The sequence below is a fragment of the Barbus barbus genome (genome assembly GCF_936440315.1).
Source record: "Barbus barbus genome assembly, chromosome: 9".
Classification (NCBI taxonomy): domain Eukaryota; kingdom Metazoa; phylum Chordata; class Actinopteri; order Cypriniformes; family Cyprinidae; genus Barbus; species Barbus barbus.
Genome location: NC_136737.1, coordinates 6,299,766 through 6,371,648, shown reverse-complemented (window position 1 = coordinate 6,371,648; position 71,883 = coordinate 6,299,766). Strand labels below are relative to the sequence as shown.

At 36.2% G+C, this 71,883-nt stretch overlaps 5 protein-coding genes across 6 annotated transcripts; 2 read left to right on the top strand and 3 right to left on the bottom strand.

The window, feature by feature from the left end:
* The first annotated feature begins 16,278 nt into the window (after positions 1–16,278).
* Positions 16,279–41,094, top strand: LOC306874559 (uncharacterized protein). Its single transcript, XM_079424700.1, has 15 exons — positions 16,279–16,452; positions 18,141–18,533; positions 19,355–19,396; positions 19,989–20,024; positions 21,576–21,662; positions 21,749–21,789; positions 23,030–23,071; positions 26,154–26,256; positions 26,340–26,348; positions 38,851–39,252; positions 39,701–39,760; positions 40,390–40,464; positions 40,577–40,693; positions 40,782–40,835; positions 41,000–41,094. Exons 1-14 carry the CDS (start codon positions 16,404–16,406, stop codon positions 40,817–40,819), a joined length of 1,494 nt encoding a protein of 497 aa, XP_079280826.1. The 5' UTR covers positions 16,279–16,403; the 3' UTR covers positions 40,820–40,835; positions 41,000–41,094.
* Positions 25,196–27,787, bottom strand: LOC306874959 (uncharacterized protein). Its single transcript, XM_079425299.1, has 4 exons — positions 27,687–27,787; positions 26,920–27,246; positions 26,137–26,238; positions 25,196–25,931 (listed from the first exon to the last, which is right to left on the bottom strand). The coding sequence occupies exons 1-4, from the start codon at positions 27,727–27,729 to the stop codon at positions 25,804–25,806; spliced, it is 600 nt and encodes a 199-aa protein (XP_079281425.1). The 5' UTR covers positions 27,730–27,787; the 3' UTR covers positions 25,196–25,803.
* A 3,707-nt stretch (positions 41,095–44,801) lies between the features above and the next one.
* On the bottom strand, positions 44,802–46,504 carry LOC306874946 (CD48 antigen-like). Of its 2 annotated transcripts, none has more exons than XM_079425284.1 (4): positions 46,342–46,504; positions 45,916–46,239; positions 45,333–45,620; positions 44,802–45,056 (listed from the first exon to the last, which is right to left on the bottom strand). In XM_079425284.1, the coding sequence occupies exons 1-4, from the start codon at positions 46,391–46,393 to the stop codon at positions 44,938–44,940; spliced, it is 783 nt and encodes a 260-aa protein (XP_079281410.1). In that variant the 5' UTR covers positions 46,394–46,504; the 3' UTR covers positions 44,802–44,937. The 2 variants fall into 2 exon arrangements, with proteins under 2 accessions (XP_079281410.1, XP_079281409.1); XM_079425283.1 differs by having other exon boundaries at positions 44,806–45,059; positions 46,342–46,471.
* A 3,381-nt stretch (positions 46,505–49,885) lies between these two features.
* LOC306874921 (SLAM family member 5-like) lies at positions 49,886–54,518 on the bottom strand. The gene is made up of 6 exons (XM_079425253.1): positions 54,455–54,518; positions 53,820–54,140; positions 53,168–53,476; positions 51,430–51,576; positions 50,804–50,856; positions 49,886–50,599 (listed from the first exon to the last, which is right to left on the bottom strand). Exons 1-6 carry the CDS (start codon positions 54,504–54,506, stop codon positions 50,531–50,533), a joined length of 951 nt encoding a protein of 316 aa, XP_079281379.1. The 5' UTR covers positions 54,507–54,518; the 3' UTR covers positions 49,886–50,530.
* Positions 54,519–58,230: 3,712 nt separating this feature from the next.
* LOC306874638 (uncharacterized protein) lies at positions 58,231–62,547 on the top strand. The gene is made up of 5 exons (XM_079424784.1): positions 58,231–58,371; positions 58,855–59,163; positions 60,066–60,416; positions 60,622–60,709; positions 60,801–62,547. Exons 1-5 carry the CDS (start codon positions 58,320–58,322, stop codon positions 60,823–60,825), a joined length of 825 nt encoding a protein of 274 aa, XP_079280910.1. The 5' UTR covers positions 58,231–58,319; the 3' UTR covers positions 60,826–62,547.
* Positions 62,548–71,883: the final 9,336 nt, after the last annotated feature.

Below are 71,883 nucleotides of genomic sequence, written 5' to 3'. Positions count from 1 at the left end.
TCTTCCTGATACTCCCACAAAAAGCCCAAATCCTAAGAAAGTTTGTAACGTTACCAAAGAAGAGGAAGCAGTTTCAAATGCTGACATCCTAAAAGCCATTAATGGCTTAAACGACCGTTTTTTGAAGTTTGAAGAAATGGTCATGAAAAACACAGCTGAAATTGCTAAAGTGCAAGAAAATGTGAAAGGGCTAGAAATCCAATGGAAAGGTACTGAGGATGCAGTAAAAACGATGAGGGATCAGATGACTATCGTGAGGGAGAGACAAGAAGATTCGGAGCGGTACAGTAGGAGGTGGAATCTTCGTCTTCTGAATCTTCCGGAGAGTAGCAACGAGGATGTGAGGAAGGAGGTGATGGAGATTATTGCGGAAATCATTCCAGAGGAAAAGAGCAAGCTTGGTTTCATGGTGGACACTGTGCACAGGGTCAGACGCCCGAGAGAGGATAAAAGCACACGTCCAATCCAGTGCTCGAATTGAATCAAGTCTTATGGGGGGTCCCCACCATCAGACTTTTTTTTTTGGTGGGGTTAGTCTCGCAATATACAATTTATACAAAATAAACAATATATTTGATCTTAATATGCATAACTATATACTATTTAATGTTGTATAACAAAGAGAGATAAGCTACTATTCTTCTTTTAAATGGCTTACTCCAAGTAATACTGGATTTCGAGGGTGACAAAGCAGCAGACCCAAAAGGGCAACTATGGCAAATATACCAGGGGACTACATATATGGCACTTGAAGATCCATAAAAGCATGTGACATAAAAATACATTGAAATTTCTCAAAAACTGTAGAAAATATTCAGATGGCTTTCAGAGAATGGTATTCAAATTCAGCAGTGGCACAGGAATAATTATTTCATAATGTTTCAGAAAGCAGTGATAAAGGAGCAGTCAGTAACTTCAAATTGACCTTTTTAAGGACCTTTTTATTACTTAAACAGTAGCAAAAGGATACTATAGAGATGAGATTAAGTATTAATCAAAGAGTGCAAGACAACTGGGCAAACAGGATATAATAGTTTATAAGTTTAACGTAGGCATGTCCAGGAGATTCTCAAAAGTCAACTCATTTATCCATAACAGCTCTCAATGTAATTTCAGGAACCAGTGGGTGAAGACATAAACCAATATACTGTACAGGTGCATCTCAATAAATTAGAATGTTGTGGAAAAGTTCATTTATTTCAGTAACTCAACTCAAATTGTGAAACTCGTGTATTAAATAAATTCAGTGCACACAGACTGAAGTAGTTTTAGTCTGTGGTTCTTTTAATTGTGATGATTTAGGCTCACATTTAACAAAAACCACCAATTCACCATCTCAACAAATTAGAATACTTCATAAGACCAATATAAAAAATAAAAATTTTAGTGAATTGTTGGCCTTCTGGAAAGTATGTTCATTTACTGCATATGTACTCAATACTTGGTAGGGATTCCTTTTGCTTTAATTACTGACTCAATTCAGCGTGGCATGGAGGTGATCAGTTTGTGGCACTGCTGAAGTGGTATGGAAGCCCAGGTTTCTTTGACAGTGGCCTTCAGCTCATCTGCATTTTTTGGTCTCATTTCTCATCTTCCTCTTGACAATACCCCATAGATTCTCTATGGGGTTCAGGTCTAGTGAGTTTGCTGGCCAGTTAAGCACACCAACACCATGGTCATTTAACCAACTTTTGGTGCTTTTGGCAGTGTGGGCAGGTGACAAATCCTGCTGGAAAATTAAACCAGAATCTTTAAAAAGCTGGTCAGCAGAAAGAAGCATGAAGTGCTCCAAAATTTCTTGGTAAACGGGTGCAGTGACTTTGGTTTTCAAAAAAACACAATGGACCAACACCAGCAGATGACATGGCACCCCAAATCATCACAGACTGTGCAAACTTAACACTGGACTTCATGCAACTTGGGCTATGAGCTTCTCCACCCTTCCTCCCGACTCTAGGACCTTGGTTTCCAAATACAAAACTTGCTCTCATCTGAAAACAAGACTTTGGACCACTGGGCAACAGTCCAGTTCTTCTTCTCCTTAGCCCAGGTAAGACGCCTCTGACGTGGTCTGTGGTTCAGGAGTGGCTTAACAAGAGGAATATGACAACTGTAGCCAAATTCCTTGACACGTCTGTGTGTGGTGGCTCTTGATGCCTTGACCCCAGCCTCAGTCCATTCCTTGTGAAGTTCACCCAAATTCTTGAATCAATTTTGCTTGACAATCCTCATAAGGCTGCGGTTCTCTCGGTTGGTTGTGCATCTTTTTCTTCCACACTTTTTCCTTCCACTCAACTTTCTGTTAGCATGCTTGGATACAGCCAGCTTCTTTGGCAATGAATGTTTGTGGGTTACCCTCCTTGTGAAGGGTGTCAATGATTGTCTTCTGGACAACTGTCAGATCAGCAGTCTTCCCCATGATTGTGTAGCCTAGTGAACCAAACTGAGAGACCATTTTGAAGGCTCAGGAAACCTTTTGCAGGTGTTTTGAGTTGATTAGCTGATTGGCATGTCACCATATTCTAATTTGTTGAGATGTGTATTGTGAATTGGTGGGTTTTTGTTAAATGTGAGACTAAATCACAAATAAAAGAACCAAAGACTTAAACTACTTCAGTCTGTGTGCACTGAATTTATTTAATACACGAGTTTCACAATTTGAGTTGAGTTACTGAAATAAATGAACTTTTCCACAACATTCTAATTTATTGAGATGCACCTGTATATATTCAAGAGTTTTTATTTGTCACATACACAATTATACAGAGTATAACCAGCAGTGAAATGTAGCATATATATTTATTTTTATTTTTTTATTTTTTTAAAGTAAAAACATTAATATTGTGAGAATGTGAAACAGCTGTTTTCTATATTTTTCTATTTTCACATCATGATCATGATCCTTCAGAAATCATTTTAATATGCTGATTTGCTGCTCAAACATTTCTTATTATTATCAATGTTGAAGCCAGTTGTGTACAAATGGTTTTCAGGATTCTTTGAGTAGAAAGTTCAAAAGAACAGCATTTATCTTAAATAGAATCTTTTGTAACATTTTCAATCTTTACTGTCACTTTTGATCAATTTATGCATCCTTTCTGAATAAAAGTATTAATTTCTTTAATTTATTTCCACCCAAAACCCCCAAACTTTTGATATGTATGTATAATGTTACAAATTATATCTAGTTCAGATGAATGTTGTTCTTTTGAACTTTCTATTCATCACAGAATCCAGAAAAAAAAATTGTACATAACTGTTTTCAACACTGATAATAATAATCAGAAATGTTTCTTGAGCAGCAAATCAGCATATTAGAATGATTTCTGAAGATCATGTGTGTTACGTTCCCTTTTATTCTAGGGGTGACGGGGAAGTAGCATATACCATTAAAGGTGTATGAAAGCGTAAGAGAGAAAGAGTGTTGGCTTTATCTGGAATCACAGCACTCACACACAAGGAAACTCTTCAAGAATTCATTTACAAAGTAGTGTCTCTAGTACAGCAGTAAAAAAAAAACAGAAGTAAACAGTACAGGCACTGAAGACTGGAGTAATGATGCTGAAAATTGTTTACTATTGTATTATTATTATTTTAAATTGTAATATTTCATGATAGTGTTTTTACTGTATTTTGGATCAAATCAATGGAGGCTTGGTGAACGGAAATTACTTTTGAACAGTAGTGTAGGTTCAACGATTTCAGTGCAGTTTACATAGTTACGTCCAGTAGGTGGCGGCGTGGACTGTTATGAGTGAGTCTGTCAGTCAGCAGACTATTCAACCATTTCCGTCCAAAAGTCTGCTTTATTCAGGAACTTACTATGGCTATCAATATGTCAATCATAGCTATTTCAAGAGTGAATCCCGCATTTATATGCCGATGTAATTCCCGAAATTTGCAGCGTGTATTTGGCCGTTGGTCTTAGCAGCATGAAAAACAAGTTTTATACAATTCTGAATGGATTATATATAGCACTGAAACCGCACAACAACGAGCACTCCCTTTATAATTACTAAAAAGCTGTCACTCATCTTCATCGAGATCTCTAGCACCCCAGAACCAGGCCTAATAATAATTTATGCAAGGAATACAAAAGACATGGAGTTGATAAATATAGTGGAAAGATATAGAGAGAAAGTTACCCCTCAAAAAAAGTCAGTAAGAAGCTTCCTCTTCCCGACTGCGAGTGGAGGTTTGTTATTCTGCATTTTTTTAGCTGAAGTTAGCTCGACGGAGCGGCGCCAATCAAGCAGTCATGTCAACGATGTCCTGCGCTTAGCGGTCTTTAGATGTGGGGCGGGGAGTTTAAAAATTTAAAGAGACATGACAACTAGCCCATAAACAAACTTAATATAAATTATTGTTAATAATTCACAAAATTTAATTTAGCATATCCATTGCTTGAATTTAATCACATTTGTCATTATCATTTTTACTCAAATAAAAATGTCTGAGGGACCCCCCTAAGTCTATTTTTTACTTCTTATGGGGGGTCCCTAATGCCTTATGGGGGGTCCCGGATCCCCCCAGCCCCCCTTCAATTCGAGCAGTGGTCCAATCATCATTCAGTTCACCATGCGCAATTTCAGATTCAAACTTTGGAGAGCTTCTTTCAACTCTGATGTCATGAAGAAAAAGAACCTTCGGATGACGGAAGATTTAACCCAACTGGAGAGACAATGCAGAAATAAACTGTGGCCTCTTGTGAAGCAAGCGCGTGCTGACGGAAAGAAAACGAAATGGCAGGGTCCTGATGTCGTCATTAACGGTGTGAGACACACCGCATAACTTGTTAAACTTCCCTTAATGTGAGGTTCAATTTAAGCAAATGGTGTCACACGATCATAGGTTAATTTGCTCTTCTTGTAGGCAGTTAAAAGAGCAATATGTTTACTCCAATCGTTAAAATATTTAGGAGTTTATTAAGGTACTTGTGTTCAGAGTTTTCTACTTGAGGTAAGCTAATCTTTATACTTTTATCTCAGGTTGTTGTTTTTTTTTTTCCTGTTTTTTTTCCTTAACTAGTTCTCATAACTTTTCAAACATCCAGTTCTTTAATTTTCTTTGTTTGTATTATGACAGACTTTTGTTTTGGTTCCTTAAAAATAATATCTTTGAATGTTAGAGGTATTCGCGATAACACCAAGAGGAAGTCAATGTTTTTATTTAGTAGACGGAAGAATGCTGATTTAATTTTTTTACAAGAGACTCATTCGGTGGAAGATGATGTGAAGTTTTGGAGAGCACAGTGGGGTGATATATGTTATTTTTGTCATGCCTCTCAACAATCAGCAGGTGTCGCCATTCTGCTTAATAAATTTAAAGGAGATGTAATTGAATCAGCGACCTCAAATGAGGGTAGATGGATAATCTTGGTTTTCAAATTAGATAATTCCTTCTTTATAGTTTGTAATTTATATAACTATAACAATACAGCTCAAGCAAAAATAATGTTTTTACAACTTTGTTTGAAACTTGAAGCCTTTAAAAACAAATATAAGGAGGCACATTTGATTATTGGAGGTGACTATAATGATGCTCCAGATGATCTTGTAGATAGAGTACCTGTAAGATTAACTCCACATTCGAGATTCAAAAGTACTGCATACATATGTGAACAACTGGCAGTTATAGATGTTTGGCGTTTTCTAAACCCTGATATTAACGAATTTACCTGGAGCAATGTTAGTAGATCCTCTCAGTCTAGAATTGATCTATGGCTTGTATCTCCCTCTTGTCTGCAATTTGTAGCAGAATCATCACATAGCTATGCTCCATTTTCTGATCATAAAGTAATTTCAATTCATTTAGCAGGAACAAAACAACAAAATGGTAATATACGTGGTTATTGGAAATTCAATAATAATTTATTAAAAGATAAGGAGTTTTGTGATTTAGTAAAAAAAATAGCAAAAAGCATATTTGATAATAATGGAGAGAATCACATACAAAAATGGGAATTTTTCAAGTTTAAAATTAGAGAAACAGCAATTAAACGAAGTAAAGTAATTAAAAAAAATTATATAGCAAAAGAAATAAGTATTATGAATAATCTAAATATTTTAATGACTAAGAATAATCTTTCAGAGGAAGAAGAAACTATAATGAAAAAATTAAAAGAGGAAATTGATAATATGTATAGTGAAATGGCTAAAGGGGCATTTGTAAGGTCGTGAGCAAAATGGCTGGAGCATGGGGAAAAAAATTCGAGTTATTTCTTTGCTTTAGAGAAACGAAATCGCAAGAGAAATAATTTAACTACTCTTAAAATTGATAATAACATCACTTCTAATTCTGTAGACATTTCTAAATATGTTGGTACATTTTATAGCAATATATATAAGTCTAATATTCAATTCGATGATTGTGATACATTTATTGAATTAGTTAAAGCATTTACACCAACTATATCTGAACAGTTTAAGTTGGATTGCGAACGTCCCATTACTAAAGTGGAAATCTCAGAGGCTGTTAGTTCAATGAAAAAAGGTAAATCGCCGGGTAATGATGGGCTTTCAGTTGAATTTTATTTGCATTTTTGGGAAATTATTGAAAATCCTATATTTGATTTATTTAAAGAATGTATCTTGAAAAAGGAAATGTCTTCGAGTATGAAGCAAGGTTTAATATGTCTTCTCCCTAAGCCTGATAAAGATCATTTAATTATAGAAAATTGGAGACCTATTACACTCTTAAATATTGACTACAAAATTTTATCGTTAATTTTTGCTAAACGGTTAAAAAGGGGTCTTCATGAGATAATAAGTGAAACACAAACAGGATTTATGTCTAACCGTCACATTAGCTCTAACATAAGACTTGTTCTCGACTTGCTGGATTATTCTGATAACATTAATACTGAGGCACTGATAATATTTCTAGACTTTTATAAGGCATTTGATACGGTAGAACATTATTTTTTACTTAAAGCACTTCAGATTTTTGATTTCGGACAAAATTTTATATCTATAGTGGAAATGCTTTATAAAAATATTGATAGCTCTGTGATATTATATCCAAATACCACAAAAAGATTTCCTGTACTGAGATCAGTTCGCCAGGGTTGCCCTATTTCACCGTTTTTGTTCCTGCTGGTGGTTGAATTACTGTCATTACATATTAAACATTGTCCTATTATTAAGGGATTGTCTATTTTTGGTAAAGAAATCAGAGTAACTCAATTAGCGGATGATACAGCTCTCTTTTTGAGTGACAAACATCAGATTGATAATGCTATAGCCATAATTGACCAATTCTCCGCTGCTTCGGGTTTAACGCTTAATAAATCTAAATGTGAAATCTTATGCCTGTATCAGACTGATGAGGAATTTTTTTTTAATTTACCTGTTAAGAAATGTGTAAAATATTTAGGTATTCATGTTTGCAAGGATCACAAGGAACGTCAACAACTAAATTTTTTACCTAAATTGAAGAAAACTAAAACAATTCTAAATTTATGGCTTCAAAGAGATATTTCTATTTTAGGAAGGATTCTTTTAATTAAAGCAGAAGGGATTTCAAGATTTGTTTATCCTGCTCTCTCTCTCGATGTTAATGATTCAATATGTAAAGATATAAATACCATATTTACAAATTTTGTATGGAAAAACAGACACCATCATGTTAAAAAAGCAGTGCTTTCTGGTTCTAAGGATGAAGGTGGATTTGAACTTTTGGACTTTTGTGACTTAAATTATACCTTTAAGGTGAAATGGTTGAAGGAATGTTTGAAAGCACCTGAGTCCATATGGTACTTTATCCCCAACAACATTTATAATAGTGTAGGAGGCCTAAAATTTTTATTGAAATGTAACTACAGTATTACAAGATTGCCGCTGAAGTTGTCCCAATTTTACCAACAAGCTCTTCTGGCCTGGAAACTTTGTCATTCGCACAACTTCTCTCCACACAAGTCCATCATTTGGAATAATGAATGCATCACTAAAGGGAACAAGTCACTCTATTTGCAGAAATGGATCGATAGAAATATTATCTTTTTAAAAGACCTTTTTGATGATAATAATCAATTACTTAATTATGAATCTTTTCTCAAAGAGAAGGCATTCCCAATAACGTTCAAAGAATATAACTCTGTTTTCAAGTCTATACCTAATGGCATATTAGAACTAATGAAAGGTTATAAAAAACAAAACGAAATTCTCGGTTTTAATTTTACTCTTTATATAAACGGTATGGATATTATGAGTAGAAATTGTACTAATAGGCATATCAGAAAATGTTTTTTAAATTTAAAGAAAATAACACCTCGTGGGAAATTTTTCTGGAATTCTCATTTTTCTGAAATTAATTGGCATGAGGCGTGGCTTGTTCCTTTTAGATTTTGTATCACAAATAAAGTTAAGGAATTACATTTGAAAATATTACACAATATATATCCCACAAATATGTTTATTTCAAAATTTAGACCGGTTGATAATCTTTGTAGTTTCTGCAAGACAGAACAAGAATCGTTAACTCATCTTTTTTATAGTTGTTCATTTTGCATGACATTTTGGAAAAGTGTTGAAAGTTATCTGGCTTTTAAAACAAAACACTCAATAACAATTGAAGGGAAACAGATTATTACATATTTTGATTGTAGAGATAGAAGTTTATGCAATATTGTAAATATTTTTATTTTATTAGGTAAGTTTCATATTCATAAAGCTAAATTTTCTAAATCAAGACCATGCTTTAAATTCTTCCGAACTGAAACTGAAATATATTTTGAGTCTCTTAAATTGGTAAAAAATAAGAAAGCTATGTCAGCAACTGATATATATTCCAAACTTTTCAATTGAAAATATGAAAATATTATTATTATTTAATATTAATTTGTATTTGATGGCTCTGCTTTGTGTTTGTATTGTGTTTGTTCTTTTTGTTTACGAACTGTGATGTTTGTATATCTGTTAATTGAATTCTAATAAAAAAAAAAAAATAAAAAAAAAATCAATCAAACGCTGCAGAGCGGGAGTTACCATGGAAACGGCCACAACTCTCCAACTGACAGCTGCAACACTCCGTCTCTCGCTGCTGTTTTCACCGTTTTCGGGTGAGTTTAGTACCTAAAGTCACACAAATATTACATACAACTGTTCCTGACACTTTTCTTACTATTAATTGACACGTTTCTGTTGAATATTTAGGTCATAAAGACAGTTTAGTGTCTTCGAAAAAGTCCGTTAGCATCTCAACTGTTTTCAGACAAGGTATGCTAACTCTGTATATTGAGCTCTGATTTATCAAAGTTTTGACTTTTCATCACATGTTTGTAACGTTAGATGGGAAGTTGTAATAGCTTTGTAAAGGTTTTTTCAATCGCTTACTGGAATTAATTTATTTAACGTTAGCCTAAAATATGGGCTGTATCTTTCCTGTTAATCAGTGAGCGTGAATTAACTGAATCTAATTAAAATGTGATTTGATATTTTATGGCAAGCTATTATTGATAAAAATTGTTCTGTGGTTTCAGGAATAACACTTCTGCAACAGATTAGAAGCTCCAAGATAACTATATTTCTGAAGGAAGTTGCTGACAGAGATGTGGGAAACAGGTAACTTAACATTAAGCTGAGAAAGATCATTAAATCACTTCATATGCATTTTTTTCATTACATATTTGCATGTATCACGATCCATCTGTTACACTTCTTTATTAAAGTTATTTTAAGAAGGTTTTGACATCCAAACATGAGTGAGTGATGTTAAAATGTAATTTATTTCTGTGATCAGAGCTGGATTTTCGGCCTCATTACTCTACAGTTTTACATGATCATTCAGAAATCATTCTAATATGCTGATTTGCTGCTCAGGAAAATATTTCTGATTTGTATTTTGTTTGTGTTATTTTTTTATTTTTTAGGATTCATTGATGAACAAAGTTTAAAAGTAACAGTGTCTATTTGAAACAAAAATATTTACTCTCACTTCTCATCAATTTAATGCATCCATGCTGTATAAAAATATGAATTTCTTAAACCTCACTGACTGCAAACTTTTGAACAGTATTGTACACTACCATTTAAAGGTCTGGAATCTATTTAACATGGAATCATGGAACAAAAATCAGTTTACACTAAAATGTTTATCAGCACATCTGTTTTGATAATAATCAGAAATGTTTCTTGAGCAGCAAATCAACATATCAAATTTATTTTTGAAGGATCACGTGACACTGAAAACTGGAGTAATGATGCTGAAAATTCAGATTTGATCACAGCAATAAATTACAATTTTAACATATCCAATTAAAAACAGTTCTCTTGAATTGTAATATTTCACAATGTTATAGTTTTAATGCGTTTTTTAATTTCTCTTTTACAATAAATATAGCTGTGGTGAGTAAAAGAGACTTCTTTCAAAGCTGCAAAATATCCTACTGACTTTTGAACAGTTGTGTAAATTACAGTTATGATGTTCCTCTCACTTCAATAATACTGTGGCTAGGGGTGTAACGATATATCGCAGTACGATATTTCGCGATGCAAAAATGTTACGATATGTATCGTAGAGTGTTGGCGATACATTTACGATATGACGGCAGTCTAATCCTATTGGTTGAGCTGCCAACGTGACCTACTCTGCAACAGCGTCGCGTGTGCTTTCATCGCAGTAGCAGAAATCGCTTGAACATTAGTAGGGCAACATGAGTTCGGCTGAAAGTGAAATTGAAGATGCCCCGTCTTCTTATAAATCCATCGTCTGGCAGCATTTTGGTTTTCCAGTCACGCGACAGGACGACGGTAAAAAAATTACAGACAAAACACAAAGTGTTTGTAAACACTGTAAAACAAGGCTGCCATACACAGCGTCAAACACTTCGAATATGATGTGCCATTTAAAACGCCATCACAACAACAAACTCCTGCGACAAAAAGGGTGAACAAAGGCCAAACATCTATACAAAAGAGTTTTGCTGCAACATGGTCTCAGTCAAGTGCGAAAGCTCAAGAAATAACCAGGTGCATTGGCGTTTTTATTGCAAAAGACATGAGACCATTTTCTGTGGTCGACAATGTTGGATTTCGTGAATTGGTTAGGGTACTGGAGCCCAGGTACCATATTCCGTCACGCCCGCACTTCAGTCAAGAGGTAGTTCCAGCTCTTAAGCTAAGGCAAAGGTGGTCGACGGTCTGAAAAAAGCAGAGAATGTGGCAATTACAACTGACGGGTGGACTTCGCGGGCTTGTCAGAGCTATATTACAATCACGGCGCATGTTATTACCACGGAGTGGGAAATGAAAAGCTTCGTGCTTCAGCAAACTGGACAATGAATTACTACTTGCCGCTATTTTCTTTGAAAACTCATCTCTATGGCTTAGCTGGCCTGACGATGCAACTCATGAGCTCTCAACCAATGATGCGCTGAAGCTACACAAGGACCACCTTCCTCATTTACATGTTACACACGGAAAAGTAAAAATAAATGAATAAATAAATACATGTGAGAATAAATCATTCTAAAAAAATGAATGCATAAATATATAAATAAATCTCAAAATAAATGTATAAATAATAAAAATACATTAAAAAGAATTAGTGAAAAAATAAAAGTTAAAAAAATGTTTATAAATGTATAAAAGCAGAAAATAAATTAAGGGGGGGGGGGTTACTTTATTACAAATTAATCATATTTATTTTATCAAGTCGTTTATAAATTTTCCTATTGTCACATTTATTTATCTATTTATTCATTAATATATTTATTTATTCATATTTAATTTATGCAGGTTTGGTCCTCCATATTGTTAATGTTAAATGAATAGTTCCCCCAAAAATAAATATTCTGTCATCTGTCTGTCAATTCTGTCATAATGTTTTATTTTTATACCATCATTTACTCAAAAGTTGTTTTAAACCTGAGTGAGTTTCTTTCTTCTGCTGAACATAAATGCTATTTTGAAGAAGGTGGAAAACCAAACAGTTGCTGGTCCTCAGTGACTTCCATAGGGTTTTTCTTTCCTGCTATCAAAGTCAATGTAGACAGCAACTGTTTGGTTACCCTCATTCTTCAAAATATCTTATTTTGGGTTCAGCACAAGAAATTAATAGAGGTTTGGGACAACATGTGAGTGAGTAAATAATGACAGAAATTAAATTTTAGGGTGAACTATCCCTTTAATGACAGTCGACAGCATGTTTAGTGTCCTGTCCCTTTAAGACCTACACGCATCTAATATACAGGCACGCATCTTTTTCTCTCTTAACTATATTTACTTTCATTTTAGAGATAACCAACTGAGTCTGTATGTAAACCTTGTGTGTTTTGACAGTATTAGCGCAAAATATAACTTAGTTGCGCAATCAGGCGCTGTTAGACCGGCTTTTTAGTGCGCGTGCTTCAGGTGTATGCGCTCAGAAAAAGCGCACGTCAGACCAGCGCGCGAATTAAACATTTAACCAGCAAGGCTTGTGTGCAAATAATGTACTTTTTCGATCGCGAATAAGTGCAGTGTCCTGTCAGAGTAACTCTACTGCTGTATGTCGTGTTGTACAGAATATAGAGACGGAGGCGCCAGAACTGTATTTGACAATGTGTGCTGTAGCACGATACTACGATATTTCTTCAAAAGCAGATCGTGGAGACATTTTTATCGTCCACGATCAAAAATCGGCATATCGCACACCCCTAAAAGGAAGCAGAGCTTTTTCGTGTTTTAAGGTCTCTGCACACTGAGTCCGAAATTTCGGATGCATTTTTTCGTATTCGTAATCCTAAAAATTTAACAGGAACCTTGCACACTGAGTCCGATGCGTGTTAATTAATCCGTTGCGAAAAAATTTGCAAAACAGTAGCCTACTGTAACACACTTGAAGAAGGCAACAAGCGTGATTGATTTTTGGGTTCTTTCGTTTTTTCAGCCAGCAGTTCTTTTACAGATCTCACCACAGCTCCGTGCAACACAACTTTGCGTGAACTACTACTAACTCTTCTCTTTTTCTCTTTCAGGTCTGCTCTGGGATTTTCATCTGGCTACCGTCACCCACTGGACAACCATGGCTTAGCTGTGAGTATGCAAAAAATTGATGCATGTACTGAATATTTTAACAAATAAAACAATAATAGTTGAACAGACATTATAAAGAAAAAATAATATATTTGGGGGTCCTAGTTTTTTATACAAAAATGAATCTATCAATATACATATTCTAGATTTCTCCACACTACTAAATGGAGTCTTCAAGCATTGAGGATGATTTTGTTGTCCTCTCGCTTCTTAAAAAACAGAAAGGAAATATTGGGTCCATCCAATCCTGAGATATAGAGAGGATGGAGAGTTCCCCCTCCTTATTAAGGAGCAGCGGGATTATCATGGGCGATTCAAAGTTTACTCCAGGATGTCAGTGTCTCAGTTTGATGCTTTGCTAGTGATACTAGAGCCACATATTAAAAAGAAAACCACCAATTTCTGTGAACTCAGTGTGCAAGGATCTATATACTAGGCATGGGACGATAATCGGTTTCAAGGTATACCGCGGTTTGGAAAAGTCACGGTTTCAAAACCACTAAAATATTTCATTATAGCATTTCTGCGGTATGCAGTTTTTTTTTTACATGTTGTCAAAGACAGAAAGTTCAGGACTCCCTCAGTTGTGTGCAGCGAAAAGCATAATGAGTCACACGGCCCCGTACCTCACCGATCCAAATTGAATCCGGGAAAGGTGAACATACCTGCATCATAACTTGGACTGAAAAATGAATGTGTAGAAAGTGAGCATGTCTCCAAAAACCTTGTTAAGCTACAGGTTTAATGACTGCTTTTTAAATTATTTTGATAATTATTATTATTATTTTTTAAATTTACAGAAATTGTTTTGATTATGGTTTTGATTATTGAGCTGCAGGTTTAGGCTCACTTTAAGTGACTGCATTTTTATTTTCTTTTTTCATTTATAAGGATTTCTTTTTCTTTTCTAATTTATTTTTTGATTATTGATTTATTATTTATTGATTATATGAGCTGCAGGTTTAGGCTCACTTAAATGACTGTACTTAATTTAATTAAGAAGAATTCAATTATTTATTTTAATTATTTAGCTTGACATGTTTACCTTTCCAAAATGTTCTATATGTTTCTTAAAAAAAATATTGTGTTCAGTGGGGAAAAAAGTTTTTGTTTTCTACCCAGACATTTTAAAATAACATATTTTAGACCCATTTTAGCCCATGCCTACTATATACAGTGCTTTGTGCTGCAAGATGAAGTGGATGAACTTGACAATCGCCATTCTGGATTTTGGCGTTCGCTTGTACGGTGGCTCTGAACTGTCAAAACACCTCTCAAAATGCTTCCTACGGATGCGAGAAACGGAAAAAAAATCAAACCCGATCCAATTTTTTTTTTTTTATGACGGACGAAAATTTCGGATGCGTTTTTCTTTTTTTTCATATTCCCCATCCTTTCCTATTAAAATGCATGCTACGGATGCGAATATCGAACCTGATCCGAATTTTTTTTGACGGACGAAAATTTCGGAGGCAGTGCGCAAACGTGATTGACACAACGTGAGGTCGTATTTATTTTTTAACGTGTGAAAATTTCAGATGAAAATTTCGGACTCAGTGTGCAGTGATCTTTACTCTTAAACTCTCGAATAGCCTTCTGATTATGTTTGGAGCTCAGCCACACTCTCTGTTTAAATGTAGATTAAAAATACATCTTTTTTAGTCAAGCATTCACATAACACATCTCATAACCTTGTACTCTAGTAATAAATGCACATGATCGTCTTTTGCCTGAAATAATATGAACAGCATCTATGCTAATCCTTTTCCTTTTGTTTTCCTGTCTATCTCTCAGGTTGCCCATCCCAATGTTACTACATCTTGGATCCAGCCTCACTTGTGGTGACTTCAGATGATGCCAACACTCATGAAGACTCCAGATGATGGCAACTAAAGATGAACATACCAACCTGACACATACTATGTATTGTAATCATTGCCTTAAAGCATACGTTGAGTGATTTTCAACCCACTTTGTATTGTTACTATGATGGTAATATATGTGAACGAACAATATTTAATCTTTCTCTAAGCCCAATAATGTTTTGCATTATCTGAATATTGTTTATTTACATATTACAGACTTTGTGACAGTATGAAGTGGATTTAAATTCACCAAACTTACCCTTTAATGTTTGTCTGTTTAACTGAACAAGACTTTGAACAAATAACTTGTATTATATTAGAGTTATTGACATATGGACGTTAATTTGTTTCCAGAAGATGCTCCCCTTTGAGTCACAGTCACCTCTGGTTGTTTAAAGGAATTTATTATTATTATTGTAACCTTGAAATATGCATTTTCTAAAGCAGCTTTGATTGTGAAAAGCATTGTACCCTTACAACAGTTAACCATGTTTTACTAGGGTAAATCTAGTAACCATAACTGTAGTAACTAGTTTATTTATTTATTTTTCCTCAAAGGTTTTGATATCATGGTTCTACTACAGTAATATTTTAGTAAGGCTGGAGTAAAACTGGTAACCATAGTGTTTGAAACCATGGTAAAGTTTAGATTTAGTACTATGCTGCAATAAGACCATGAATTTACTACAACAATCATAGTTAAACCATGGTTAAATTTGTGGTTGACTTTTGTATATGGACATATGTGAATCGAATGCTTCTATTTGAAAGTCACATTGGATAAAACCATCTGATAAATATACTGTAAATGCATTTGCATGTTTAATCTGTTCACTGAAAATAAATTTGGAATTGCGATTTTACATTGTTTTTGATCCATTATTGTGTGCAAGGATATTTTGGTTAGCGTAATTGAACTGATTATGAACCGCGGACCGACCGTGGACCGCCAGCATACAGTAATTATAAACCAGCGGCTCGTCAGAGGACCGCTGTCGGAAAAGCGGTGGCTGCCGCTGGTGGTCCGCTGGAATAACGATGAGCAAAACGCCGGTGAACCGCGGGCGGCGTCCGCCGGTGGGCCGCCGACTTTGACTCCGGTGGGCCACCAGTGGCCCGCTGGTCTTATGTTAGCTGGGTATGTTACTATAAAACTCTTACAAACATGTCTTCTAATATCATCAATTGTTGCGCATACCGAGCTTCAGTGGACACATATTAAAGGACTTCACGTGGACCCATTGTGCGATCTGTCTCTTTAATACCGCGTGGTTTCTATACGCCTTGCTGCTGATTGGGCTCACATTTTTGACACACCCACCAAGAGAAAAGGTATCTCACACCCCGTTGCACGCCGTTTACAGGAAACATGTCGTTCAACCCGGAAACCGGAGCAAAACATTGGGCACCAGTGTGAGCCTGATCGTGCCTCAGCGATCGCCTTCGGTCCTAGGCGAACCTGATTTCGAAATGGGACTCGACTTGTCATCACTCCGGCATCTCTAACTCGAGAGGGACAGGGGAAATGAAGGTGAACTGGTTTTGCCTCAGCGTATGCTGTTTAATCGTGGTTTGTACGTATTTTACAGAGTTTACAGTGACACTGCTTGACCTGGACTTGCTTGGTGACGGTGTCGATTCTTCATCTATTTATTTTTCTATTTATTAGAAATCATAATATACATTTTCACAGCAGTTGAAAATATTGTACGGTCAGTAACATTTTTGGAGTCATCAGAATGTATCCTATTTATGATCGTGTCGGTAATGTCTGATGGTCACTGTAAAACCGGTCTCGGACTGTACGAGTTTTAGGCCGATTTCCCCCTCCTGAAAATCAGAGGAAAAATACCTCGATCGGTTCCGATGCGTGGATTATCTGGTAGCTAATGTGAGGCTTTGACGTGTCGATTCTTGCACATCCTGATCTGCTTGCACACAAATTGGGGAACATAAATCCCGATTAATATCAAACGTTTGATATTTAGGATTTTAATTCGGGATGATGGCGGCTATCATTAAGACATACTTTCACAACAGCCAATGCGCGACTCCAAAAACTGTACAAGTTGGAGGAGATGTAGGAAGGGCGTGTGGAAGTTTAGCAATAACACGACTGCCTGTATAATGTGTCGAAAACGTACCACAACCGTAAGGACAGGAGCGCTGCTCAGTTTTCAACGTAACGTTAGTTGGTGAGTGTAGAAAGCTGATAGCATACTAGATAACTTTGTTGTTCCTTATCAAACACACAGTTTATTTTATATAGAAAATAAATAAATAAATGTATTATATATATAAAAAAAAAATAACAAGGCTTTCCAAACCTCTGTCACTTTTAGCATATTATTATTTGAATTGTATTTTTTTAGACATGCTTGTTACAAAATCTCCAGAGCTTCCAGTTCTAGTTGAACATATGCCTGTATGTATAGCCTTGTTGGTTGCTAAGTTAGCTGTGTAAACTTTATGCTGGGTACACACTAAAAGATTTTTAAAAGTTTATAAGATCTTCAAAATGTGAGAGACCACAAACATCTCAGAGACAAAAAATCCTAGATTTAACCGTTTTGCTCCTATAGTGTGGTGTCCTCGGGGTTCCCCCATACATCAGGATTTCTGATTGTAAATATTCGACATGATTCGCGATCGGGGCTCCTCTGACGTTCTTCCGAGCAGATTCAGTCACATTTAACACACCTCACACCACAGGAAAATCGGATAAGATAAGCTTTAGAACCACCAAGATAATCGGGACATTACCTAGGATTGTCGGAAGGGGAGAAATTGGCCCAAAATCAGCCCTATTATCTTGTGGTGTGTGCCCAGCATTAATTGCTGAAACTTCAATGGCAATCTGCTGCATGAGATCACGTGAGGTGCTTCTTCTGGCATGATATCTTGTAGTGTGTGATGTGCCATGATTTTCAAATTAGATTTGAGGGAAGACAATCTGTTAAGATTCTCCTTATGTGTGTGCTACAACCATTTCATAATTGGTTAGGATTTTAAAACTCCTTTAGTCTGAGTTACATCAATGCAATAAATGCTGCTTGAGAAGACATCCGTTCTGATTCAGAGGGTTGCTATACGCAGTGTTCAAAACCGGACTGTATTGCACTGCAACACTGTAATAAATTAATAACTGACCTCTCTTATGCTGTCATTTGTGTCTACCACTTTTGTCATCCAAGACCTTTAATCTCCTAATTCCATGTCCTTGCAAAAATATAGTAGCCTAACTGTTTATTTGTGTCTCTAGGTGCGTTTGGTGATGATGTGACGGTAATGGAGGGCGATTCAATCGATCTAAAGACTGATATTCAGAAAAAGCAAGATGAATCAATGCTGTGGTATTCTGAAGACACTCGCATAGCTTTAATCAATAAAGATCGAAGTACAAGCTGTACATATGATGGGGAAGGTGGGAGATTCAAAGACAGACTGGACGTGGACTATGAGACTGGATATTTGTCCATCACAGACGCCAGATTTGAAGACTCTGGGTTCTTTGAAGCAGAGATCATCAGAAGCACGGATTCAGGCAAAAGTAAACCCTTGAACAGAAGCAGCGCAAAGTGTGACAGCGCAAAAATAATAAAAAAAACCAACAACCTTGGTGAAACCATAAAAACAATCAGTGTTGATGTCAGAGGTGAGTGATTCAATGTAATTTGGCTAGAATTTTATTTATTTTTTTTATTACAAATTTTACAGTTGATTATAGTGAATTTTTATATAGACTATTTAAACAGTGACTTTATTCTTTTCCATTTTAATTTAAAGGTCTCCTGTTGTGCTATTATCCTATTTCCATGTTCATTTCGTATTTATTAAAATGTTCTTATTTACGTTGCTGCAGCAGTTGGTTTCATCCTTTGTCTGATTGCTGTTTCTTTAAAGCCTGCCTTCCTAAAAAAAACTCAGTCTGCTCTGATTGGTCAACCGGCCCCAGTCTGTTGTAATTGATCTACCCTCAATTTCTAATAAACACACAGACTGCATTAATATAAAATCACTTGTTTTAGAGAGCGCCTGGTTTTTAAAACGTCCTCAGTTGCGTTTCATTGTATTTCTGTGTTTTCTTTTTTTTTCACTTCCTGTCCTTCTCTTCTTGTGTATTAATGACAGGCTGTGCCAATGAATGAGTGTCCAAGCCATTAGATGAATTTGCTTATAAGTTTAAAAATGGCCATCTATTTCACACTGCATGACATTGTCTTTTAGAGTTAATGTCTGTAAAATTAATGTCCTGTTTAATGAACCGCCACTACATTACTGTTCCATTTTTTTGTTAGCTGTTGTAGTTTTCATAAACGCTTATTCCCACACAATGTACATGTCTAACAATATGTGTTCCTGGCTACAAATATGCATAACTGACACATTGAACTATATTTTCAACATCATGTCTTGTGTACATTTTTAATAATTTTTTTTTCTTCTTGCGTTTTCCATCTTTTATGTGTGGTACAGCCAAAACCGAAGAAGAGTCCTACAAAATTGAAAAAGAAAAGAGTAAGTTTTTCTCCTCCAGTTTCCTTTTTTTATTATTATATTTATTATTTATATTTATAGATTTATCATAGGTTGCACCAAATATTTCCCAATTAATCTGTAAAAACACAGTGGCATCTCTGTACTTCCTGGACAACAGAGTAAAGGTCATTAGGCCATGTGTGCAACATGTGTAGCACACAAAGGGGAATAGATAAATAAAAACCATATAGAAAAAGGACCCATACCGTATAAATCAGGGGTGTCAAACTCCTGGAGTTCCTGGAGGGCCGCAGCCATACTCCAGCACACATACCATGTAGTTTTTAAATAAGCCTGAATGACTTGATTAGCTGGATCAGGTATGTTTATTTAGGGTTAAAGCTAAACTCTGCAGGCCTGGGGCCCTCCAGGAACTCCATGAGGTTGACACCCCTGATATAAATCATACACTAACTAACTTTGGGTTCATTGTTCCCTGTTTTGAAAGGTTTTCCTGTGGTTACAAATGTGCAAAACTGCCACATTTAACTATATTTTCAACATTATGTCTTGTGTAAATGTTCTATTTTTTTTTCTCTTGTGTTTTATATGTTGTATATGTGTGGTACAGCCAAAACTAAAGAAGAATCCCACACCGTTGAAAAGAGTAAGGTTTTTCACTTTCTCTGTTTCTTTTGTTAAGATTTATAATATGTTGCACCAAGTGTTTCCTAGTTTATCTGTATAAACGCATTATTCTTAAGGGTGTCATCTTATTGATCTCTGTCAGTCATTTTCAGTCAGAAAACAGGATATGTTAAACCCCTCTTTCATCTCAAAATCTCATTTTACATTCATAATCTCAGAGTTGTTATGCACTTCTAAGTGTCAATATTACAATATTGTAACCATAACCTTTTGATTGGTTGTGATTGTTGTTGTTCTGTTTTTCTTCTTCTGGGCTGCACTTCCTTATGTACTCTGGCTTATTTTGAGAACACGGTGATATTTGGATACAGTTTTTTGTTTGCACGTAATTGCCCCCACGCCTAGCTATTGAACACACTGGATTATATAGATATGATTGATTATTATTGTAAAATATCAAGATGATAGGGTGGATACATGAAGCAGAACATGCAAAGCATGACAAAATATGACAATTAAACATTTATTTAACTTCGAAATAAATAATGTAATAAGAATAAATAATATAATTACATTCTCAATCACATTGATATGCCCCCCCCCCCCATTTATTTTAGATTTTTAGCAGTATTAACTACAAATGAATGCAATGTCCACCCTATCGATTTTAAGTGGCCGACAGGGTGGACATTTGAGCTTCAATTATTAGCTTACAATAAACTGTGAAGTTAGTGTGGTTGTTGAAGACAATTTGGTGTATTTAAATGTGCATATTTTTAAAATACTATATTTTAATCGTTGAAAAGTCACCAACTTATTCTCCTCAGCCACTGAAGAGACAAAAAAATCTGTTGTTTTGATGCCACTAAAAGGGATGGCCTTTTCTTAAAGAGCCGATATTCCCCAATACAACAGTGTGGACATGGAAAAACTCTTCTATTTTATTAAATAAATATGTAATTTTTATTACCAAATGATCAACACACTCAAATTGAGTAATCTCTTGTTTAACAAAATATATAATAATAGTAGAGCAAAATTATTAACTTTTATGATTTGACCATATTCTACTCTCATTCAAATTTAATGAGCAGTGCATGGGACATATCAAAATAACATGCATCTTCTTATACAAATCTAAAGAAGATGTATCTAGAAAATGTATCTAAAGAGCCAAGTAATGTTTTTGTCGTGAATATAAAAAACTTAACATTAAAACGACTATGGAAGGGTGTGTTTACATTAGGCTAAGTTATCATGGCAAATGAGTTATGTACAGAACACCAAAAGGCACCCTACAGTGATATTGACCCTAAGAATGTTCTGCTCAAGCTGTCAAAATGATATAATCAGAAGGAATGCAAATTTTTATATTTTGAATATTACAAAGAAAAAACAATTGAATTATTAAGGATTGTTCACCACAATGTTAACAAAGTAAATGGGGTCAATTTTGATTCCATGCAGACCTTAAAATAAGTCTTTCACGTCTTTATCTAATGATGTCTATGAATAAGAGAGTAAGAACACACTGATATATTCATTCAGACTAATAACTCTGTATCTTTAGTTTTAGGTATAGGAGGATGTGTTCTGCTGGTGGCTGTAGTTGCTGTTCTTGGTGTGATTTACTGTCGCCGCAGGATCTCCAGAAATGGCAAGTATTACCTTCAGATAATATAGCGAGAGGAAAACGTTATGCAAAATTAGGGTTTAATTGTGTGTGATTATTTTTCAAAGCAGTCACGGAGAACAAGAAGTCTGGGTGTCTGTTGGAAGATCAGGTAAGCTAATGAAGCATGTCATTGTAGAAAACTATGAATGTGTGTCTGAATCAGATCTGTGTTTGATCACCTGTGCTAACCGAGTTTTTATGTGTGTTCACTTAACACAAAACAACACAAGAATACTGTAAACGCAAAACAACACAAGAATACTGTAAACGCAAAACAACACAAGAATACTGTAAACGCAAAACAACACAAGAATACTGTAAACGCAAAACAACACAAGAATACTGTAAACGCAAAACAACACAAGAATACTGTAAACGCAAAACAACACAAGAATACTGTAAACGCAAAACAACACAAGAATACTGTAAACGCAAAACAACACAAGAATACTGTAAACGCAAAACAACACAAGAATACTGTAAACGCAAAACAACACAAGAATACTGTAAACGCAAAACAACACAAGAATACTGTAAACGCAAAACACCACAAGAATACTGTAAACGCAAAACACCACAAGAATACTGTAAACGCAAAACACCACAAGAATACTGTAAACGCAAAACAACACAAGAATACTCTAAACGCAAAACAACACAAGAATACTGTAAACGCAAAACAACACAAGAATACTGTAAACACAAACAACACAAGAATACTGTAAACACAAACAACACAAGAATACTCTAAACGCAAAACAACACAAGAATACTGTAAACACAAACAACACAAGAATACTCTAAACGCAAAACAACACAAGAATACTCTAAACGCAAAACAACACAAGAATACTGTAAACACAAACAACACAAGAATACTCTAAACACAAAACAACACAAGAATACTGTAAACACAAACAACACAAGAATACTGTAAATATTTTCTGTACTAATTGTTGTTTAATGTCTAAATAATTCCCTATACAGAACAGTTTTATTGAACGTTGATTATTTTTTTAATTTTCACACACAAGACCTGCTTGTCCAAAGCAACTTGTATTTATATCAAACTGATTACATGGCAACACTGTGTATATACACACACGCAAGATTTTAAACATAGTAAAACATACAGTAAAAACACCAATATTGTGAAATAGAATTACAATATAAAATAACTTTACTATTGTAATATATTGTAAAATGTAATACATTGCTGTGATCAAAGCTGAATTTTCAGCATCATTACACCAGTTTTTAGTCACATGATCCTTCAGAAATCCTTTTAAAATGCTGTAACCTTAAACAGTGGTGTTAATTTCTTTCTGTGATTTGTTGCTTTCTTACAGAAAAAAGATGACAGTGATGTGTCTTACGAGAATCCCTCCAACGTATGATTGCCCTCTAGAAGCTTGTGTTCTTCAAGTGAACGACGCATTATTGTTCATCCCAAAGACACACAAAAACACTTTCACAGACTTTTTCATTAACTGTTCCCATCTGGTGGAATGACCTGCCCAATTCAATCCGAGCAGCCGAATCCTTACCCATCTTCAAGAAACGGCTAAAAACTCATCTGTTCCATCTTTACTTGACCCTCTAACTCTAGCACTATCTATTCTAATTTTATTTTATCTGTCTTTTTATTAAAAAATAACAATAATAATAATGATCTGTACTGCCTTAGGCTAACCAAGACTTGTAATAGCACTTGCACGTTGTTGCTCTTTTGTTGGTTTTGATTGCTTCTTATTTCCTCATTTGTAAGTCGCTTTGGATAAAAGTGTCTGCTAAATAAATTACATTTACATTTAAATTAAGCTTGCTCTCATCATTTAAAGCTGCAATCCGTAACTTTTTTTGGTTAAAAATTATCCGAAATTAATAACCAGCCAGTGTTCAAAACTATCACCTTACAGGGCTCGCAAAATCGCTAGCCCGACGTTTCAGGGCTATTGTGTTTTCCAGTAGGGCTACCAAAATGTATCACTGCCCTGCCCGACGGGCTACCTTATACAGGGCTCCCGCAGGTCCTTAAAAACTCTTCAATTTAGTTGTATCAAACTTAAAGCCATAAAAAGTTTTAAATACGTTAAATGGTATAAGAAATGTCTTAATTTCAAGAGGTTTTACAGTTGGGGACAGAAAGGGCTGGATTAAACTTCAGAAGGCAATGATGTCTTGAATAAATATGAGCGCTACACGTTTCAAATCAAAACACGACACGGATGTCTTTATGTGAGTGTATCTGAAGGGAACCGACTGTCTTCAGAAACGTGTTGAAGGCATTTTCATTTAATCTTACCTATAATGCCTGATAAAGCAGCGTTTATGAGCGCAGACGGTGCTGCATTGTGTTCTGGAAACCGCTATATTAATCCGCTCCTAAAGCGCCACCTCGTGGCAGAGAATGAATTTGCATTTCCAATACGCCTTTCTTGTATGGTCAGATCAATGCAAATATCGAACATCGTTTTTAAGCAGCAAACACAGAGTTGTAAATGAGAGAGAAGTTAATGTGCCTTCTAAACAATTAGACAGTAATATTTATTCGTTTTAATTTAATATAATAATTTATATCCTTGATTTATCCATTTTCTTAAAAATGGTCTAAGGCTGAAATGCTGTTGTTTTTATCCTGATATTCCACCTCCAGAGGTAGAGAGAGACTGATGCTGAGATCAGACACACTGATGCTGGACAATAAACTGTTTCCTTTGTACCAGGAGAGAGTCACATGACCCACATTCACCACTGAACACAATATGATGATGATGATGAACATTGTGAAGAGTCTCTTCTGATGACAGGAACAGGCAGATGAGCTTAAAACATGAAGAAAAAAAATTAATAGATGATTAAGTGTTTATTGCAGAATCAGTCTCGTGACAGTAATCTTCACTCCTCTCTCTTAAGATTATTGATTTATGAACAAATATCAGGTAGAAAAAAGATGCTTAAAGTTATCTAGTCATTTTAATAATCAATAATCAAAATAATACAAGTGTTAAGATACATCTAAGAAGTGAAATAAAACCAATATCTAACTCACCATAGACAGTGAGACTGAAGCTCTTGCTCACTCTGTTGGTCTGTAGTTTATAGAGTCCAGTGTGTTCAGTTCTGGTGTTTGTGATGATCAGAGATCCAGTTTGATGATCCATCTTCAGTCTGTCTCTGAATCTCCCATCAAGATCATCCTCATATACAGTCATGCTGCTATACATTACATCGATTTCAGCTATTAAAGTGTTTTCAGATCCAAACTTCCACCGAATCAGATCATATTCCATCATTTCAGTAAAACCAGAGTTTAGAGTAAATAAAATAATAGTTAATAATAAATAAACATGCCCTATAATAATAATAATAAAAAAATGTTTAACATGCAGTTTTTAATTTAAATATATATATATATATATATATATATATAATTTAGGGATGTCACACCAAAAGACAATAAAACTTAACACTTGTATTGGCTGGTTGTACCATCAGAACAAGGGCATAGAATCACTGATCAGAACTTTTATTTTCATCAGGCCTACAACTAATTTTGCTCTAGTACATCTTTTATACTAGTCTGTAAATAAGTTTGAAACTTGTGTTGCAGCACTTCTGGAGGTAAATCCCATTAATGTTCTCTGTTGAGAAACAGATTTTTAATGATTCTGTATGATCCAACCCCAGACCTGTCTGTAACACAATGTATTTAACTGTCAAATTCCATAGGAAGAACTACACAACCCAATCATGACCAATGTTGCACCATGGGATTTTAGTTCATTGCATCATAAATGATGTTAAGTATGTGGCCTTTTAACATTTTCATTTTATAATTTTTTTATTTTTTTCAATTTGCATACACTTTTTTGGCAACCAAAGTTTATAATGTAATGCTGTCATTCATCTAGAAAGTTAAATAGGAAATACTTACAGAACAAAAAAAGCTACTGTTGCATAGGATTCGGGTAATGAAGCTTGTACGATCCAATTCAGAAAAGGGCATAAGCAAAGCTTCATTTTACAGTCACTAAACAATTAGACAACACATTTTCATCTTCACAGTATACAACAGCAAGATGTCTCCGAATATTTATATTATCTGTTCTGTTTTCTTCTTTTAACCTCTTGTAGATCTGATGTCATTAACCAGAATAACGACAGCAGCTGCAGCAGCCACGCCCATCAGAGCAGTGACCACCAATCGGATCACAGCTTCAGTAGAATCGCAACCGCGGCCGTGAACTTCTGAAAAAATAAAATAAAATTAACAATGATAAAAGAGAACTGTGATTTTCAACAGTCTCTGTCAGTAGCTCTGAATGATTAGAATGCGGATATTGGCAAAATATATCTGCAAACACTTCTGATTGGACTAAGTAAAAACATAATATTATTCCTTAATATTAAGCTATCAGACTGGTAAAAGCACAAATAACAAAAACTGAGACACCTTCATGTGACTGACAGAGTTCAGTGATGTTAAGATGTTCACATGATGATGATGATGATGATGATGAAGCATTACTGCTGATGCCCGGAGCAGGCAGAGAAGCTGAAAGACATGAGACAAGTAAGAATAAATCTGAATAAAGTGTTTCAATTAGTTACAAACATATGTCAATGCTCATAAAATATACGCTTCCTTTGTCTCAGGAATCCATGGTACAGGTTGCACATGCATTTTTTGTTGTTTATTATAGCCTTGACTAAAAAAATAAGAAAATAAACTCATAAAAAATATAATGCAAACTTAATGAAATCAAACAACTTCAGTTGATAAACAGAAGGCATGGTCTAAAGACATTGGGTGCTTCTCATTTCTTATTTGTACATCCAAGTTTCATTTTCCTTGCATCTTAGCACCACCCTCTTATGATGCAAGGGAAGGATACACCTGTGTATCCTCGCTCAGGACGTTTCCTCACTCCTCACGGTCCGATTAGAGAATTGAGATGCCCTTTAAGATGGCTGAGTTTGATCTGTTTCTGGGTCCCGGACTGAAGAATGAGGAAGCATTGGTCTGAGTATTGTAAAGCACCACATGTGCTCCCAGCAGGCCACACTCCAGCAAGACACTCCCAGGCCTTTAAGCTTCTCCTGTCCTTGCACATCTTAAGAAAAAGAACCTTCAAATAAGGCAAATAAATGGCTCCTACACTGACAGTCTTGATCAACTGAACCATAGTCTAAATCAGTTGTCCCCAACCACCTTCCTGCAGCACTGATAACTCACCATGGACAGTAAGACTGAATCTCTCTCGCACGCTGTTGGTCTGTAGTTTATAAAGTCCAGTGTGTTTAGTTGTGATGTTTGTGATGGTCAGAGATCCAGTTTGATCGTCCAGCTTCAGTCTGTCTCTGAATCTTCCATCAAGAACATCATTAAATACAGTCATGCTGTCGGCCATTACATTGATTTGAGCTATCAAAGTGTTTTCAGCTCCAAACCACCAGTGAATCAGATCATCATCCATCATTTCAGTAAAACCAGAGTTTAGAGAGACTGAATCTCCCTCCAGCACTGACACTGACCTCACTGTAACCGTATCACCAAACACACCTGAAGAGCAGAGAGTTTTTCACAGATTAAGGGTTTATATCTTTCTTCACAAATAACAGGTTTATAACCATTTCAATGTGAATTGAAGACCAAAAATAACAGCAGAATACAGTCTCTTAGTTGGCCCTTTTAGTGCCTCTACTCTGGAAAATTATTAGTTATGGGAAGCCAAACATCCCAGACCAAGCATGATCTCAATGGACAGAGCCAGCTCATTTAATATTGATCTTGGTGAGCTCTTTTTTTATTTTTTGTCAAGAGTGCTGTGTAAACTAGCGGAAAGCACAATACCACCCATTCACATTCCCTCTGAATTCCCTATTAGAAAAGTTGGAAGTACAATAAAACAACTTAAATGGTGAGTGAATGGTTTACTTTTACTTTTCAGTTTTAACCTAAAGCAAGAATTAATGCCTTTTAAGGATAGGATCATAACTTACCAACCAGATGCCACAAGCAGAACAAAACAAACATGCAAATCATTGCCAAGCAATAGCGCTTGAAATATGTGAACACTTCTGTGTCAGAGAGTAAACCAACAGGAAAGACTTAAACTGTGATAGTGAAATGCACTACTTTGCATGTGAAATCTTCCCCACAAGATTTGACCACAGCCCACCCACTGCATTCTTCATACACGCATTGGTTGAATATGTTCATCTATCTTCTACTAAATCTCGCAGACAGTATTATTTATTTCATGATTTAACACGTTTTACTTTTTAAATCCTATATCACTTTCAATTATTAACTTTGACTCGTATGAAACCCCCATGCCATTTGTCTCCATAGTTCCTCTTTTTGTCCTTTGAATTTATATTCCATTTGGTCCAGTTCTTGGTACATTATCGTCGATGTGTAGGTTGGTTTGTGTTGTGATCCAAAGGGTTTTTGTTTTGTTTAATTACTGTTTGATTATTGTTTAGATCCACAGCTCAAATGTCCATAAAACTGTCCAAAACCACATTTCTAATCAGGTCAGACCACGGCAGGTTTTACTCTGACTCACAAACTGAGCAGCTGGAGAGTTTCACACGTATTCAAGAGAAAAAAAGCATTCCTCTTCTGCTCTGCTTAGAGGCTTTTTGTATGCCTTGTATGATATGTATACTACAGCTAAAGATTCATTTCAACATGCTCTGCATTTTGTGCCAAACATAAAGGCTTTTAAGCTAATATTTCAAGTATTAATAGAATGTAAATTCACATCCAGTGTCATTTCTCTAATGCATTGCAAAAAAAAAAAAAAAAGTATTTACATGCTGGAGCCCAACTGCAAAAAATGTATTGTAACAGGACAAACTGTATTTATAAAGAGTTAAAATATATAGTGTCTCAATGGGCAGTGAAGTCCCCTCACAGCTAGTCTTAACCACATAGCAAATGCAGTGTGGGCGTGATATCTGGGGCTGATACTAGCAAGAATGTCACAGCAAGAACATCCTTGCCTCTCACATACAGGGAATTATGTAATGATGTTATTTATTTTTGGAAAATATGATTATCCACATTACTTATAACACATATGATGCTCCATGCTAAATGCACTAGTGGTGTAGGCAATATACAATAAAGGTCATACTGTCACATTTTGTTTGTGTTTTTTTTCTCTCTCTCTCTCTTCTTTGGTGTTTCCTTGGTGTCTGATTACTTCTTAGTTTACTACAGTAGTTTTTATTGATTATCTTGTTTGCTTCTTTTTTGTTTTCTTTTCTCATTTTAATTTATGTTACATTGTTAAGCACTTTGGATAGCTTTGCTATGTTTAAATGTGCTATATAAATAAAATTTACTTTACTTTACTTACTTTACAGTATGTTCGTCACCTTTTTCCTAATTCAGTTCTCATTATATTCAGATCATTTTTGCACCATAGGTTCTATCTTTGAGTTTTCTGCTCTGAACATTACAGTGCATCTAGTGGTTATAATATACAGCAACAAATGCCATAGAAAGAGGCTGAATTAGAAACTGTATAAGAATACTATTGCTAATTTTACCATATCTTTCTATGGCAGAACTAGTTAGATTAGACTTGTAGTATATGGTTATGATTTTATAATGTGCCTACATTAGATCAACGCAAAAGTGGCTATATGGACAGATGTTTACTTATCTATTTATTTTTTCAAACTTGAAAATAGTATAAATCTAAACACATCTATTGTATTCTATTTATCATTTGAATATTTGAAATCAAATTTTGTTATATTTATTAAAGATCTAACTTTAATTTGGATCATTCTGATGGTTTTTAGTACCTTTAGAGTGTAAAAAAAAATAAAAAGTCACCATGTAATGATGGCATAAGAGTAGCATTTTATGCATGATACTTTCTGATCATTTTTAACCTTTTTTTTTTTTTTTTTTTTTGTGGAGAGCTTACCAACAAATCCTGGCAGGGTTGCCAAGTCCCAGAAAAAAATGTCCAGCCCAAAGCTTACTAAAAACTGTAAGGTTTGTATACCGGTACAGGGTATTAAAACTCACTAAACATATCCCTATTCCTCATAATAGGTTTCTAATTTCTTAGCTGAAAAACATGCCTATTATTATTTTAAACTATGGAAAATTGTAACACATCATTTCACACATATTAATTTGAAAATATAAGTGTCAAAACCATACACTTCATACATAGCAAATCTGAATAACACCTCATGACTTTGAAAAGAAGGCAAGTGTCACCTACAAGTGCAAAATGCATCTCCTTGACATCAACCATCACTTTGCAAAACAAGCTTTATAAACACAGTATTAATTACTTCAAAGTAACTCATATTTGTGCTCTCCACATACTGAAAACATAACATCTTGACATTTATACTTCTGTAACAAGAGTTTTAAGTTCCATTACCTCTAAATCCTATGCTAACATTTACAATTCAGCAGAAAACCCACTCAAATTAATCATCTCTCTCATATTCTCCACTAGAGTGGCCTTTTATTGTGGCCAGCCTAAGGCACACCTGTGCAATAATCATGCTGTCTAATCAGCATCTTGATATGCCAAACCTGTGAGGTGGATGGATTATCTCGGCAAAGGAGAAGTGCTCACTAACACAGATTTACACAGATTTGTGAACAATATTTGAGAGAAATCGGCCTTTTGTGTGCATAGAAAAAGTCTTAGATCTTCAGCTCATGAAAAATGGGGGCAAAAACAAAAGTGTTGCGTTTATAATTTTGTTCAGTGTATAATACAGATTAGTAAAAGGATCTATTTTTCATTTTTATTTTTCTGTAGGTAACATTTTAATAGTAGGTACATTATAAAATTAGGGTGAAGCTAAAATGGGCTACGTTTTGGTAAATTACTTATAATACCATCAAATAAGCTATGCATGAGATCTAATGATGTTTTTATAAATTAGCATGGGTCTCTTAAATATGTTTTAAATGTGAAAAAGTATAAAAGTTTTAAAAATGATGAGAGTTGATGAGCCACGGCACAACATTCAGGTAAAATGGGCCAGCTGTTCAGATAAAATGGGCCAATATAAAAAGAGAACAGCACAGGTAATTTCAGTTTAAATCATTTTATTTTTAACAGTAAATTGACAATATTGTCTTTAGTGTGCCATAGTAATACCATAAATGTATTTCATTAAATAGAAAGTTAAATGAATATTTCATTAAACAATGCTATTAAAAATGAACTGATCATGTTGAATAGGCGTGTGTTTCTGTGCGCTGGTGTCTTTTGTGTGCATGTATGTGTGTATGCTTGTATTTTTGTAAAGACTGTTAAGAGTTTGTATGGATGCCTAAAACCTATTTTCACCCTCAATTTCAAATTTCAAATTCAAATTTTATTTGTCACATACATATACATACATAGTACGACATGTAGTGAAATGTATTGTACGACTGTCCAACAAATTGTCCAACAAAATTAAGAAAAACCAAGTTTACAAAAATACAAATAGAAAAATTACAGTAAACATATATACAGAAATAAACTAGCAATAAAATAAAATAACAAATAGATATGAGAATAAAAATAGATATGAGAATAAAAATAGATATGAGGAATAAAAATAGAATATGATTCTATATAGATTCTATAAAAAGTAAAGTGTATGTCAGTGACAAAGTGTCCGTGTGCTGTGCAGTGCAGTAAAGTGTATAAGTGAGTAAAAGGAATACTAAAGACAAAGACAAATGGTATGTAAGTCCCATTCATTTATCCTTACGTAACCTTCTACAAATTAGTGCAGATTGTATTTGAAAATGTGCAAAGTGGAAGTGTGGGGTGATGTGCTTAGAGTGGAGAGAGGTTAAGACTCCAAATGGCCTGCGGGAAGAAGCTCCTCCTCATTCTCTCTGTGTTCGCCTTCATGGAGCGGAAGCGTCTTAAAAAGTCTTAAGCACCCGAGAGGGAAGTCTAAAGTCCCTTAAGCGTCTCAGATGGTACAGACGCTGCCTGGCCTTCTTCACCAGGGTGCTGGTATGACAGGATCAAGTCAAGTCCTGCGTGATGTGAACACCCAGGTATCTGAAGCTGTCCACTCTCTCCACTGGAGTCCCGTTGATCGTGATCGGCTGGTATGACCGCTCCTGCTTCGTACTGAAGTCCACTATCAGCTCCTTAGTTTTGCTGATGTTCAGGTGAAGACTATTCACCTGGCACCAACTCTCCAGGTTCTTAATCTCCTGTATGTAGGCCGTCTCGTCGTTGTCTGAGATCAGACCCAACACAACAGTGTCATCAGCAAACTTGATGATGGTGGTGGAGTTGGAAGTGGCCACACAGTCATAAGTGTACAGTGAGTACAGCAGGGGGCTCAGAACACAACCTTGAGGGGCTCCAGTGCTTAGGGTGATGGAGGATGAGGTGTGTTTACCAATCCGTACGGCTTGCTGTCTGTCCTTCAGGAAGCTGGAGATCCATTGGCACAAGTATGTGCTGAGACCAAGGACCTCCAACTTGGAGGTGAGTGTGGAGGGAATTATGGTGTTAAACGCTGAACTGTAGTCCACAAACAGCATTTTTACATCCAGGTGACTTGTTGTGGTGTGGAGGAGGTGTGAGATGGCATCCTCCGTGGAGCGGTTATGCCTGTACGCAAACTGTAGTGGATCCAGTGTGTCTGGTAGTGATGCAATGATGAAGTCTCTGACCAGTCTCTCAAAGCACTTCATCACCACTGATGTGAGGGCTACAGGACGATAGTCGTTTAGGCAGGTGGGCTGGGGTTTCTTGGGGACAGGAACAATGGTGGACTGCTTAAAGCATGAGGGGACTATGGACTGTTCCAGGGAGAGGTTGAAGATCTCGGTGAACACCGGTGCTAGATGGTCAGCGCAGGCCTTCAGAACCCGACCTGTGATGCCATCTGGTCCTGCTGCCTTCCTGATGTTCACTCTCCTGAATGCCCTCCTCACGTCAAGCTCCGTGATGGTGAACACGTTGTCCTCACCGGCTTCCTCAGCGTGCATGCAGTTAGTACTGCTAGCGCCGTTAGCGTGATTAGCTGCAGCCTCGAAGCGAGCATAAAAAGTGTTCAGCTCGTCAGCCAGAGAAGCGTCCGCATTCCCCGATCTGGAGGGTGGTGTTTTATAGTCCGTGATGGTTCTAAGTCCCTGCCACAGACTCCTAGAGCCGCCATGTTGGAATTGCGACTCTAGTTTCCTCCCGTAGCGCTGCTTCGCCTCCTTCACCGCTCTGCGCGCGCTGTAAGATGCAGCCTTGTAATCATCCATGTTCCCGGTGATGAGCCCTGTGTTGTAGGCAGCGGAGCGGGATCTCAGGGCGTCGCGGATGGTTTTATCCACCCACGGCTTCTGGTTGGGAAACGTCCTGATGATGGTTTTCTGCACCGTATCATCCATTAGTTTCACTATAAATCCCACAACCGCTTCCGTAAACAAGCTGACGTCATCAGAGCTGCGCCGGAACATGTCCCAGTCTGCGTCATCTAGCGCGTCCTGCAGAGCGGCCACCGATTGGTCCGTCCAGCGTTGGACCGCCCTCTGCACCGGGGCTTCCTGTTTCAGCCTCTGTTTGTAAACAGGCATGAGGAAGATGGCGGCATGGTCCGATTTCCCAAACGGTGGTTGTGACTGTGCCTTGTAGCTGTTCTTGTATGGGGTGTAACAGTGATCTAATGTCCTTTCGCCCCTGGTGGGGCAGCTGATGTGCTGATGGAAGTTCGGCAGTGCACGCTTGAGGTTGGCACTGTTGAAATCTCCCAAAACAATGAATGCGGCGTCCCGGTGCTGTGTTTGGTGAAGGTGTAGTGTTTCATGTAAATCCCATATCGCGGTGTCCGTGTCCGCTTGAGGTGGAATATAAACGGCACTGACGATGACCGAGCTAAATTCCCGAGGGAGATAAAAAGGGCAACATTTGATGGTCAGAAGTTCAAGATTCGGTGTGCAGGAGCGTGAGAGGGGAACAATGCTCGCGCTGTCGCACCAGTGTTTGTTCACCATCAGACATACTCCACCTCCCCTAGTCTTCCCCGAGTCCAGCGTTCTGTCCATGCGGTAAACCGAGAAGAACTCGGCCGGCTGGATGGCGTGGTCTGGTACCGCTGGGTTCAGCCATGTCTCGGTGAAGCAGAGAAGGTTGCAGTCCCAAATGTCCCTCTGGAACTTGACTCTTGCCCTGAGGTCATCGAGTTTGTTATCCAGCGACTGGACATTGGCGAGCAGGACACTTGGTAAGGGAGCGCGGTGTGCGCGTGCCCTCAGCCTGTTCCTGACGCCGGAAAAATTTCTGACTCAAAGTGTGTGTGTGTGTGTGTGTGTGTGTGTGTGTGTGTGTGTGTGTATGCAGCCCATTTTAGCTTAACCAGCCATTTCTACCTAAAATGGCCTTTTTCACAAAAATTGAAGTTTGTTTTTTAAATTAAACTTTTTTATTTGAAAGAGCATGTTCATAAAGCTTTGCTTTGTTGGTAAGCTTACTTATAATTGCTTTAGTAGGCCTACCCTTATTAGTGATGAATGAAATTTACTAGGCCTATGTCAGGCTAAATAACCTTACAATTTCTCTGACAAGCTTCATGTAACACTCTGCCCTGCCCACCTTAAAAAAAAACTCAGACCAATAAAAATAATTGTTAAATGTCAACAAGTGTTGAAGCAACAATCCAAGATCAGTTATTGTGATTTTCTGTAAAAAAATAAATAAAATAAGAGATATGATGAGAACCTTGTTTGGCCCATTTTACCTGATAGCCCATTTTAGCTGACTTCACCCTACCAAAAAAAAAAAACCCGCAGCACGCGGCTCTGTGATTTATTTAGTTTTTTTTTCCCCGCAGCCTTCAAGAGGTCCTCGCTGCAGTCTGTAGCAACACAGTGGTGTCATCAAGTCACACCCTCTAGATGTCATCAGACTTGACGAACACCTGTGCGGCTCTACTGGGCATGCGCACATCAGTACAGTGTGTCACAAGTTACAGTGCGTTACCAAACCAGAGCTAACCAGCGGCATCGGATATCATTGCTCCAAAAAGCGGCCAATGTGTTCAATTTGACGGCTGACAAGAACCGACATCAATATTAAGACGGAGAACCATGAAGAAGACAGGTTGTCTTGTGCTCCTTTTCGTGATATCTCGTAAGTATATAGCGATGGTGATTCTTCAGTATGAACTAGGGATGGGCGATATCTTATCGTTTGCGATATACCGTTGAAAATTCTCCTCACGATAAAAATTTGTCTCCTCACGATAATAACGATAAGTCTAGTTGATGACGTAGTTTTGTGCGCGCCCGATTCACTGTTCACGTGCGGAGTGAAAACAAGCATGGCGGAAGGCGGACGTGAGGCTGACAGTGCGTTCACACCGGACGCGACTTGCGCGAATAAATCGCGCGTAGTTGGACGCGTGAACATTTTGGGTTTACTCGCTTCATTCGCGCGTGAAATTCACTGCACAACAGACGCGAATTCGCGTCATGGGCAGGGCTTCTGCCAGGCGCACATGTATGACTGCCACAGAGAGCATATGTATAGAATTTCGCTCTAAACGCTCAATTCGCGCTGCGTCATTCGCGCGAATTGCGCGGCAGGATGTCTATTCGCGTCTTTGCATTGACTTAACATGTAAATCACTCGCGCTTAACGCTTCATTCGCGTCTGGTGTGAACGCACCATGAGGAGGAGCTTGTTGTTACGCGAGGAGCTACCTCCACAATTTGCTACTGGTTTGGTTACAGAAAACCAGATGAGGAGCAAACTACCGTAATATGCAAAGTGTACAGAAAAATGGTGGTTACAAAGAGTGGAAACACGTCCAATTTGAATTTGACATAAAAGATGCCATACTTTTAATAAAGTTAAATATGCCATTTCTGAGATATTACAATGAATTAATTTCTAAAATGTTATGATATGGAAACCCTGAAACAGATCACAGCAGTATAGCCATACACAGGCTTTCAGTCATCAGCAACGTGGTAAACGTGTGCCAGTAGCCTATGCATATGATTTAATATGAAGCGTCCCTAACGCATTATTATGGTTGATAAGAGCAATTAATGGAGATGAGCTGTTGATCATAATTAGCATGGCCATAAGTTGGCTGTGTACAGAAAGTTTCAAGTTAATTGCATTAATAATACTATATGAAATAAACTTAATCTTTAAAACTTAATCTATATATATATATATATATATATATATATATATATATATATATATATATTATCGTCATTTGTATCGTTATCGCAATAAATACCTGAAATTATCGTGATAAATTTTTTAGGCCATATCGCCCATCCCTAGTATGAACTGTGTAACTTAAAAGTTAGTTGTTGTTTTTTTTCTTTAAGACTCGTAGTATTTTTTTAAGTTAGCTATTAAGGTTAGTTCACGAGTCGCTCACATGACTGCTTACCTGTCTTGTAATGTTGTGTTATATTTAAGAATGGTCAAAGTGATTTTCCCCATCATACGGATAAAGTTTAAAGCATTACTTCGTTGCCACGTTGGGTCTCACTTATGAAACTTGCGTAGGCTAAATATAAAAAAATAAAATAACTCTCCTCCGGATTCACAAACGCTTCGTAAACTTCCGATTTGATAGTTAAACATGTGCATATTAATGAATTACAATCATTCGTAATTAGGGTGCTGATGCACGCTCACTCACAATTAGCGTAATCCCTTATGAATTACAGCTACGCAAATTGCGTTTATAAAACGACCAGCTTGAGGCGCTTGAAAACGTTTTGGTGCCACTTATTATGGCAGAGCGTCAAAATTAATTGTCATCAGTTTGCCAAAAAGAACACAGACCCCGGTTTCACAGACAAGGTTTAAACCTAATCCCAGACTAAAATCTAAATCTGAGCTGTTTCAACTGAAAGAAACTTGTACTGATTGATCTGAAAATATATCAGTGCCTTTATTTTGTCTACGGCACGTTTATAAAAATTACTTAAATGTCCTAATTGAACTATTTCCTAATCCTGGTTTAGTCTGTGAAGCCAGGCCATCTGGTAGAGAGCAGGTGTACATTTCTTTCATACCAACTAACATTTTGAAAATACAGAACATTTTCATGAATTCAAAAATTTGTCAGAACGGATTTACAAACGATTTAAATCGTTCTGCTCATGTTTCATGAATGAGGCCCATTGTTATGGAAAAGTTATGCAAATTATTTTTTTAACTGTAAGTAATAAAAAGCTGCAATACGAGACCAGAAACACACTGGAGATTAAAGAAAACTAAGCGCTTGTTAGTAAGGAAGGGTTTGTGGGAATTAAATTTTGTATTTTGTGACAAAGGAATGAACAGAAAACACATGATAATAATGATAAATTGCAAACATTCACAATGATTATAGTTGATTGATTCATTTTGATTAATAGAAATCTTCTACACATTGTGCAATAAATATATCTTTGGATTTTCTCGGCTAATTTTTACTTTACCTTATGTAAACCTCGCTCCATAGAAAGACTGTCAATCTGTTTCAGCTATATGTGTATTTTGTCCTCGCCAGAATGTGGAGTAACATATCAAATGAATGAAAATGCACCAGTTCCTCCACAATTTTTAAAAACAACATTCAGAGGCAATCAATACTGAATTAAAGCAGTTTTAATGCATGTCAGGAGGACATGCATTTAATACAGCAGGAGAGAAGCAAACAAATGTACAGGGCTGACACTAGGCAACCTTTGGCCTCATTTTAAGCAGTCAGTAGCTAAATTCCATTGAAAGTAGTTGCAACAGTGAATGTCACAATGAGAACGGTGGGTAACATTCACGACTTATAAAAATGGACACTCCCAAGAAGACTCATCCGGAGTAATTGAAGCCCCCCCAAAAAAGCAATCTATATGCAAATTCTTGAAAAGCAATTGCAAAGTCACTATTTGCAATACTGTTTTACAGTTATGAATGTTACTAACAATAACTCTCTTAAGAACATCTGACAAACCACGTCCTTTATCACACCTCTGAAGTCAGTAATACAATATAGCTAGGTCTCAAGACCGGTTTAACTACATGAATGTGTATATGTGCCATATCCCTCGGCCCTAAAACTTCTCTATCAGTTGGCTTTAAGCCATTAAGACATAACTGTATCTGTAAAGCTGTTTCAAAACAATGTGTATTGTGGAAAAATAGTATACAAATAAATCTGGCTTGACCTGAATTAGTGCTGGGTGTTTCAAGAGTTTATTCAAGAGTTTTATTCAAGAGTTTTATTTCAAGAGTTTTATTTGTCACATACACAATTATACAGAGTATAACCAGCAGTGAAATGTAGGGTGTTGCTGCATCACACAAATGTAGGGTGTTGCTGCATCACACAAATGTAGGGTGTTGCTGCATCACTTGAAATGTAGGGTGTTGCTGCATCACTTGAAATGTAGGGTGTTGCTGCATCACTTGAAATGTAGGGTGTTGCTGCATCACTTGAAATGTAGGGTGTTGCTGCATCACACAAATGTAGGGTGTTGCTGCATCACTTTCCCATTCTCTGTTACTATGGTTGGGCCTGAAAGTTTTGTAAACCTGTTTTGCATGAATCATCATGGGACTTAATTTCTTGCTGAAAGGTTCTCTGTATGAATAGAATAAGCATTTGAAAAATGGGTAGATTAAATTGACAAAAACCATCAAGCATCAAAGGCAAACTTAAATGGGATTCCCTTGTAATGTTAAGAAATTACTTTTGAATCTTTCAGCAGCAATATTATGTAATGGGCATGTTAAATTACTGTGGTAAAGGAACGTGGAGTTAATGCAAAAAAAGACCCTATAATAGATCATGACGACATTAAAGAAACATCCAGATAAAAGTTTGTTGTTTGATTATTGTTGAGTAGATGGAGGAGAAAATGTCATTATTTGTCCACTTTTCTCAGCAGTTCTATAATTAATTGAGCAGACTATTCAAAAAATACATTATTCACACATAGAGGGCTTATTTTTAATACAGGTGATATATTTGCAGTTAAAAAGTGTAGGTTTATGCTAAAACATTAATGATGACATTAATCTTTAGTTGAGTACTACATTTACTAGAAGGCTCTTCACATATAAAACGTGTGGATGGGTGTAATACATTTCTAAGGTATTTCTGAATCATTTGATTTTATTCAGTAACTGTTCATTTGTGTCTGCAGGTGTGTTTGGTGATACAGGTGCAGTGGAGACAAAGTCAGTGAAGAAGGGAGATTCAGTCACTATGAATGCTGATGTTACCAAAGGACCAAATGATGCGCTGCTGTGGTATTTTAACAAAACTCGCATAGCTCTGATCAATGGAGAGGCTAATAAGAGTTGTGTGTACTATGGTGAAGGTGAGATATTCAGAGGCAGATTGGAGGTGGACTATGACACTGGATCCCTGACCATCACAGACATCACAACTAACCACGCTGGACTTTATGAAGCAGAGCTCTTCAGTAGAGATAATTCAGGCACCAGTGTACCTTTAAACAGAGCCAGAAAGTGTAACAGCACAAGCATCACCCTAAAAATCAACAATGATCACACCAAAAAAACAATCAATATAACTGTCAGCGGTGAGTCATTCAATATCATTTACCCTTTAGCACTTTTTTCTTTGTTTACTGTTTGAACAGCGATGATTAGACCTGTTTACTTGTATATTAATGTTCATATCCACATGACATGTCAGAGCACATTTACCGCAGTCTGATTTCTCTCACTGTTTTCAACATTTACACATTAAACAATTTCAACTTCTGTTGAATTTTCTGTTTGTTTAATGGTTCATTCATTGCAATGTAAAAAATATGAATCATGAAATATAGTTAGTCCTGATTGCCGAACAAACAATTTTATCACTTGTGATATGTTTCTTTAACAGCAGTGCAGCTTTCATTAGTGATGGGAGACTGTATTAAGTTTGTTCCTTGTTTTAAACGTTTCCCTGCAGCTACAAATGATGAATTGCTTCAATTACTTTTTTAATTGTTTTATTCTCATTTTGTCCACCTTCTCTCTCAGATCCTGATGACACCAATGAAGAATCTTACAAGGTGGAGGAGAAGCAAGATTCTGGCAAGAGTAAGAATATTTTCTCCTTTGAATTTACAGAAATGATTATAGACTACATCAAATGTTAACATTTTTCTGTAAATCAATATTATTCTTCCTCCGTATTCCTCTGATCTCCATCAGTTATGTGCAGGTGCATCAGTAATAGTAGTGTATTTTATTTATTTAATAATGTTTTTATTAGTGCAACCCCCCTATATCTTATCTAAGCATTTTGGCGCCACTGTGCATGCCTTGAGAGAACAGTGAATGCTGTGTTTTATTTAACAATGAACGACTTCAATGCAATATTGACTGGAAGGATGTGGAAAAACGGGTGTGCAGTTTCTTCACTACAAGTGTCACTTACTGTTTTTTTTTTTTTTTTTTTCTTTTCTTAAAGTGCGACTGACCTGACGTGCCCAATGTCCAAAAAAAAAAGAGACAAAAACATGTTATCTGTGTGTACCTGAGACTTTTTATTTTTTAGGGATAGAATCTAAATATGTAAAATAATATGTAAATGTTGTTAGTACATTGTAGATAAAGACAGAAAACTCTGAATATTAATATGAGGGAACTTGGTCAAGGTGGGATGATGATAATCTGGAAAAATGTATATAAATCATAATTTAACACATTAAACACTTTGTTCCAAGCAGTCATAGAGAGTACAACAGCAGGCCCAACACGAGATTCTACTACAACTACAACTACTGAGAACGGGAGTGAAGGTAAGGCCAGAGTGTTGTCAGGTAAATAGAAATTGTTTAATCAACCAACACACTTGTAACTTTTTTAACATCTCTATAAATGGCAAATAAACCGCATGTATTATTGTTCCAGGTTCAGGTCTGTCTCCAGGTGCTGTAGCAGGAATTGTTGTTGTTGGTGGTGTTCTGCTGGTGGCTGCTGCTGCTGTTGGTGGTGTGATTTACTATTGCCACAGGAGCTCCAGAAATGGTAAATATCACCTACAGATACTATAGTGAGAGGAAGATATCGTCTGTATTGTGCAAAATTATTTTTAATTGTGTATGATCATTTTTAGATGAAGTCAAGGTGAAAAATAAAGATGATATTCTGTAAGAAGCTGAAGAAAGAGGTAAGATATTACCTTGCATCAGTAAATATGTAAATTGTACTTTATTCCCCAAAAGATGTTTTAAAACGGCCATTTATATATTTTGCTTTAGTATGCTATTAGGATATATGTTTCCAAACATTAATTTTGCCATTAATAATCTAATTCATTTTTGTATGCACAAGGACTGTAAGGTCCACAGAGATCTCACCATGATCAGCCTGTCTGGGATCACAAGAAGACAAATGGATGGAGTCCAGATCTCCAAGACGCTTGGAAGGCAACTGTCTAGGGTTCATTAAAGAGAAAAGATGGAGGTCATGTGCGATAAGAGAAGCAGGATCCGTGTCCGTTTACTCTCTACATTGATGTAACTCTGCAAATACACACACGTGTTCTGTTGAGCTTGATGAAATGATTTTACCATTTCTAGTTTAAAGTGTGCAGCGTGTCAAAACAGCAGAGCTGTAGACACCACTTGAGCTCACAGTCGTTGGTTAAAGATTGTTTTTTGCTATATCCTTTGATATTTTTATCAGGAGTCAAAAGCGTTTTGTACAAGCCTTTCCGCTCCATGTGTCTCTCCAGCTGAAGACATAAAGCACTACAAGTGCTGCCGATGTGAGCAGAAACATGAGCAGCAAAATATATATATATATATATATTATAATAAAAATAAATATTAGGGATACTTAAGGGTGAGTAAATGATGACAGATTTTGAATGATAATTTTCGAATAATTTTGCTGATCTGACCTTTTAATATTCATATCCAGTTGGGCTCGACTGGTGAAATTTTTTTTTTTTTTTACTCTTAGAGACCAATATCTTTATCCTTGACAATTTTGAATGTTTAGGAGTTTTTTCTTTTACAAAGTACCGCTGCTGCCCAGATGGAAATTTATAACTATATTAAAAAAAAGTACTATCTGGACCTCCGCTGGACAGAAATATAGAGATTGGACCTCTTGGAACTTTAACTGAATACTGATCTAGGATCCGTTTGAATCAATTTTTTTGTGTCTTAATTATTTACTTTTGTGGCAAGTCGCATGATCTCCATCTTTATTTGTAAGAAAATAATCATAGAATATAAAAAGAAAGAAATGATGTATCGCACCATTGTTTTTAAGCAGAGTAGCAGAAATTATAATTTTTTATTATTTTAAGTAAGGGATAATATACAGTAATTATTTTCATTAAATTAAGGGTCTTGTAACGCCCTCCGTACGAGATCAGAATGTATCCACTGCAACATTTTTCCCATTGCTTATATAAGGCACTAAAAATTCCGATTGAATTATCTGATAGATGCAGTTTATAATCCTGGCTTTTACAATTAGTCTTTTAGCAAAACATCAAATACAGAACATCATAAATGTATTATCACTGGTGTTATTATAATAAGTGGTGGCGGGTTAGTTAGTTTAGTGCTTGTGGAATATGTTTGTCTTCAGCTGTTTATGTAAGTTGTGGTGTTTCAGCACATCTCGTGGAGGTTGAACGATTCTGTATGAATCTTCAGTTTTTTGAGATGTTGCTCTGTATCTCTGTAGTCTGTACTTTCTAGACAACTTATCTTGCGTTACCTCTACTATTGAATAGATCAACAGTTAGATAGTATCTGTGGAGCAATTTATTTTTAATAATTGAACCATTAAGTTTTATGTATGTTTTATGTGGTGTAAGGTGTACATTATTTGTGGGATTTTAAAATAAACTGGGATAAAAGGAGTAAATTATCATTATTTGTGTTTGTACACTCGCACACGCACGCACACACACATGAATAGTAAAAGAGTCATAAAAACAAATTGAAAAGATAATTGGGAAAGCTTTAAGATGTCATTTTCTTTGTTAACACAGAACCCACACAGTTAATGCCTAATATGCTGCAAAAACGCTTCTGATCATATTTATTCATCTGTTTTTTTTCTTTCAATCTTCAAAATGACAATTTTATGGCTAGAATGAAATGTTTAAGTGACTGTTGGGGTCAAAATTGGTACACAAAGCCATAGTGGCATATCGCTGCTGTTATCGTTTAAATTATTTAATAGCAGTTAATGTAACCATTTCATTCATTGGTACTGGAAAACTATTGAATTATTCAATCTGAATTCATAGTTTACTGGTTTATGACAACACTTTATTAAATACAAGCCTATATATGAATTCTAGATGTGTTCAGCAGGTTCAGTTTTTGGTTAGAAGATGTTTTATTAGGCGTCATTTGTATTTTCAATGCATTTGTAGCAGTTCTGTGTACAATTAAAACAGGGCAAAGAAATTAAACAAAATAAGAAACTGTGTAATTTATCAAGGAATATGAAATGGATGGCAATGGAGCAGGGGATCTCCAACACTGTTGGTGAAGATACACACCCCTGCTTCTAATGAAAGTAACACCTTGATTAGCTGGTTAAGGTGTGTTTGATTTAGATTGGAGCTACAGCACAGGAGATCTCCAGGAACAGGGTTGGAGACTCCTGCACTTGAGAATGTTATGAACATTTGTCATTTTTTGCCGTTTAGCAACATCTACAGTCTCCGGCCTATCGAATTGAGAAACTATAGTTCTGTCATAAATATGAAGAGGTCAAACAACAGATTTATGAGTTAGTAATTCCACAAAGAACTTATGGACGTAATTATAATAAAAGTCAGACATTGAAGAGAGTTGCTGCTTTTATCACTCTTCTGAGGAAGATTGAATTCACTTGCTTTGGCAATGTTCACAGATAAATAGTTTTTATTTATTTATTTTAAAATGCTTATCCAACCTCATTTTGTAAGTAAGTGACTTTTCTTTCTATTTTAAAGATGTTTTCTTTGGACTGTTTTGATTCTTTGGAGTACTCAAAAGAGAATATAGGAAAATATAACTTCCTGCTGGCTAATTTTCATATGCATTAACAAAAAAATAATCTAGGTCTTTTTTAGTTATTATTTTATTCAAAGATGACCCAGACAAGTATGTGGAAACTTAAAAGTTGTCTTAATCTTAAAGCAATCAAAATGGCATCTCTATATTCATGTTTCCTCTTAAAGTGTAAATTTATGTTGATTTTTTTGTCAACCTGGCACACATTCCTTACGAAAATTAACCAGGGTTTTAGTAAAAAAAAAAAAAAAAAGGTTTACTATAGTTAAACAATGGTTACCACATTGTTGGGGAATTTACAGTTAAAACCCAAGGACCAGGAGTCAGAGATGTGATCAATTAAATAAAAATTAGCTTAAAAATATTATAATTAATATTATTACGATGGTCATTGTAGATCTGTGATTCACTCCTTCAACATATTAACTATAGTTTTGCTACACTAACCATAGTTTAACCATAGTATTAGTAGTAAAACTGGTTATTCAAATGGAAGGCCTACTCAGGACTGGGCAGAATTATATTGTTTGACACCAGAATTTTTTGACTCCATAATCTGGCAAGTATGCCTCCAGTGGCATATATATATATATATATATATATATGGTTTAAATTTAATAATCATAATTTGAGGATTACCTAATAATACTTAATGCACTTCAAACATGAGTTGATACAGACCAATTGAGTACGTTTTAAGTCTAAATTCATAGATTGCTGTTATCATGTCACTACCTCAGTTAAAAATAAAGAACAATATATGAGTTATAGATATAAATCTCTACGAATATGTGTCAGTATGACAAGCATTTCAAGCATTTGCAATGTTTCTGTGTACTTTTGCCTGGGGCCTCCTATGTCTAGAATCGGCCCTGCGTTTGCCTCTGCCTTGAAATGTACTGTTTGCTAGTGTTCGACCCCCGCCTGTTTTGACCATGTTTGTAAATAAAAACCTTGCATTTGGATCCCCAACTCCGTTTGTCACTCTCCATGATACAGAATAATCAGCCCCCAAGAGTGGATGTGGGCATCTTTCATACTAGACAAGGGGGAACACATTCTAGCCACCAGATGGTCCCAGTGTACACCATACTGAAAGGATTCATTAAGATAATGAACTTTAATATGATCTAGTTCAGAGGCAAATATTTGTTTCAACATAATTAAACAATTAGATATTTAAAAAAAAATTTAAGATTAAGATTCCAAAATATTTCATATCTGTTCTGTTTTCTCCTTTCAGCCTCTAGCAAATCTGATGTCATTAATCAGAAGCACAGCTGCAGCAACAGCAGCCACGCCCATCAGAGCCGTGACGACCAATCGGATCACAGCTTCAGCAGTATCACAGCCATGGACTTCTGGGAAAAAAGTAATTAATTAATAGTAATAATTATAAAGAGAGAGAGAGCAATGATAACATTGTTATAAATTGTAATAAAACACACAGCCTATATCAAGAAACATATTTGCAAAATGGTTTTTTTTGCTCCAAGAAAAAAAGAAAAAAAAAAACTTAGAAAGGCATGAGTAAATGATGACAAAAACTCATCCTTTCTGGCATCTTAAGTTATCAGTCTTTGTAAAATCAACAAATTGATTCATAAATCTGAATGATATCAGTGCTGCTGTACCTGCACATGTGTGACAGAGTTGAGTGATGTCCAGATGTTGAGTCTGGTTGCTGATGGGATTGTTGAGCACACAGCTGTAGGTGTTTTTATCCCGATATTCCACCTCCAGAGGTAGAGAGAGACTGATGCTGAGATCAGACACACTGATGCTGGACAATAAACTGTTTCCTTTGTACCAGGAGAGAGTCACATGACCCACATTCACCACTGAACACAACAATGAACAATATGATGATGATGATGATGATGATGAACAATCTCTACTGATGACAGGAACAGGCAGATGAGCTGAGAAATATTAGAAACATCGGAGTAAATAATGCTGTTTCTTGTGTTGAGTGAGATTCTGTGATGTCACTGAGTGACTGTTTGTGATTTCAGTTGTATTATATTATATTTTTTTTCTTTAATAACACTCTCTGAGAAGACAACATCAGAATAATTACTCAAAAGAAAACTGTTTAATAGGTTTAAAATTAAAGTCAAAATGAATGTGTATCTCAGATGTTATCATTTTTAAAACTGAAAATACTTTATATACTTTAAAGCTATAATAAATTAAAGAAATTAATATTGAACTCACCATAGACAGTGAGACTGAAGTTCTTGCTCACTCTGTTGATCTGTAGTTGATAGAGTCCAGTGTGTTCAGTTCTGGTGTTTGTGATGATCAGAGATCCAGTTTGATGATCCAGCTTCAGTCTGTCTCTGAATCTCCCATCAAGAACATCATCATATACAGTGATTCTGTCGGCCATTACACTGATTTGAGCTATTAAAGTGTTTTCAGATCCAAACCTCCACAGAATCAGATCATCATCCATCATTTCAGTAAAACCAGAGTTTAGAGAGACTGAATCTCCCTCCAGCACTGACACTGACTCCACTTCATCTTCACCAAACACACCTGAAGAAGAGTTTTTCTCAGATTCAATCTTTAAAATCACTTGATGCCTTACATCATTTAATCAGTACTTCTTACAAGGTAGCAGAACAAACGCAAACTCACCAACCAGACGCCACACACTGAACAAAACTAATTTGAGAAACATTTTCTTCATCAGTTCACTTGAATCCTAATGTCTGAAACACGTCTGAACTGATGCTGTGTGTGTTTGTGGTCTCTCCTCAACAAGTCTGAACCTCCGTCACAGTTCTCACGTGGTCATTTCCTTTAAAACAGGAAGTCGTGAAAATTATAAATCGCATTATATTTCCAAATGAATTCTGGTCCTGTATGAAAACTAACAGCAGAAGAGTGAAGTCATGAATTTTGATTTAGATATAGTGTTGTGAGATGATCAGATGTCAATCTGTGGTTCATCAATGATGCATGATAATATATTTTACTTCTGACTCTAAATTGACTGTTGGATTCATTTTATTTAGCTGTAAAGATGTTTTATCAGAACACAAGTCTGAATGTTTGGTTCATATAGGTAGGAGAGAAAATGAAGAAACGCTTCAGCCACAAACTACTGACGCACACTGACCTCATTCATCTAATAATAGACACACTGATGCAGGAGATGTTTGACCACCAACATTAGATGAAGATAAATCAGACCACAGCAGGTTTAACTCGACTCAAACTGAGCTGCTCACAATACATTCAGTGAATCACATTATTATTATTATTATGTTTTTTTTTGTTTTGTTTGCCCCCCCCCCCCCATAAAATATGTTTACATATAGTCCACAAGAGAAAATATTTGAATTTACAAAAATGACCCCGTTCAAAAGTTTACATACACTTGATTCTTAATACTGTGTTGTTACCTGAACGATCCACAGCTGTGTTTTTTTGTTTAGTGATAGTTGTTCATGAATCCCTTGTTTGTCCTGAACAGTTAAACTGTCTGCTGTTCTTCAGAAAAATCCTTCAGGTCCCACAAATTCTTTGGTTTTCCAGCATTTTTGTGTATTTGAACTCTTTCCAACAATGACTGTATGATTTTGAGATTCATCTTTCCACACTGAGGACAACTGAGGGACTCATATGCAATTATTACAGAAGATTCAAACACTCAACAATTCGTAAGTTCTTACATAAACTGGATCATAAAGTCCACTTAAGAGGCTTAGTAAGTACTAGCTCAATTTTAACTTACTCTACACCATTTGTTCTTAAGGCAGAACTATAGTCAGTCAAATAATGCATAGTCACATAATATGATGTTTATCCTCAAAGATCCAATATCAGCCTTTAAATATGTGTTTAAATGCTGTGAATTCAATCCTTGATTCTAGCTTCTTTTGCCTAATCTAACTAATGGTAAAAAAAAGGTTTTCCATTAAATATGTTGCTACTTAATCATGACTAACGTAATAGGCATTTTTATATGCAAATTATATTCAAAAAATGTTTTTGAAATTAGTAAGGATTAATAAATATAAATAAATAAATACCGATTTAAAAACAGAAACAAAAGAAGTGATTTTTTTATGATACGGAGCAATGCACACAGAAGCGTGCTGTTTAGATCAGGTTCAGATCAGATCATCTGTTCGCATGATGTTCTCAAAATGTAAGCAAGTTTAAATGTCAGCATTATCATCTAAAGTACTGAAGTCTGTTGGGCTTTTATTATGCAGTTCTGTCAGTCTGCTGTTTTATTTCAATAATTTCTCCTGGTCAGAGGCTTCTGTAAATATTGTTGTTTCAACAAAGTTTAATGGTGCAATATTCAATAGCTTGTAAGCTGTAACTTAATACCACTTTATTTGATGACTTGTGGACAGTTGAACAGAAACACCCGATGACTGCAATGATAACGCGTGGAAGAGCCAGGACAATTTTTAATATAACTCCGATATGATTCGTCTGAAAGAAGAAAGTGATATACACCTAGGATGCCTCGAGGGTGAGTAAAACACAGGCTAATTTTCATTTTTGGGTGAACTAACCCTTTAATGAATAAGAATACAATTCTGCCCCTCACTTTACTAATAGAATGTAAATATAAATGATCTGCGAGAACTCAGTTTCATTTGCAGTTACCTAACTTAACATATGACAATAGGGACAAGAGTCTTTTTAAAAATACATAAAACATCAAGTCCACAGCTGATCAGAATAAAACCTGTAAACTCGCACAAACAAGAAGAGAAAACAGTTACAAAATGTAAATTCAATAACAAACTACAATATTTATCTGATCCTAAATTAAATGTTTACAACCTGTTTCCTGCATAAAAAATGGCTTAGTGAGTTTATGCCATGTATATTACAGTAACTGATCATATATGAATCAAAGACTATGATTAGTCCAACACATTGATCACAACATACATCGACATTACTATTTGACTTGTATAATAGATTTATACCTTCACGTAACGAGAGGCTGAGTTCATTTTGGGTATTGAGCATTTCTTCTGCTGCTTTTTACTATAGTTTGTTTTCTAGTTCTAAAATCTGCTCTATATTTTCCTGTTTCTGTGCTACTGTGACGGAGGGAATAACGGCAATGTCAGTGATGGAGGAAGAATCTGTCACACTGAACACTGATACTGAACTACAGACAGATTATGAGATTCTGTGGATGTTTGGAGACAAAAGATGGACCAGACAGACCACTACATCTGATGGTCCTGATTGGGAGATTCAGAAACAGACTGAAGCTGGATCATCTGACTGGATCTCTGATCATCACAAACACCACAACCGAAGACACTGAACAATATAAGCTAAAGGTGGAAATGTGTCTTTCTTTTCTGGTGATTAACTCAAATCTTTCAAAGTAATAATGATCTTAATTGACATTAATGATACAATTACCATGCTAATTGTGGTCTAAAACCATGTGTTTCAGTTTAATTGTCCAACCCCTGTACATGACACACATGTAAGATGTCAGTAGGGGTTGAGCACTCAATGCTATAAGGCTGTTAACAGCTGTTGTTTAGAAGCCCACCAGATAATTTCTTCCAAGACAATGGTATCGTGGTCTTTACACAATATAAAAATAGTAGCATTTTCTTAATATGCCATTTACACTAAGTGCAAATAACAATTATAATGTTGTTTATCCCAACTAGACATTGGTGAGTAAAGCGGGCTCTTTGCACTTAAGGCCAAAAGTAATCACACTCATATTCTGTCACCATCTACAAATCCTATATGTGGCAAATTTGTAAATTAATCTCTCATTTGATTTGGTTTCTTTTAATGTATTGGTCAAATGGGTTAGCAATATGGTATGAATCGGTTTACGATTCAGTTTATATGATTCAGACAGTTCAAGAATCTTTTACAGCCGGTTCTAACTCACCAAAACCAAACAGTTTCCTGTTTATTATTGGTACTGTGAGATCTATTTATAGCAACGTCTAATCTGATAAAAGTCGATTTTCTATTGTTCCTGTTGTGTATTGTGTTTTTTTCTCAAGTGACACATTACACGCCTACAAATTGCTGAACCACAGCTGTACAGGGTGCATTTTAGGACATCTTCAGACCTCTGCCATTGGACTAAAAGGCTACAATGACTAAAATGCTTTTTTGTCTGCGGCCATTTCACCTGATGCCTGTATAAAAATATCACGACAGTGAATCATACAATGCATTTATTATTAAAATCACTCAAAGACATTGGCAGACGAAAACAAGGTGCGTTCTTAAACAAAACAAAGGTGTGATGTCTATCAGCTGGATCGCATCTCGAGTATTTAAGGTCACGATCCTTATACACACAAAGTCTATGATATTTTCATATTTTACAGTTTGATTTGAGATCTTTGTTCAGAATTGATGGGTTCAGTATTTTAGTAATAAAGCTGTTTTGTTTGAAGCGGAAATCAAACTGTTAGCATCATATGGGCAGGAATGGAAAAACTGTTCAACCACACGCTAATCACACATCAAGATATATGTTCGCAAACTACCACAACCCAGCAGTAATAGACAATGCTCACGCAAAAGATGTTTTTCCACCAAACAGATCAAAACAACCTCTGTATTATTTATTATTAGTATTATTATTATTATGAGGAAGCAAAGTGTTTCTTGTTTTGTTTGGACTTTTTCCAAAGGAAACAAAATAGCTTTGAGCCACAATAATTAGATAATTTGTTAGAAGTCATAGATTTACAAACCCAAGTGTTTTTATTAGTCCATCTCTGAATGTCATACTTCAGACCCTTCAGGAACATTCTGCTGTACGTCTGCTGGGATTTCCTGATAGGTTTAAGTTTGATCATCTACATGTGGTGACAGATATATATGCAATGTCATCCTCTTCCCCGTGATGTTCGTCTTTTACTTTCTGTAAAAAAAATTATGTAACGCTCACTTGATTGGCCCAAGAGAGGTATGCAATGGTTCGGTCTTTTCAGCTTGAAACAGCTCTGTGCTTTAATATAACATTGAACATCAAGGATTATTATACTGAAAAGAGCACACATCTAAATCTGACTCACCGCTGAACTGATGCAGAGACAACATAGTTCACAGTCATTAAGGATCTTACCGATTTCTGTACATTTCTTTTGTAGAACGTTGGCTCAGCGTAAGTGATGTCGTCTGCACAACAATAATAACAGATGCATTAACACAACCAAGCACTGTTTTTACTAGATCTGTTTTATTACTGCATGTAATAGGGCTGTCAAAGTTAGATTGTTAAAGCATGCAGTTTAATATAAGTAATGCTGCATTACGAGGTTTTACTTGCATTAACAAATTAATTCAGTTTGACTTTAGAACTGTTTCACTCACTAGTCCGAGTATGCATTTATCATTATCATTATTAGAAATGCATTATTTGCAGATAGTTTAGAAATTAAACCGGTAATATTAGATGAGTTAAATTATATATATATATATATATATATATATATATTTTTTTTTTTAATGAAATTTCATTTTCACAGAAGCGCAACGACTGAAATATCACCCATCAAATTTTCAAGGAAATCTTAATTCAAACACAAATGGAGCTCTGCATCTTTACACAGGTAGCTACATAATTGACATGAATTAAGGCAGAATTGCATTTTTGTTTAGATGCAGACTGAAAAATGTGACATTATATAGATATTGTATTTGTTGAACCTGTTAACAAATAACTTATTAAAATCAGTAGGTAACACCTGCCTTGTTGATTAGTTTTTTTGTGTTTCCTGCAGATGCAGAAGATCACGACTGCAACGACGATCAACAGAGGTCCAGCAGTAGAAACACAGATCAACACAATCACAGAATCTGACACTGGAAGATGAGAAGGAGACTGTGCTGTAACACCTAAAGAGAGACATTAATGTAAGGGATTGTGTCACTCTGATCTATAAAAAATAAAAACACAATACAGAGATCAGGTCTGTAAATAATCACAGTTTACAGCTGCAATCAAAATAATTCAACCCCCATTGCAAATCAGGTTTATTGGCAAAATCTACAGACTTTCAGCTGTCTGCAATGAACAAATCAAACAAAAGTAACTGAAATAGCTCAACACAGCGAATGTTTCAAGTGGTTTACCAAATTCAGCTGAAGGTGTGACTTTCAATGACATCTGGAGTCTCAAAATTATTCAACCCCCTGAATTAAATCCCAAATCTGTAAAACAGTTGTTGTGTCAAGCATCAAGGTCTTCATTAGTTGAACCAGGTGTGCTTGAGCTAACTAGCTAGGGGTTTGTTTGACTGTATGTCACCATTCCTGGAGGGCCGGTGTCCTGCAGAGAATAGCTCCAACCCAAATCAAACACACCTGAATCAAGCTATTACTAGGCATACTAGAGACTTCCAGGCAGGTGTATTGAGGCAAGTTGGAGCTAAACTCTGGTCCCTCCAGGACCGAGTTTGGTGACCCATGGCATGTTAGAAATATGAAAATAAGTCACGAGAAAAGATCATAGCCATTCACAAACAAGGAACAGGATACAAAAAGGTAGCAAAGGCACTGAATGTTCTTAGAGACACAACTGGAAGCATAGTTTGCAAGTTTAAACATGAAGAAATAGTGGTTACATTACCTGGATGGGCAGAAAAAGGAAGTTATCAACAGCTGTAACCAGATTTCCGTGAAGGCAGGTTTAGAAAAAATCTTGAGTGACTGCAAAAGACCTGCAGCAAGACTTGGTGGCAACAGGCACTGAGGTTTCAGCCAGACGCATGGAAAGCACAAGAAAGTTCGGCTTCAGTTTGCTCAGAATCATATAAATAAGCCAGAGATGTCTGGGCATTCTGTTCTGTCAAGTGTGAATTAATCTAAAATGGAACTTTTCTGGAATATTGGAATATTACTGAACTAGAGGCGGTTGTTCATAAGGAATCCTTCATTCATCCGCTGATCCTTGCATTTGTACATAACATACCTGTACACACATCTAATACAATATATTGTGTATTATTTTGTATATTGTGTATATTTGTGTATATTGTTGTTCCCTATTTACTTATTCTATTTTTATTCTTTTTATTATATGTGTCTTATCTTGTTACTGCCATTCTGTTTGTCAAACTGTCATCAAACCAAATTCCTGGTATGTGCAAATTTCCTTGAAATAAATCTCTTTGTGATTCTGATTCTGATTCCAAGATTACTCAGGAACGCTGGCTATACAACTTGTTTTCAATGGGTCATAAAAGCAGAAGGGAGCTCCACTAAGTATTAAAGATTCTTGCCATGAAGGGGTTGAATAATTTTGAAACTGTAGAAGTGAATTTGTGTAAACCACTGGAAAGATTTGCTGCGTTGAGCTATTTCAATTACTATTGTTTGGTTTATTCATTGCAAACAGCTAAAAGTCTGTAAATGTTGCCGATAAACCTGATTTGCAATGGGGGTTGAATCATTTTTATTACAAGTGTATTTGATTTACAAGTCATACCTGCACATGTGTGACAGAGTTGAGTGATGTTCAGATGTTGAGTCTGGTTGCTGATGGGATTGTTGAGCACACAGCTGTAGGTGTTGTTATCCTGATATTCCACCTCCAGAGGTAGAGAGAGACTGATGCTGAGATCAGACACACTGATGCTGGACAATAAACTGTTTCCTTTGTACCAGGAGAGAGTCACATCACTCACATTCACCACTGAACACAACAATGAACAATTCTGCTGTGAGGATGATGATGATGATGATGAAGAAGAACAGTTTGAAGGGTTACTGCTGATGACAGGAACAGACAGACGAGCTGAAAAAGGGAAAGGGAAGTGGTGTGTGGCCAAGTATGGTGACCCATACTCAGAATTTGTGCTCTGCATTTAACCCATCCAAGTGTACACACACAGTAGTGAACATACACCCGGAGCAGTGGGCAGCCAATGAGAGAACACTGAGACAAAAACATGAGAGAATTGAGAGAAAATCTGGAAACAACAATCTTATTTTTGGCTCAGTGCGCTGAGTAATTGTTCAATGTGAGTGAGTTCAATGTAGAGTGAGTGTGCCATGCCAAACTATAAAATAATTAATATAATTTTCAGTTTGTAAAAAATAAGAATATATAAAGGACAGGACTGATGATCTCTACTCACTATAGACAGAAACACTGAATGTTTTTAACAACAGTTTAGCGCCACTTATTTCCTGTTCATAATTTCCAGCATGTTGGGTTGTGATGTTTGTGATGGTCAGAGATCCAGTCTGATTGTCCAGCTTCAGTCTGTCTCTGAATCTCCCATCAGGACCATTATATGTGCTTTGTTTCTTTCTACTGATTTCAGCTACTAGAGACTTTTCAGATCCAAATTTCCACCGTATGTCTTCATCATCGCATATTTCAGTAACATCAGTAAGTATTAGGACAGTATCTCCCTCCATCACTGACACTGACTTTATTTCATCACCAAATGCACCTGGAGAACAAACATTTTGCACAGATTAAGGTTCCTGTTGTTTATAAAGCCTGGAATTGACAGTGTTTTGTAACCTTTACATGAAGAAAAAAATAAAAATAATAAAAGTGCACTAAATTATTAATAGTAATAATAGCCCTGGAACTCACAATTTAATAATTCCCTGATTTCTAGGTGCACCCAAATAAAGATCACAAACTAAGACCTGAATAAAAAGTAAATCTCACAATAATGTCTTATGAAAATAGAATAAGCAGTAGCTTATTGATCTGAAACAGAAAGAAATTAACCTATAAAATGCTTTTATAACTTACCAGTCAGAATCCACAAACAAAACAATACCAAGATGTGAAACATTTTCTTCATCTGCGTCTGAAATATACTAACACTATCCACTAAAAACATTCAAATATTAATCTGATGTATGAATCTGAAACCTCCCCCAACAGAGTCTGGCCCTCCTATAGTACACACACACACACACACACACACGCGCGTGCCTGTGCACTGTTTATAATTATATAATATAGTGTATAGTGTATGGTTATAATGTATAAATGTTCTGCTGGCCCATAAGACATTAACTGTTTGGAGACTTTAGCATACATGCAGAAATCATATTGTAATTTTTTTAATTATTTTTTATCATTTAACACTTATAGTTATTGAAAGGTGTTTGCCTGGCTGTAATAGGAGAATATTGAGTCTCTCTGAATTTGATGGTAATAGAGCTTATTGGCTTTAAAATATATTGATTATCAGTTGTTGTGTTTGACAAAACAAATAGTTGAAACCGTCTAACATGTCATTTGATCTGTTTTATTGAAGTAACTATGACACTAGCAATTCATCTTCTGAGTCAAGCTGAAACCTGCTGTGGTCTGATTTCTATAGAAAAGTGGTTTGATCGTGTGTACAATCAGCTTGTGCATGTAGTGAAAACGTGAAAAGCTGCTTCCTGTTCTGCTAACCTTGCAGTTTGTCTTCCTCTGTAGATAGAACTGTACAGTGAAATAAAGTAGTGAACAGGATTTTTACCCATAATGCATCATTAACAGAGAGACTGACATATCACAACCAGTTAATTGAACCTGCAGCAATTTGTACGATCTCATCTGTACATTTTCATATGATCTGGTATGGCCACTGTTAGAAAAAAAAAATTGAGTAATTGCCAAGATCCGAAATCTAGGTTGGGCTATCGAGCAGAGAAGATAGGTACCTGGGAGTCTAAACAGACACAAGTGGTGCAGTTCACCCTCAGCTCAACTTTACTATCCATGTGCTGCATATATATAGTATTTGCAGAAGTGAAAGTCTGGAAAAACACAAGGTGAGCAAGCATAATAGCCTCATTTGGCAACAATCAGATGAACATTTGTCTTATGATCATTGAGTAATGTCTTTTATGCATCCAGACAGGCACACAGTGTGTCCTCAGACACAGGATGCTCGTAGGGTCTCACAGAATCTCACAGCCACTGAGAGTTAGACTTATTTCTTTCTCAAAATCAAACTTTTTTGTAGGATTCAAATCATAAAAATGCATACACAATCTGCAACTTGTAAAATAACTAAAGCCATTTGTAAAATAATTGTAAAATGTTTCCCTACATTCAAATGCAAGTTGTGTCACTGAACTTATTTGTTTATTTATTTGATATTCTGACATTCTGATTCTTGATATTCAGACATTCTGAACAGAGTGACGAATTGACGAGTCACCATGGAAACGGATGCTGAGATAAAACGCACATTAAATGCTGTTTGAAGTTTTCTTGAAGGTTTCTATGTGTATGTTCAGTCATTTCACTTTAATGGTAATAAATATATATATTTTTTTCATTGTTTCTGAAGTGAAATAACTGAACATAAACATAGGAGCCTGAGAAACATACTAATTTTAGAAGAAAATTTCAAACGGCAGAGGCTTTTGCATCTGAACTCTCCATATATATATATATATATATATATATATATATATATATATGACAATAAATAAATATTACCTTATATATTACTATAGGGGGTTAGTCGTGGTGGCCTCATCTCATCATAACCTTTATTTACCAGGAAAAGAAGCACATTGAGATTAAAAACGTCTTTTACAAGAGCGTCCTGGCCAGGATTGACAGTAGCTCACGTGGGTTTAACAGATAACATTCCTCCATCCATACACACACACATACAGTGGCATGCGAAAGTTTGGGAATCCCTTGCAGAATCTGTGAAAATGTGAATAATTTTTTCAAAATAAGAGAGATCATACAAAATGATCATATAAAAATTTTATTTTTTTTGTTTAGTACTGTCCTGGGTAAAATATTTTACATAAAAGATGTTTACATAGTCAACAAGACAAAAAAAAAAAAGCTGAAATTATTAAAATAACTCCATTCAAAAGTTTGGGAACCCTTGGTTCTTAATACTGTGTGTGGTTACCTGGATGATCTACGATCTTTTTTGTTTTGTGATGGTTGTCCACGAGTCTCTTGATTGTTAAAGTCAAAGTGAGCACTGCTCTTCAGAAAAATCCTCCATGTCCTGCAGAATATTCAGTTTTCCAGCATCTTTTGCATAATTGAACCCTTTCCAGCAGTGACTGTATTATTTTGAGATCCACCTTTACACACTGAGGAAAAGATTTAAAAAAAAAATCGATACATAACTAGACAAAACATCTACAGCCCAATGTTTCCGTAATGGTAAGAGGGTCAGACTTTTAACTCAAAGGTCACGGGTTCGAGTCTCGGGACCGGCAGGGATTTTCGGTGGGGGGAGTGAATAACCAGCGCTCTCTTCCACCCTCAATACCACGACTGAGGTGAGACCCCTGAGCAAGAACCAAACCCCAACTGCTCCCCGGGCGCTGCAGCATAAATGGCTGCCCGCTGCTCCGGGTGTGTGTTCACAGGGTAGGTGTGTGTGCTTGTTTATGCTACATTGTGGCGACCAAATATCCCCTTGTTAAAAATAGTAAATGATGTTTATCTGAAAGTGTAAGAATGCAAACAGGTGTTCTGTAAGGGGTAGGTTTATTGGTTTAGGGTTGGGTTGGGTTAGGGGATAGAAAATATTGTTTGGTCAGTATAAAAGTAATAGAAGTCTATGGAAAGTCCCCACAATTCACAGAAACAAACGTGTGTGTGTGTGGGGGAAGTTGTTTGTTTGTGTTCACTACTCATTGCTGTTCAAGGATTAAAGGCACATCACTTTCCCAAATAGTCTGCAGTAACGTGTTTAATGCTAAAATGTGGGGTTTTAACTTGGAATTTTAAGATGTAGAATTGTAAACACCTGTTTGTATTGGATAAACAAACGTTTTTGCGTGGTAGTGTTGTATTTTTTATTTTCGTTTTCAGTGTCCACGAACAGCTTCACATTTAAATGATTATGGCCCGGTTTCACAGACAGGGCTTGGACTAGGATTAGGCCAAAGTTCAATTAGGACATTTTAAGTCATTTTTATAAATGTCCTTAGAAAAAAACATTACTGGTGTGCTTTTTGAGACAAAACAAAGGCACTGATATATTTAAGATCAGTCAGTGCAAGTTTATTCAGATTTACAGTTTAGTCTGGGACTAGGCTTGAGTCTTGTCTGTGAAACCTGTCTTTAATCAGATGAGAATATGGATATTAAATACTATTTGTGTAATGCTGATGATTAAGTAAGAGGTTTGTTTATTTTTAGACAGAATTTTGTGGAAATAAATGAAAAGGGAACACACACAGTCTGTTTGGACAATAAAAGAAGTTGAGAGCAATTATTGTCTGTTCAGTGGTTTTTATTTATAAAAAGATAGATGCGTTGTCCAGGCACTTGTGCAGTGCCATTTTCATGTCATCCCACTTGTGTTGAGGCACATGACTTTTCCCATTAAAAATTAACATTAAAAAAATCCTAGAATCGCCCCTGGGCTGCAGGTCACGTCATCTCCTCATGGTGCCCACAGCGACTCGTAGGTCACGCATGCGCTGATAGCTCTGGAATAATCCTGAATGCTGAGTTTATTCGCTTGATTACACTAAAGGTCGGGTATGTCACATAACCTGCTTTCTGGAACTGACGTAATCTAAACAAATGGGCTCACATCAAATACTTTCAGTTTAACTGCGGAGGAGCGAGACAGCTATAGCTTTATTTCACAGCATTGATTTTTCTGTTTAAAATTGGTGAAATGAAGCTTCGCTATAATTTATTCACAGTGTTTTTATTTCTACTCGACTATGGTAAGCATTTATTACGATTATTAGGCTACAATCAAAACGTTTTGTTCTATAGAATTAGTTAATAGACTGTGTAGTATTGTGTGTTAGGCTCGTGTATGGTAAAATATTTATTAGTTATAATCTCCTTTTCGGTCCACAAACGATTAACGTCTCATTTAACACTAGCCAGAAATTAATTATTGCCGCTTTAATAAATTAAAGTAAAATATATATGTTTGTGATATATGATGTGTATATATATATATATATATATATATATATATTGCTTGACAGGTTATGTAGGCTATGGTCTATATACTTTGAATAGGCTACTATCCAAAAGATTAGTGTTAACCATAAAAAAATCTTTATACTTCAGGACTTTTAATTATAAACACTTTTGTTTTTTTATTTTATTTCATTTCATTTTATTTTTAATTTGCTATATATATATATTTATCCCCTTTACTTCAAAAATGAAAAAAATAAATGTTTATTCTCCAGGAGTCTCAGTGTCAGTGATGGAGGGAGATTCAGTCACTCTACAGACTGGTGTTGAAACAAACCAACAAGACAGAATGAAATGGTATTTTAATGACACTCGCATCGCTCAAATCAGTGGAGATCTCAGCAGGATCTGTACAGATGTTCAGTGTAATAAAGGCACTGAGAGATTCAGAGACAGACTGAAGCTGGATCATCAGACTGGGTCTCTGACCATCATGAACATCACAACCACAGACTCTGGAGTTTATCAGCTAAAGATCTTCAGCAGCAACAGTACTGAAAAGATCTTCAGTGTTTCTGTCAGTGGTGAGTTATTCCATGAATGTTTAAATGCAGGTTAAAAGTGTTTAAATCAAATCATTCAGTGACAGTAAGATATATTTTTCTCCTTACTTGTACACTGTAAAAAAAAAAAAAGTTGAGCCATCTTAAAATTTTATGAACTCAAAAATCTGCTGAAGCTGGTTGCCTTAAAATTTTAAGTTGGCTCAACTTTTCTTTTTACAGTGTAGCTGCATCAAAACATAAATTAAATCTAAACTGACTTTCTATTGGCAAGCTGACAGCTCCAGTTTGTTATGGTGAAGATGTCAGGTTTTCATCAAACCATCTCTGATCTCCTTCTCTTATCATCTATTTAAATCCATTTAATAGTCTATACTCATTGGGTTCCTTGTTCACCAGAAATTCAAAGTACACTTGATTGAAAATAAGTATGTAATATAATCTCAAACAGCAAATACCATGTGTGCAAGTACATATGATGAGAACATGACCAAAAAAAATGTTCCGTATACTTTGATTTTTATGTTGAATTTTAACTTCTTCGATGACAGTTCAATGGTCACATAAAAAAAGCATATACCAGCTTGGATCTTCCAAATAACTTAACAAATCATATATTTTTAAGAACTTGCTCCCAAGAAAGTCCCTAAATGATAAATACCAAACTTCATGCCAATTGGATAAAAGGCTTGCAGCAGGTTGAAAAAGATAACTTTTTAGAAAAGTCTTCTTGCAGAAATAGAGATAAACATAATTGTATGATTTATCTGGTCATGTGGCCAAAGCCAAGGTTTCCAACATAAATACATTTGTTTTAATAGTCTGTACTATTCAAGAGTGTCAAGTAAAAAAAAAAAAAAAACCAAAAAACTATGGGGTTTCTTTGCCTAAAAAATTTAGCCAGATGTTGGTTTGTATTTCAGGTGTTCCTGCTAATCATAAAATAAAGAGAAAGTCGGTGAAGGAGGGAGAACCTGTCACTTTAGATCCCGGTGCAGTAAAAAACCCAAACGATTTGGTGACGTGGTACTTTAATTACACTCGCATTGCTGAAATCACTGGAGATCTGAGTAAGATCTGTACTGCTGATCTGTATGAAGATGCTGATGGGAGATTCAGACACAGACTGAGGCTAGATCAACACACTGGATCTCTGACCATCATGAACACCAGAACCACAGACTCTGGACTTTATGAAGTGCAAGTCAGTAGCAGCAACCGCCGTCATCGCCGCAGCATCAGCAGCATAAAGAGCTTTGATGTTACTGTCTTTGGTGAGTGTAATTAAGTCGTTCAAACATTTGGCAGGAGAAAAAGAAAGAAACATGACATTGGTACTTTTGACATCACTGTATGAAACAGTGATCCAGTTTAAACTGATTCAGATTCACATTTACGCTCTCCAACCTTCTGATATCTCAGTGTTTGTTATAGATCAATCTGACCTACACCGATGACGGTCTCTCTTTATCGTTCCAGATTCAGGCCCGTCTCAGGCTGTTAGAGCAGGAATATATTTGGCTGTTCTGCTGCTGGTATCTGCAGCTGTTGGTGTGATATACAGGAGGTGTGTTTTATCACCTACAGATATTAAAGTGAGACAAAAATAGCATATTTATTGTGAAAAATGTGTATTTATTTGTGTGATTATTTTTCAGGTGGCTTTCTCCGAAAGGATCATAACAGAATCAATAACCACTGGTGATGCAAATCAGAAGAAATGCACTTCAGCTCGTACTGTTAAGTTTCAGGAAATGCATAATGATAAAGCACTTTACATTTTAGTAACCTTTTATCAATTTTAAATCACCTTTTACTGGAAGGCTACAATGCTATGAAAAGTCTACCTCAGTTACAATTGCAGGCTTTTAAGATGGAAAAAACTAAACGAATCCAAGTAAAATCATATCAGATCTTTGATAATATTATGCAATGTTAAAACCAACAAATAAATAGAAGCGTTTAAGAAAAATTCAAAAATAAAGACCTAACCTGGTTGGACAAGGGTGCATACCCCCCTCGACTAATATTTGGATTATAAACCTTTTGCTTTTAACACAGCTGTCAGTCTTTTTGAGTATGTATATTAATGTAGTACATCTTCATTTGTCTATTTTCACCACTTTTCTTTGCAAAAGAGCTCAAGATTGCTCACATTGCGGGCCAGGGGATCTCCTGTCTACAGCCCTCTTCAAGACATTCCTCAAGTTTTTGATTGGATTTAGACTGGCCCTTTCCAAATTGTTCTTCCTCTTCTGAAGCCATTCCTTTATTGATGTAAAATCTTCATCTTACGATTTGAATGGAGGCTTGCAGGTTTTGTGCCAAATGCTCTGCAATTTGGTTTCATCAGACACACATTAAGGAGTCTCAGGTGTTTTCCATTCCACTGTGGTACTTTCCCATTGTTTTTCTACGTAATCACATGCTAGACAAACATGTTTGACGGCAGCAATTGTGTCTTTTGCAATCGTTTGATGACAGCATGGCATTCTCAAAACACGGCGCTCTAAAGCGTTTTTCCTGTTAATCATGTTCTTAGGAATGTCTTTGTATAGTGTCTCCGCTTGTTGATTATGGCCTTCACAGGTATTCCATGGAACATCTAATGTTTTGCAAATATTTGTGCACCCTTTTCCTGATTGGTACCCACCTTTTCACAACAAGATCCCAAATATGTCCTTTGTAAGCTCTTTGCAGGCCATGGCTTCATCAACTAAAAACACAGAAAATCTTACAGAAATGCTTTTTGTTGTTGATTTTTGTTTGTTTGTTTAATTCAGGGTTAATCCGCATCATTTACAATTATAACTGGAGGATTTATATTACAGTTTAGTAAGAGTTTGAATTTAATTGGTTAATTTACCAACATCCCTCATTATAATAGGTACACATTTATGCAACCAGGTAATTTTATTAGTTTTTCCTTTCTTCTTTTTTTCTTTAACATTACTATTTGTTCGTTACATAGATTTTTAATACTACATTAAAGGTGGAAAAAGATCTGACATGATCTGCAATTTTAACAGTCACTGTGGATAATATTAGCTGTGTGATGGGCAAGGCATTCTGACTTCTTGTTAATAATTTAGTTATTTATCATCTGTTGTGGGATTTGCTGAAATGTGCCAGTCATTTTGGTTCTGGAGACTGTATTTGTTTCTGAAAATGGTAGTTAAGGTAGCAATGTGTAGCACAGGTTCTGCATTTACTGTCACCACCACAGAGCCTATAGTAGCTTGCAATATAAAGTCTGTGGTGTTACTTCAAAATGACTAAGTCATAAGTTGCTGTGTCACCAGTGTTTGATTGAAATTATTTAAAAATCTAAATGTTCTTAAGCTTTCATTTTAATGGATATAGCATGTTGAACTATTTTAAATGTATAGCAAAATAATTTATTAGAAAAAACAAAAAACAAACAAGCATTTTTACAAATTCTGCCTCCTATTTGCTACCCCAATTGAAGAATGATATATATATATATATATATATAAACAGTGAAATGTTTACTATTATTTTTACTATTTAAAATAACTGTTTTCTATTTGAATATATTTTAAATGTATTTTTTTCCTGTGATCCAACCTGAATTTTCAGCATCAGTACTCCAGTCTTCAGTGTCACATAATCATTCAGAAATCAGTCTAATATTCTGATTTGCTGCTCAAAAAAACATTTATTATTATTACTGTTATTGAAAACAGCTGAGTATAATTTTTCAGGTTTCTTTGACAAATAAAAGTTCAGAAAAACAGCATTTATCTGAAATAGAAATCTTTTGTAACGTAAATGTCTTTATCATCACTTTTGATCAATTTAAAGCATCCTTGCTCAATAAAAGTATCCATTTCTATCATTTTTTTATATATAAAGAATAATTATACTGACTCAAAGGTTTGAATAGTAGAGTGTATAATGTTACAAAAGCTTTTTTATTTCAGATAATAGTAAATATATATATATATATATATATATATATATATATATATATATCAAAATATCATTGCTTTTACTGTATTTTGGATCAAATAAATGCAGGCTTGGTGAGCAGAAGATAATTATTTAAAAAACATTAAAAAAAACTTACTGTTCAAACACTTTTGACTGGTAGTGTATATTTTGGAACATTGTTCTGTCACTTTTTGCACTCTTTTGTCTTATACTTTTTGTCTTTTGTCTTATAATGAATTGTATTGTTCATATTGTTTACACTGACTTGTAGTTTTACAATAAACTGGGTAAATGGTAACTGTAAATGTGTTATAATTCACAAAATGACAATGTCCATAATGAAAGTAAGACCCTTGGGGTAGGATTTTATAGGACTTTTAATAATTATAATAATCCAAGAAGTAAAATATCACAGGTGACCTATATGTATGTATATATGTAAGGATGATAAAGCCAGATGCAGGTTCAACTTTGACCCAGTTATTGGAAAAGCTAAAAGGAAATTCAATTCATGGTTATGAGATTTATCGTTAAGAGGCCGAACCCTCATCACTAAAGCTGAGGGTATTTCAAGAATGACTCTTTCTTTATACGTAAGGAGATCATAAGGTAATAAGGAGATCTCACTCAAAGCTGAGCATCAACCCAGTGAACTGCCTCTCACACTCTCCACATCAGATGTTTACTCCACTTTGCGTAAGGTGAATGCACGGAAGGCAGCTGGCCCTGACGGAATACCTGGTCGTGTGCTTAAAGCCTGTGCGGAGCAGCTAGCTGAGGTCTTCACGGACATTTTCAATCTGTCCCTGGCCCAAACAACTGTCCCCACTATCTTCAAAACCTCCACCATCGTACCAGTACCGAAACACTCCACTGCCTCGGTCCCTAACGACTTCCGTCCTGTTGCACTCACCCCCATCATTGCCAAGTGTTTTGAGAAACTGGTTGCATCCCACCTAAAATCCTGTCTCCCTGCTACACTAGACCCATTCCAATTTGCCTATCGCCACAATAGGTCAACAGAGGACGCCATCTCAACAGCGCTTCACTCTGCCCTCACCCACCTGGACAGTCAAAACACACATGTGAGAATGCTGTTCATGGACTTCAGTTCTGCATTTAATACAGTAGTCCCCTCCAAGCTGATCTCCAAGCTCAGCCAGCTTGGAATCAGCACACCCATCTGCAATTGGATTCTAGATTTTCTGACTAACAGACCTCAGTCCGTCAAGTTAGATAACCTCTCCTCCTCCATCATCACCCTGAACACCGGCGTGCCACAGGGCTGCGTACTGAGCCCTCTCCTGTACTCCCTCTTCACCCATGACTGTGTTCCTGTTTATGGCTCCAACACCATAATCAAATTTGCAGATGACACCACGGTGGTAGGTCTGATCAAGGATGACGATGAGTCAGCCTACAGGGATGAGGTGCAGCACCTGGCTGTGTGGTGTGCCACCAACAATCTACAGCTAAACACCCAGAAGACAAAGGAGATCATTGTGGACTTCAGGCGGACTAGGAGTCATGCACACACACCCATCTACATCAACGGAGCTGAAGTGGAGCGTGTGTCGAGTTTCAAGTTCCTTGGCATCCACATCTCTGATGACCTCACCTGGTCCCATAACACCTCTACTCTGGTCAAAAAGGCACAGCAGCGCCTTTACTTCTTAAGGAGTCTTAAGAAAGTTCACCTGAATCCCAGGATCCTTGTGGAATTCTACCGCTGTACCATTGAGAGCATACTCACGAACTGCATCTCAGTATGGTACAGCAATTGCTCCGCATCTGACTGCAAAGCACTCCAGCGGGTGGTGAAAACTGCTCAACGGATTACCGGCACCCAGCTAACTTCCATTGAGAACATTTATTATAAGCGCTGTCTGGGCAGGGCAAGAAACATCATCAAGGATGCCTCTCACCCTAACCATGGACTTTTCACCCTCCTTCCATCCGGCAGGCGTTACAGGTGCCTACGCTCTCGCACTAGTAGGCTCAGGAAGAGCTTCTTCCCCGAGGCTGTGACACTTCTGAACGCCACACCACCAATCTAACCTGCACCTGCTTATTACTGCACTGGTCACAGTACTTTACACACATGCATTTGCACTACTCATATTTTGCACAGACTGCACATTGTCAAAGTCATTACACTATAAACTGTCTAAAGTTGTTACTGTACAAGCACAGTAAACTATTTCTAAAATATTGCACTACTGCTATTTTGCATAGAATACATTGTTCTATCAATACTTTGCACACTCATCCAGCTGTATTTATCTATTACCACTGTTCTCACGTTTCTGCTGTTCATAATGTGTATATATAATCTGTAATCTATATAATCTACATTGCTCTGTTCATATGTACATACAATCCCTACATTGCATTCCTATTTTATATTCTGTATATACTCTGCTCAATACTGTATATAGCAATTCCACTGTACATTCTGTAAATCTTATCTTCATTTACTCTGCACTTATATGTATATAAAACACTATATTCTTGCACTTCTGGTTAGATGCTAACTGCATTTCATTAGCTCTGTACTTGTACTCTGCATAAATGACAATAAAGTTGAATCTAATCTAATCTAATCTAATACGTAGACAAACCTAAAAAAACTTTATTTCCTGAGCCAATAAATGTTTTTTTCTGTTAAAAAAAGATGTTATTTCTTTGTCACCTGTAAATTAATCTTTTACTGGAATAATTTATATAAAAATCTGAATTTGGAAAAAAATATGGTCTTTGCAACAAACAAACAAATAAATAAATAAGTAATAAAAATTTCCCCATTAATAAAGTAAAGCAAGTTTCATTCAAATTAATTAACAAATTTTACCCCGTTAAACATTTTATGAAGAAATATAAGACTAATATTTATACAAGATGCTCATGTTGCCAATTTCACACAGGAACTGTCTTTATTTATCCTGGACTTGTCGAACTGACTGAACAACTCTGGGAAATATTAGCTCATTTATTATTTAGCAAGATGTATCCATAACTTTTAAAGACAATTTCAGGACATTATGAATCTGTCTCCACTAAAAACAATGCTTGTTTTGCTATAAACCTCATTTTGTTCCTTTGTAAAAAAAAAAAAAAAAAGGAAAAAAAGGAAAGAACAGTTGGTGTTAATATCATTCTTAAGTCTTTTAAGAGAGCACTTCTCCGGATAAATTCTATGAATCAACTTAAATGCAATTTCTCCCATTTTGTTAGTAATGAAATATTTGTGAGGTAATGACCAAACTTTCTTCCAGGGAATATCACTTACTAAACCATTCCAATAAGAGATTACATAAGGCACAGAAATAGACTCCGAAACAAAACTCTCATTTTCTTATGGTTTTTTGTCTTGAATGAAGAAAGGCACTGTTTTCCAACAAATGTTTTACAAAGATCCACAGAGTGACATGAGATTGGAAAAGAAAGACCTCTGAAAGCATGAGAACTCATGTGGCACTGCATCAGCAACAATTGCAAACTCTTTCAGACTAACAGGAATTCATGCTTAGCTAAAAACCGTAATTACAGATTGAACCATTTTGATTGAAAAGTTGAGACACAAAAATAATACCATTTTTAAACCAATTAAAAAAAAGAGATTTGTATTTATACAGTAGATTCTTGTTATTCTTCTGTGTAATCTGTCCAATGGCAAGGCACGACGTCACAGGCGGGTGACGTCAGAGACCAGGAAGTATAAAAGCACGTGCGCCAAAGCCGGCGTCAGCCTTCTGTCATTCAGAACCGCGCGCTCTGTGTGTCTGTTCAAACATTTTCACAAAGAATACATAAAATTGCACTCGATAAGACACTACACTGATTTGCATTCACCAGTATCATGTCTAAGAGTGGCACTAAGGGCGAGGGCAAGTCACGCATGTTCAAGCCATGTGTCTCCCTGCAAAAACACTTCATCACGGCTGGAGACACACACGAGCAGTGTGCGGCTTGCCTGGGAGCGGAGCACGCGGCGGTTGCGGTCTGTGAGGGAGCTGATTGCTACCACTTTGGGCGCTTCCCGCTGTGTACGCTCCACTCCCGAAAATCCTTCTTTATGGACGGAATTTTCACGAGTGAGCCCCGCGGCTCGGGTCCTGCTGCTGTCAAGGCAGAGCGGCGTCTCCACTCGTGGGGCTCACAGTTCGATCTGGAGGAGGAAATGGAGACGGGCGAGTGCCTATCTCCGTCCACTGCCTCCAGATCGAGCGCCCGAGGAGGAAGAGATGAAGAGCGTCGATGAGCCGCCCCAATCCCTGCAGTATGAGCTGCTGGAGGTGATGACTCGCGCTGTTCATAAGCTTAAGATCAATTGACCAGCAACAGACCGAGCCGCGCAGCAGCAAACTCGATGGACGTTTCTTGCGCGCTCGGCCGCCACCTCCGCATCGGAACCTGCCGTTTTTCCCGATCTGCATACTGAGGTTTGTAGATCGTGGGGAAGACCGTATTCGGCCCGCCTCTTCATTCCCGCGTCTGACTATTATGGAAATGTCGCGGGTTTGAATGCGCGCGCTATAGCGCGATGCCAAAGGTAGAGCAGAGGCTCGCGAGCTATCGGTCTCCTAACGTGGCATCGTCCTTGAAGGCTCCGGCCCTGCCCACAAAGAGTAGGGGGTACTCGGCAGCCACTATTTTAATGATTGAAGATAAAAATAATTGAAATGTGCAAATCCAGAAGCTATACATGTGAATGTGAAACTTCTAACTCACCTTGGACATTGAGACTGAACCTCTCATGTGCACTGTTGGACTCAAGATCCAGTTTGACGATCCAGCTTCAGTCTGTTTCTGAATCTCCCATCAAGAACAACATCAAATACAGTCATGCTGCCATCAATTATGTTCATTTGAGTTATTAAAGTGTTTTCAGTTCCAAACCTCCACAGAATCACATCATTATCCATCATTTCAGTAAAACCAGAGTTTAAAGAGACTGAATTATTCAGTTATGTTTTTGTTTTGGGGTGAATATGATTATGCACACTAATTCAAATGCATTAAATTCTCTGCTGAATGCACTGGTGAGATTGGTGGTAGTATAAAGGTCTCATTTTTTTTGGTTACTACTTTGGACATATTTGTTTTCTGCATTCAGTTCCTGTTTCCTTTACCGCCTTGGTTTCTGATTATGGCCTAGTTTGCTACAGTAAGCCTATGTTCCTCACCTTTTACTAGCTCAGTTCTAATTATATCAGTGTATTTATGCCAATGGTCTGTTCTTGTGTTAATATATCAGTGAAGAACAAAAATGTGCACATCCCAACCACCCAGATCAGGCTCAGGCGCAGGACAACTAAGGAACTTGAACAAAGAAAAAGGAGAGAAGTCCGCACACTGAAAATAGCTGCTCCAAATGAATTTATTAACAGCAACGGTTCGACCCTCAGATCTTCATCAGTGCCAGTGGTTCCCAAGCAGCCAATGCCAAAAGAAGAGGCAGTATTCAGAGCTGTACTATCAGATTACTGTTTTTACCACATCTTTATGGTAGAGCTAGTTAGAGTAGAATGCTAGTATGTGGTTCTGAATTAAGAATGTGCCTACATTAGATCAACACAAAGGTGGAGTTGAGAAAATATATCTAAATACAATAAATTTATTAATTGATTATTGGGTGGTTTATTCAGGAGAATCAGGCATATTTTTAATACAATTAGACTCATTTTGACTTTATCGATTTAAGGATGAAGCGTTATTTTTTTTTAAATAGGATTTTGGCACTGAGCACCATTTATTTTTATTTTAGAAAAGTCTGAGCAGTCAGTTGGAGAAACCCTCAATTTGATTTCAATCAATTGATTTTCCACCCGTTTGAAGGGGTGATATTCATCAGGGTCTGTGATTTGCTATATGAATGTACAAATATATGACACATTATATTCATTCAAATACGTCCACGACACGTGTAGGATGTTAGTAGTTGAGCTCTCAGTGATTTATAATGCTGTGAGCAGCTGTTCTTTAGAAACCCACCAGATGACGCCATTTATGAGTTAAGATTCGAATCATACCACCGATTATCAAAAAGGTGTTTGCATTATTGTTCATTTCTTTTTTCATGATTTTAGACATGAAACAGGTCAAAACAGTGTTTAATATCCACTGGCATGATGATACATGTACCATTAAAGCTGAAATGTTGTCCTAGTCAAGACTAAACTGATGCTTAAGTCACCTTAAGGATAAATGTTTTGTGAATAATTATTTAAAAATTATTACAAAGATAATGTAGGCTAATTATTATTCCTGACAGCCTAGCATACGTAATTTGTCACTTGTGATCATTTTCTTTAACAGCAATGCAGCTACTATTAGTAATGATACTGCAGGCTTGTGTACTTTTTTTATTTTTATTTGTCTTGGTCCTGTCAAAACCAATGAAGAATCCTACAAAATGGATTGTCATTATTTACTCACCCTTATATTATTACAAACCCATACAACTTTCATCTCCTAAAAGCAAATTAAATATTTAAGGGTTCATTAAAAAGGTTTCTGTCCCTCCATTGAAAGTTCAGGTAACCAAAATGACCTAAAATGGTCATAAAGGTGTTGTAAAACGAATCCATTTTGAATCAATTGGTTTAATTCAAGTCTTGTGAAAAGATACGATTGCTTTTATTGATGGACAGGTTTCATTTTGGATTAAACCACTCAATTGAGGCTATATGGATTCATTTTAATGTCTTTTATAATGATTTTGGATAAGTCAAAGTTTCATTAAAAGTGTCTAAATATATGTTCTGAATATGAATGTCTAGTGAGTTTGAAACTAGCGAGCCCAGTGAGTGAAGTTTGACAAGGTTCCTTTTTTTTTTTTTTTTTTTTTTTTGGTGAACTATTCCTGTATAAGGACATAATTTTTGTGATGTGCTTAAAGTGTTTAGTGTATTCAGCTGTTTTTGAAGATGGTGTAAACCAGGGGTGCCCAATCTACCTTCCTGCAGAGTTCAGTTCCAGCCCTGATCAAACACACCTGTCTGTAATTATCAAGTGCTCCTTCAGATCCTAATTAGTTGGTTCAGTTGTGCTTGATCAGGGTTGGAGCTGAACTCTGCAGGAAGGTAGATCTCCAGGAACAGGTTTGGGCACCCCTGGTCTAAACAGATGAAGGTTGCTTATTTCTCTGATGCCTCTGGAAAGTGGAAAGCAACTTGTGTCTTATTGTGAAGGAACCACCAGGTTTCTGCTCCGTTGTCTTCTATGTAATAAGTAGTGTAACTTTTCAATTACTTGAATAAAGTAGTGTAACTGATTACATTTTACTTTTTGATTGCTTTTTCAAATTTCAGTGTTTTCAACTGTTAATCATTTTGAAACATATAAAGCAGACAGGGTTAACCTTACAGTAGTGCTCAAGACTGATTACTCTGACTTTCCAAATCCTTCATCACTTGAATGAAGATTGTAATTATTGTAATTAATTTTAAAGGAGACATTGGATCACCCTACAAATCCTGTTTTTTAATCCCTCAAAAACCTGAACAGTTATCAAGCCAATATGATGTCATATTGCTCAGGCCCCTCCAACAACCTCTGATGTACTGTCCCATATTAGCATATTTCTGCAGTCTGTCATTTTCTCCGCGCTTGAGCAGCTGTAGCGACGACAATGTCATGTAAGCAATGCAGGTGTTATGTTAGATGTAGAAGAATGAGTCCTAATTTTCTCCAGACATCAGAGCCACTGAGGATGCAGTGGATTAATTTTTGATTTTGATGGTAATGCGCTAACGAATACTCAAACTCGTTTATGTCTGCACAAATCATTTTACTCCAGACTGCTTTCTGAATGATGGACAATTCAAGGCAAGTTTTGTTAAAAAGTTAAAACTCAAGGATGGATCAGTACCCATTGTTCATGATCCAGCTGCACCTCCAGAAGTAATAAGTATCACACTTTATATATTTTAATGATTATTTGCAAATTGCCTTTGCTCTTCCACAGAAGAGAGGAGCGGGATGAGCAGAGCTCATTAGCATGTAAAGATAGATGCAGCGAAACAAGTCGCTGTGAACAGAGCTGTTTTTGACACGGTAAGAAGGGTGTTGTTCACGACCACTCAGACCAAGAATCTTCAAGAAGACCCTAAAGAGTCATACCAGCTTGTGGAAAATGGGCATCCGATGTCCCCTTTGAAGCACAGCCACCACAAAATCAGACTTTAAAATAATTAATAAATACAGATTTAAAATAAGTTTAATAGCTATTGTTTTTTTAAATCAAATCTTTGCATGGCTATGACAGGAAACACTGGAATCTAACTTTTTTTTTTTTTTTTTTAAGTTAATCTTAAAAAAATAAAGCATTTGCATAAATCCATATAGGAAATAAGAGTTATCAAATAAGCCTATATAAACTCCTAAAACATTGGTGTTTCATATTTTAGAGCAGTCAGTGCAATTTATGAAATAAATAAATTAAAGGTGCCATAGAATGCATTGATACAGTATTTTAAATTGTGCTCTGATATCTACACAGAAGGTATGTGGCTTAGGTAAGGGACGATTTTACATGTCCATTTACAACCCTAGGATTTCTCCCTAGAATGAAACGGTCTGTTATTGGCTTATTTGGCAGGGTCATGAATAATAATGAGCTCTGCTCTGATTGGCTGTTTCACAGTGCTGCTCAATGTTGAGCTCTGCTCTGATTGGCTGTTTCACAGTACGGCTCATCAGCAAGAAGGAAGCACAGGGAGGAAAATATATATTTAAATACTTTCTCTCGCAGTTATATCGTCGGGTAATTATACTGTATATAAA

Excerpts from the sequence above, each read along its gene's own strand:
- LOC306874959 (XM_079425299.1), bottom strand. The coding sequence starts at position 27,729 with ATGATTTGCATGTTTGTTTTGTTCTGCTTGTGGCATCTGGTTG. Across the intron at positions 27,247-27,686 it reads CTGCTTGTGGCATCTGGTTG|GTGTGTTTGGTGATACGGTT; the intron begins GTAAGTTATGAT and ends TCTGCTCTTCAG. Across the intron at positions 25,932-26,136 it reads ACTCTGTCAGTCACATGAAG|AAGTTCACGGCCGCGGTTGC; the intron begins GTGTCTCAGTTT and ends TTATTTTTTCAG.
- LOC306874559 (XM_079424700.1), top strand. The coding sequence starts at position 16,404 with ATGAAGGTGAACTGGTTTTGCCTCAGCGTATGCTGTTTAATCGTGGTT. Across the intron at positions 18,534-19,354 it reads AATCAGTGTTGATGTCAGAG|CCAAAACCGAAGAAGAGTCC; the intron begins GTGAGTGATTCA and ends TGTGTGGTACAG. Across the intron at positions 19,397-19,988 it reads CAAAATTGAAAAAGAAAAGA|CCAAAACTAAAGAAGAATCC; the intron begins GTAAGTTTTTCT and ends TGTGTGGTACAG.
- LOC306874921 (XM_079425253.1), bottom strand. The coding sequence starts at position 54,506 with ATGAAGAAAATGTTTCACATCTTGGTATTGTTTTGTTTGTGGATTCTG. Across the intron at positions 51,577-53,167 it reads ACTCTGTCACACATGTGCAG|GTGTTACAGCACAGTCTCCT; the intron begins GTATGACTTGTA and ends GTCTCTCTTTAG. Across the intron at positions 50,857-51,429 it reads CAAAAAAACTAATCAACAAG|ACGACATCACTTACGCTGAG; the intron begins GCAGGTGTTACC and ends ATTGTTGTGCAG.
- LOC306874638 (XM_079424784.1), top strand. The coding sequence starts at position 58,320 with ATGAAGCTTCGCTATAATTTATTCACAGTGTTTTTATTTCTACTCGAC. Across the intron at positions 58,372-58,854 it reads TTTATTTCTACTCGACTATG|GAGTCTCAGTGTCAGTGATG; the intron begins GTAAGCATTTAT and ends TTTATTCTCCAG. Across the intron at positions 60,710-60,800 it reads GTTGGTGTGATATACAGGAG|GTGGCTTTCTCCGAAAGGAT; the intron begins GTGTGTTTTATC and ends ATTATTTTTCAG.
- LOC306874946 (XM_079425283.1), bottom strand. The coding sequence starts at position 46,393 with ATGAAGAAAATGTTTCTCAAATTAGTTTTGTTCAGTGTGTGGCGTCTG. Across the intron at positions 45,621-45,915 it reads CTTCAGTCTCACTGTCTATG|CTCATCTGCCTGTTCCTGTC; the intron begins GTGAGTTCAATA and ends AATATTTCTCAG. Across the intron at positions 45,060-45,332 it reads ACTCTGTCACACATGTGCAG|AAGTCCATGGCTGTGATACT; the intron begins GTACAGCAGCAC and ends CTTTTTTCCCAG.